This window comes from Nicotiana sylvestris, chromosome 11 (assembly GCF_000393655.2).
Source record: "Nicotiana sylvestris chromosome 11, ASM39365v2, whole genome shotgun sequence".
NCBI classification, from domain to species: domain Eukaryota; kingdom Viridiplantae; phylum Streptophyta; class Magnoliopsida; order Solanales; family Solanaceae; genus Nicotiana; species Nicotiana sylvestris.
Window position 1 is genome coordinate 23695236 of NC_091067.1, and position 72089 is coordinate 23767324.

Genomic DNA, 72089 nt, shown 5'->3' on the forward strand with positions numbered 1-72089 from the left:
ATAACTCAGTATATGTTGTTAGTTTGCTTGCAATCTCACTTAGCAAATTAATAAGCGTATTCACTCGATGAAGACAAAGCATGAGGTAACTCTCACCTCATGAACAATCAATCAGGTAATCAAACAAATTTAGGTTCGGCAAACATAATAAAGATTCAGCCTGTATTTGTTCAAACAAGTAAAGTTCGGTATCATTTTTCTTTTTAAAGACAAACGTGGTAGGAATGTAGTCACTATAGGATACCCTTCTAAAATAATGAGACGAGCCTCGCCAAATGAGATGTAAATCGCGGGGCCCTCAATAAATAACCATAATAAATGTTTAGAATTCAGGATAGGCCGTTTCAGAGAATTTTACGGCCTTCCCAAAATAACAATGCGCTAGTTGCTTTAGGCGCGCCTTTAATAAATTACATTCTTAAACTTGGGTGCGCATTGATGTGACCCGAATCCAAATCTCAATGGAGTCGAAATGTGTTTAACAATTACGGGTGCATTGATTGCGACGTAGTTCAAGATACATTTTCACGACGTTGTAATTCTATAAAAATAAATGATAATAATAAAAGCGGTTTAAACTTAATGAAAGCACGTAAGCCATAACATGTATTTAAATCAGATATTTAGCCATTATAACAATTTAAGCGACTGTGCTAGAACCACGGGATTCGAGGATGCCTAACACCTTCCCTCGGGTCAACAGAATTCCTTGCTTAGAATTTCTGGTTCGCAGACTTCATTTGGAAAAGTCGAAAATTTCCTCGATTTGGGATTCAAGATAAAACCGGTGACTTGGGACACCAAAAACCAAACCTTTCCCAAGTGGCGACTCTGAATTAACTAAATAATCCCATTTCGAATATTGTCACTTAAATTGGAAAAACTCCACCCGCGCATTTATCCTTCGGGGCGGGCGCGCAAAAAGGAGGTGTGACAGCTCTGGCGACTCTGCTGGGGAAGATTAAACCCAGAACCACTGGTTCAGGGTTCAAGAATTCGAGCTTAGAATAATTGTTATATTTGGCTTTATTATCTGATCTTTATTACATGTTTTTGCATAACGTGCTAAATGTTGTCTTTTACCGCTTTGATATTATCTGAACTGTATATAAACTGTGCCGAAACCTTTCTCTTCTTACTTCCGGGGAGAAGCTCGCTGGTCGAGACTCCCTATTCTGTTAGTGTCAATACCTGAAATAAGAAAGAGGTCGGACAAGTTACAAAGCCGGACGATCTCGCGGGTCCCCGGTACGTAGCCCCCTCCTCGACTCGAGTTGTCCGCTCGGGTACACAGTCTAGAACAAATACCCAGGTTACGAACCTAGAATAACTTGACTTCATGCCGGATCCCTAGTAGGAACGCTTATTTGCATCATGTTGCATTTGACTTAGGGGACTCAACACAGGGGTTGGGTCCGTCTAGGACAGGCAACCTGAAACGAAAAAGACCACCCTGCTGCATCCTATTTGTTTTGTGCATTTATTAGCTTCGGTTCCGCATGCTGACCGGTTTCTAAAAAAAAGGGGGGGGGGGAAATAGCAGCGTAGGGAGATAATTACTTATTTTGGAAAAATAAAACCAATGTTCAAGTATTGTCAAAACCTCGCCGGAATTTTTCTAAAAAAAAAGAATAAAAAAAAAATTGTCTTCTTAGTTTAAGTTATTAAAAATATATATATATATATATATATATATATATATATATATATATATATATATATATATATATATATATATAAAAAATTTCTTTTTATCACTTCCAAAATCAAAAAAAAAAGAGAAGGAATTTATTTTAAAAGTAAAAAAAAAAAAAAAAAAACGGAAAATTCATAATTCAAAAAAAATGTGTTGTTTCTTTCGTAGTACCCCTTTTGTAAATTCAGATTAATAGTCCAAATATTTCCTAAAAAAAAATAATAATAAATATTTTCTTTAGTCTTTATCTCTTTTCAAAAAGAAAAAAAATATATAAAAACGTATTCTTGATTTCTAGGTTTATTCGATTCTTCTATTTACGGTACGCCCGAACTACGCCGGTTTGATTCTCACCGGATGTGAGATACGTAGGCAACCCTCGTCGGGTTCAACCCCATTTTGCTAAAATAGCCATAATCAATAAAAAAAATGTGTGTCAAATTTTTTAAAAAAGAGTCATAAATAGGTCAGGTGACGTTGTTTTGTCATAAATAGCCGAATGTTCCCGAAAGGGACGCCGGAAGGCTGACTTTACATAAACAGCCACCTTTGGGTCTTGTTTAGCACTTTTATCCAATAGACCCACACAGCCTTAAAATCTTCGTCCCCGAAGTGTTTAAAGGTCGTGTTTAAAACTTGATCCCCTCTGTAAAAATACTTTGAGTCAGTCATTTTTGTTAAAATCACCTTAATAAATGTGCAGGATGAGCACGATGCAAAATGAACATTTTTCAATAATGACCAAAATCCCTGTCAAGTTACGGCTATGGTGGAATGATCTAGGTGTTGAAGGACAAAATGAGGTTAAGAAATATCTGAAAGGTCTTGTGGGTCTGTTGGAAGTCCAGCCCCGGGGAGATATCATAAGAGCTTTGATTACCTATTGGGACCCGGCGCACAATGTTTTCCATTTCTCTGATTTTGAACTCACCCCGACTTTGGAAGAAATGGCCGGATACATCGGGAATACTGATCTTCCCTTGAGGGAAAAATACTTGGTCGCCCCAAGAGTCGTCACGGTACATCGGTTCCTAGATTCATTGAAAATACCTAGGACAGTCCACAACCCGGATCTGGCAGCCGGATTTTGTACTCCATGCTTCATATATGATAGATACGGTCATGAGGGGGGATTCAATAATCCGATCAACAAACTATGCAGCAAAGGAATTCGTCTGAAGTGGGATGAGCACAGACGGGTAGCGTTCATGATAATGTTCCTAGGCCTTCTGGTATTTCCAAGGAAAGATGGAAATATTGATTTGAAGATATCTGGGGTCGTCAGCACTTTACTCACGCAAAGTGACAGTACTCTCGCGCCAATGGTGGTATCTGACATCTTTCGGGCTCTTACAGCTTGTAAAGCTGGGGAAAGTTTCTTCGAAGGTTGTAACTTGCTCCTACAGATATGGATGACCGAGCACCTCTGCCATCATTCCGAGATTTTGAGCCATGGTTCCCCGGAAAAGACCCGCATAGAAGAATCTTACACGAGAACCAAAAAGATCGTTTTGCCCAAAGGAGTCCTGGCATGGACCTCGTTCTTTCAAGCTCTTACTGCCAGCCAAATACAATGGACGCTGGGATGGTTGCCTGTTGATGAGATCCTATATATGTCTGCAGCTAAAACTCATTTCTTGCTGATGGGGCTTAAGAGCATTCAACCTTACGCACCCAGCCGAGTTTTGAGACAGTTCGGAAGATGCCAGACAGTACCTCATGAGGAAGATCTTAGCGCTCAAGCAGTTGAGATAAGTCCTAACGGACAGTTCCCAGAAGCAAAGATTCGCCAAATCTGGAATGAGGGTCAATATTTGAAATCAGATACTTGCGTGCGGGATCGAGCCAAAGGAGAAACGGCGCCAGGTTACCTTGCATGGTACAGAAGGGAACTTGAGCATGAAAGGCCAGCTAAGAGACCCCACATCCGGAATTTCACCGAGTCATCGCAAAGGCATTGGGATTGGTTAGCAAAGGAAAGAGGCTATTGTGCCGAAATCAGCAGGTTAAAGCAACAAATAGAAGGTTTGAAATACGAGCACAACGTGCAAATTGCTACCGATCTGGGAGAGCGGAACAGGTTAATTCAAGAAAATGAAATGCTCAGAGCCCAGATCGAATAGATAAGGTTAGATGCAGATAAACAGCCAAGGCGTCGATCAGACGAGCACCTGATAAAGAGGCTAAAAAGCGAAGTCAGAGAATGGCAAGATGGTTTGGAGAAATCTGAAAACGTCATAGCAGAGCTCAAAGCACAGTGGGATACAAGAGCAGATAAGCATCGTCGATACCTGGATCAATTGGAAGGCGACCACGAGAAGACTGTTGCTAAAATAAAGAGAGAGATGGCTGCACTTGAGATCAAAGCAGCTAATCAGGCCAAGGATTTCCAAACTGAGAGCAGATATTGGTACGACTCAATAGCCCAGATGAAGTTGGAAGTACGACAACTGAAGCATCAGTATGTACAAGATGCTCAAGTTTTTAAGATATGCAGCGATCAGATAAAACGCCTACTCGTAGAGAAGAAGCAAACCAGAGATAAGATCAAGGCCATTGCCCATGCCATCACCAGACGATGTCTACGATGTGAGAGCATGTCCAGTATTACCGTCCTCTCGGCAGTAATGGGTTATGTTAAGCAGACTATGCATGAGCTAGAGCAACTTGAGAGGGATCTCACGCTTAAGACCGCGGCGAGGCCGGACGATGCCCCGCGGAAACCAATTTTTAAAACCATAATGCACTCATAAGTCAAATCTGTATCTTAGCACTTTCTGCCTGTTTTTCCCATCATGGTGATTTTTTTTTAGTCTATGTTGAGTCTAGGTTTATTTTCGAAGTTTGCTTTTTTCTTTTGCAAAATGTAGTTTGTAATAGACGGCTTCAACAATAAAGAGTTGGTTTCTTTTATGCTCATTTGTGTTTTTCGAACTACGTAATGATCTGATTCACGTAGGCATCGTGATACGTAGGCAATCCTCATCGGATCCGGTCGCATTTCTTTTACTGCAAAAAAAAAACATAAAAGAAAAACAAAAGAGAAAAGAAAAAGAAAAGAAAAGAAGGGGAAAAACTAATAAGAGGAAAAATGCCGGAATGACGCATGCTCTCGTAGCAAACATATAGTAATCCACTTGACTGTATAGGTGCATCATGCCCAACGTGAGATTAACTATCTGTTATTTGCTACAAATTAACCGTGCGTTTGTCGTTGAGTTTCCAGGGTTTTTGAAAAGACAGTTGGTTTGGTGAAAGTCTGGCCTCGCACTCATATTTCACGAGGTCAAGGAGAAGTGTTCAACTACCTGTTGTTAGGGCCAGAAGCAGTACTCACACTTACTTCACCAGGTCAAAAGGAAGTGTGGAAATGTCTTCAGAAATTCCATTGCAAACGATCCCTGTTTCTGAGGAGAGCTCAATCTCAGCCGTCCTCACACCTGAATCCGCAACTGCGGAGGAAAATAGAATCCTACGGCTCCGCATGCTGGAAATGCTGGACGATTGGAATAATGGGAAAGAGCCGCCAAGTGTCGTCCCCGGATTCCCTGAATTATTCTCCAGGTCAAGTGGAACGTCTAATGTCCCCATAAATTATCCTGCTACCCCATTTGGGTACCCAGCCACCTCCGCCTTCTCTGCTGGATCACCTTCTGAGCCTCATCCCCGAATGTCGGCCACTGATGCAAGCATGAACATCTTTGCTGCATCGCCTTGCCCGGTTACGGCACAGCCCACCACGTACAAGCCAAGCTTTGACTCATCCTCTTTTACATTCCAAGCACCATCGTTCTCAATGGAACCAACTAGGTTCGCTACCAGTACCAATCCTCTACCGCCTCAGTGCGAGCTTGCACCTGGGCAGGATCAGAACCCCAGAATTGCAGAACAAAATGAGATTGCCAAGAGAATGAGAAGCCTTGAACAAAGTTTGAAGAATATGCAAGGGTTGAGCGGACAAAAGAGCGTCTCTTACGCCGACCTGTGCATGTTCCCTCACGTGCACCTGCCAACGGGTTTCAAGACCCCCAAGTTTGAGAAATACGATGGGCACGGTGACCCCATTGCACATCTTAAGAAATACTGCAACCAATTGCGGGGAGCCGGCGGAAAAGAAGAACTGCTAATGGCATATTTTGGGGAAAGTCTAGTAGGGATAGCTTCGGAATGGTATATGGATCAGGAAATGTCCCGATGGCATATATGGGATGATCTCGCCAGAGATTTTGTAAAACAATTCCAGTATAACATCGACATTGCGCCAGACCGAAACTCTCTGTCGAATTTGAAGAAGAAGCCTTCGGAAAGCTTTAGAGAGTATGCTATTAAGTGGCGTGAACAGGCGTCGAGAGTGAAGCCTCCCATGGATGAAGTGGAAATGGTCACTACCTTTCTCCAGGCTCAAGAGTCTGACTATTTCCAAAACATGATGTCAGCCATGGGTAAGCCATTCGCGGAAGCGATCAAGATTGGAGAGATGGTGGAAAATGGTTTGAAAACGGGTAGGATTCTGAGTCAAGCAGCCATAAGGGCAACCTCCCAGGCCGTCCAAAGTGGGTCCGGAGGAACGACGAGGGGGAAGAAGAAGGAAGAAACGACTATGGCACCCTCTGAAGCAAGGGAGTATCATCATCCCAGGCCCCATTTTCCGGAAAGAGCCCCACAACACTACTACCCCCACTCAAGTTTGGCATATGCTCATCAACCTTATATGGTCATGAATGCCCAACCTTATAACCATCCATCACAACAAGCCAACCGAGGCCCAGCTCCACCTCCCAGAAATCAGCCTCCATACCGCAACCACTATAACCCACAACCCCCACAGAATAACTTTCGCCCTCAGGAGCCACCTCGACGGCGGACTTTCACGCCCATCGGTGAACAATACTCTACTTTGTTCCCTAAGCTAGTCCAGTTGGGTTTCTTGCAACCAATTCCCCAAACAAGGCAAAACCCAACATCGCCTTCTTACAAAGCCGGAGTCAGATGCGCCTATCATTCAGGGGCCGAGGGACATGATACAAACGACTGCTGGTCATTGAAAAGAGTGGTCGAAAATTTGATAGAGCAGGGGAAAATAGTGCTAAGGGACGAAGAGATCCCAAATGTGACTAACAATCCATTGCCCGCTCACAATAATGGGCCGCTGATCGGCATGATTTGTGAAGACAAAGAGTTCGACCCTGCTTTGAAAGCCATAATTGCCATTGTCGACACGGGGAAGAGGCCTGAAATAGACCAAAAATCAGAAAAGGGGGAGGAGGCCAAGGTTGCAGAGAGCAAGCCTGAAAAGAAGATAGAGAAGAAAGTGGTCCCTGTAAAAAATGAAGTTCTTTACATACCACGAGGTCGAGCTGAGAAGACGCAAAACTTCGGGATCAAAAAGACGAAACCTATGTACGTGCCGAAAGGGGCCTATGTGGTCCGGGGGACGATTCAACCACCTCGGCTGAATGAGCCAGTGGTTATCGGACGCGTGCCACAAAAGCCAGTGACCAACCCGTCCACAGTGCCGTGGAATTATCAAAAGACTTTGGTGATGTACAAAGGTAAAGAGGTCATGGGAGAACTTCCAGAAAATACTTTCATTGGAAGGTATTCAAATACCCAAGAACTGAACAACGCCACATAAAGGCGCTTCCCTCCAAAGAAGCCAGTGAGTGTTGAAGAAGCGGAAGTGTTCTTCCAACAAATGAAGATGCCGGATTACGAAGTGATAGATCAGCTGCGTAAGTACCCTGAGCAAGTATCCATGCTGTCATTATTGATGAGGTCAACCGAGCATCAAAGGATCCTACTGAAAACCCTGAATGAAGCATATGTACCAGTTGAAACCTCGGTGGAGCAACTAGAGCGGATGACAGAAAGATTCTTCGCCGTCAACCAAATCTCTTTCAGCAAGAATGATTTACCCCCGGAAGGAGCGGCACACAACAAGGCTTTGCATCTAACAGTTAAATGCAAAGACTATTATGTCAAGCGGGTAATGTTGGATGGGGGATCAGGTGTTGACATTTGCCCGCTCTCCACGCTACAAAGGATGGAAATTGGGACCGGAAGGATCCGACCCAACAATGTCTGCGTAAGAGCTTTCGACGGCATCAAGAGAGATACCATGGGAGAAATAGACCTGCTGCTGGTCATAGGACCAGTCGAATTTCGAGTAACCTTCCAGGTAATCGACATGGACACATCCTACAATTTTCTCCTTGGCAGACCTTGGATCCATGCGGCAGGAGCCATTCCTTCCACTCTTCACCAAATGGTGAAGTTCGAGTACGAAGACCGAGAGATCGTGGTCCACGGGGAAGATCAGCATGCCATTTATCGGGACCCATCCATCCCGTACCTTGAACCGAGGGAAGGAAGTGAACATACGGTCTATCAAGCTTTCGAGATTGTACTGGCAGAGCAGCACGAAGAGGGAATACCCTGCCCCCAGCCTTTCTTGTCTAACGCCTTGGTTATGGTGGCCAAAGAGATGATTCGGCACGGATTTAGGCCAGGGAAGGGACTTGGACGAACCCTTCAGGGAATAACAGAACCCATTACTTTGCCAGTCATCAAGAAACCTTTTGGACTAGGTTTCAAACCTACTCCAGCAGACGAAGAATGGGCAAAGAAAAGGAGAAATGAGGGTTGGAATTTACCTCAACCACTGCCGGATTTATATGCGACTTTCGTCAGGCCAAGGTACGTTCAAGAAGATGATGAGGTCTTCACAGCTGAGGAAATCGAGGAGATATGTGGGGCAATGAGGGAGATGCTCTACGAGATTCACGTGGTTCAGCCAGGTGAAGGAACGAGCACTGCTGAGATGCTGTACATGGGGCCGAGCTCCCAATTCCAAAACTGGGAGGCTACGCCATTCCCGACTAGACGGAAGTCCGGGTAGACCTGTCATGCCACCTTTCCTGTGTCACAAGTTATCTCCGGGACATAACTTGAACGTTTTCTTCTTTTCTTTGTTGTTGTTTTGAATCCCTAGTTGTAAACATTGTTGTCTTCTAACTTTCCAAAGAAAATAAAAAAAAATCGTCATTGCTTTCCCATTCTTTCTTTTGTTCTAATTTTTTGTTATTTTTCCTTTTATCTTTCTTTTCAGTCCTAATAATGCGGCTTTAAATATGACATGCTTGCGGACTTCACGCCCAGATCACAATGAGTTATTTAACTGCGAATTAATGAACCCAGAACCAGAATATGATGCGGAAGAGGCTTTTAGGGAGATAAACCGAGAGTTGGAATATTTCGAGAATAAACCTAAGCCAAATCTGAATGACACTGAACCGGTAAATTTAGGAACCCCGGAAGAAATCCGGGAGACCAAGATAAGCATTCACACGGACAAGAAAACGCGAGAGGCGATAATTCAACTTCTTTTTGAATTCAAAGACGTGTTTGCTTGGTCATATGATGACATGCCGGGACTAGGTGTTGATCTAGTGGTTCACAAATTGCCGATTCATCCTGATTGTCCTCCAGTTCAACAAAAGCAACGAAAGTTCAAAACTGAGGTCAGTGACAAGATTAAGGAGGAGATCACCAAGCAACTGAAAACAGGAGTGATTCGGGTAGTCCAATATACAACATGGTTAGCGAATGTGGTTCTAGTACCAAAAAAGGACGGGAAAACTCGGGTGTGTGTAGATTACCGAGATCTGAACAGAGCAAGTCCTAAAGATAATTTCCCGCTGCCCAACATCCACATCCTCGTTGATAATTGCGCCAAGCACGAGATACAGCCTTTTGTAGATTGCTATGCTGGGTATCATCAGGTACTGATGGATGAAGAGGACGCCGAGAAAACTGCCTTCACCACGCCTTGGGGCACCTACTGCTACCGAGTCATGCCGTTTGGTTTGAAGAATGCGGGGGCTACTTACATGAGGGCCATGACTGCCATTTTCCATGACATGATGCATCAGGAAATAGAGGTGTACGTGGACGACGTGATAGTCAAGTCCAGGACGCAGGATAATCACATCCAAGACTTGAGGAAATTCTTCGAGAGATTAAGGAAGTATGACTTGAAGCTAAACCCAGCCAAATGCGCTTTCGGAGTTCCGTCGAGCAAACTTTTGGGCTTCATCGTAAGCAGGAGAGGAATCGAGCTAGATCCAACTAAGATAAAGTCCATCAGAGATTTACCTCCCCCGAGAACAAAGAAAGACGTGATGAGTCTGTTGGGCAGATTGAACTACATCAGTCGGTTTATTGCCCAGCTGACAAGCACGTGTGAGCCCATATTCAAGCTGTTAAGGAAAGATGCGGCGATCAAATGGACAACTGAATGTCAAGAAGCCTTTGATAAAGTCAAAGAATACCTTTCGAATCCCCCAGTCTTGGTCCCTCCGGAACCGGGGAGGCCACTTTTCTTGTATCTAACAGTCTTGGAGAACTCTTTCGGTTGCGTCCTCGGGCAACACGACGTAACCGGAAAGAAGGAGCAAGCAATTTACTACTTGAGCAAGAAATTCACCGGCTACGAGGCCAAATACACACTGTTGGAAAGGACATGTTGCGCTCTCACATGGGTTGCTCAAAAGCTGAGACATTATCTCCAAGCCCACACTACGTTCCTCATAAGCAGGTTGGATCCTTTGAAGTATATATTTCAGAAACCAATGCCTACTGGGAGACTGGCTAAATGGCAAATCTTGCTTACGGAATTCGACATAGTTTATGTCACTCGCACGGCAATGAAAGCCCAGGCGTTAGCAGATCATTTGGCCGAAAACCCGGTCGATGAGGAATACCAGCCATTGGATACCTACTTTCCAGATGAAGAGGTAAACACCGTAGAAGTGATCTCGGAGGAAGCTCATGTTTGGAAGATGTTCTTTGACGGAGCCGTGAACGCCAAGGGTGTAGGGATTGGGGCAATTTTGATCTCGCCTTCTGGTCAGCATTATCCCGCCACAGCTAGACTTCGTTTCTTTTGCACAAATAATACAGCTGAGTATGAAGCCTGCATCATGGGCATGCATATGGCAATCGATCAGGATGTCAAAGACTTACTGATTATGGGAGATTCTGACCTGATTATCCGACAAGTCCAAGGTGAATGGGAAACTCGGGATGTCAAACTTATCCCGTACCGACAACATGTGGAGGACCTCAGCAAGCGCTTTACATCAATAGAATTCAGGTACATTCCGAGGTGTCACAATGAACTGGCAGATGCACTTGCTACTTTGGCTTCAATGCTACCCTACCCGGGCAACGCCCATGTCGATCCTTTGGAAATCCAAATCAAGGAAAGACACGGTTACTGCAGTGTAATCGAGGCAGGATAAAATATACAGCCTTGGTACCATGACATCAAGAGGTTCCTAAAGACACAAGAATACCCCGAGCACGCTACTGGAGATCAAAAAAGGACCATTAGGCGACATGCAAGTGGTTTCTTTCTGAGCGGCGAATTGTTGTATAAGAGGACCCCGGACCTCAATCTCCTAAGATGTGTCGATATCGAGGAAGCGAGAAAGATCATGCACGAAGTACACGCAGGTGTGTGCGGACCTCACATGAACGGGTATGTCTTAGCGAAGAAAATCCTTAGAGCAGGTTATTACTGGATGACCATGGAAAAGGATTGCTTTAGCTTCGTTCGGAAATGTCATCAGTGTCAGGTGCACGGTGATTTGATTTATGCACCTCCCACGGAACTGCATCCCATGTCCGCACCTTGGCCATTTGTCGCCTGGGGCATGGACGTCATTGGACCAATTGAGCCAAAGGCCTCGAACGGACACAGGTTTATACTAGTTGCCATAGACTACTTCACAAAATGGGTAGAGGCTGTCACTCTCAAGTCAGTCACTAAGAAAGCTGTGGTGGATTTTGTACACTCAAATCTTATCTGTCGTTTCGGTATTCCTGCGACTATCATTACAGATAACGCAGCAAACTTGAATAGTCACTTGATGGGAGATGTATGCGAGCAATTCAAGATAACGCATAGGAATTCCACGCCTTATCGGCCAAAGGCCAATGGTGCTGTGGAAGCGGCAAACAAAAACATCAAGAAGATTTTGAGGAAGACCATCCAAAGTTCCCGACAGTGGCATGAGCAGTTACCATTTGCATTATTGGGGTACCGCACTACGGTACGCACATCATTAGGAGCGACTCCTTATCTTTTGGTTTATGGGACCGAGGCTGTAATACCGGCAGAGGTAGAAATTCTTTCGCTTCGAATCATCGTCGAAGCAGAAATCGAGGACAGCGAGTGGGTCAAGACTCGGTTAGAGAAATTGACGTTGATTGATGAAAAGCGGATGGCCGCAGTTTGTCACGGACAGTTATACCAACGAAGGATGGCCCGTGCTTACAACAAGAAAGTCCGACCCCGGAATTTCGAAGTAGGACAATTGGTACTGAGGCGTATTCTGCCGCATCATGAGGAAGCAAAAGGGAAGTTTGCTCCGAATTGGAAAGGCCCATACATCGTAAGGAAGATATTGCCAAGAGGAGCATTGTATCTAGGTGATATCGAAGGAAATGACCCCGACACAGCAGTAAATGCAGATGCAGTCAAGAGAATACTACGTCTAAATCATACTCCAGTGGTCCTGACACGTTTGAAAATGGCGAAGGTTTTATTCCCCACTACTCCCCAAACACTACCCAATTCTCTCTACCAACTTTTGAGCCGCTTACAAAACAAAAGAAAAAAACAAAAAAAAACAAACAAAAAAAACAAAACATTGATTGAGGCCTGAACTACGTTTGACTTGATTCCGAAAGGATACGTAGGCAGCCTCTCCCTGAGGTTCAGTCACACCAACAATAAAATCCCATTCGCCCTGAAATTGAAACCGGGGCACGTCGAGCAGTTGAGAAGTTAGTATCCACTACCTCTCTTTACCAAGCACAAGCCTTCAGATCAATAACCAAATATGGTGGGGAACCAATAAGCGTCACAAATGGAGACCAGCACACTCTGAATTGAGAGAGATAAAATGAGAGAGTCTCGGCGGTGAAAACCTTCGGGCACCACGAGGCGACGGGAGTAGAGAAACCAAAATGAGAGAGCTTGTTTAGTAAAAACTCGCAAAGAGTGCTATCAAGCGATGACAGGAAGAGAAATGAGAGAGGTCAGCCAGCGAAAACCCGCAAAGGGCGCTGTTGGCCGAAAAGAATGACGCCACCCCAAGAAAGTTTCGGCAGAGTGCCACCGGTATGGAATCACAGATCCGTTCTGGTTCAGGAAAACGCAAGTTCTTAGAAGGTCAGACGTCCAGTCCAAAGAGCATGTCATGTCATTTAAAGCCAGCATTATCTTCCTCAGATAAATCTTTCTCGTCCCGAAAAGGGTATTCCTTTTCTGATTTGTTTTCCCCTTTCTTTGTTTCTTTTCGAATCCCTTTTGCATTTTAACCCCGAGTTCAGGACACACCGGAAAGGACAGGTGGCATGGTTTGTTTGCACGGAATCCCGTCTCATGAAGGAAAGCGCCTCATATCGTTGGTTTGATTGCCCAAGCATGATGAATCATGACGTTTGATGGTGTTTCAGAGTAAAGAGGAAAGAGAGAAATCTTGAAATCTTCCCCAGCAAGTCCGCCTTCGGACAAATCCCCACAGAGTCTCCCCCTGTACAAATCCCCACAGAATTTCTCCTTTTGTACAATCTCCCACAAAGTCTCCCCAGTATGAAAAAAAAAAGGAAAAAAAAAGAAGAGAAAAATCCCCGTCGGAATTTCATCAGCACATCCCCAGCGAGTCCTTTTGTAAATATTCCCCAACAAGCTTACCCCAACAAACCCTGGGAAACTCGTTTTGAAACAAAAACCCAGCATACCCCATTGTACAGAATCCGCACAAAGAATCCACTTTGTAAATATTCCCCCCACAGAGCTTCCTTTTGTACAAATTCCCACAGAACACCTCCAATAAAATCCCCGTTGAGAACCTTCAATCAAAACAGGACAAAAAGAAAAAAAGAGAGGCCTTGCAAGGCAAATCATCGCAGAATCTGGAAATACAAACCTGAACAGTCTAGAAGGGTTTCGCCATTCGAATCAAATCAATGGCGGAACTTCACAACAGAAATAAAGACGCAAGAAAGCAACTGGGAACGATCAAGGTCACCAAACCGACCGTCATTTCCGAACTAACAAATGATTCTTTGTCTGAAAGGTTGAAACAGGTCTAATCCAAGACAACCGTGCAAGAAGCAGGTGTCGCCCAAAGAAGAAGGTACACGGGTACAGGAAATACTTCGGCAATGATGAATTCACTCGAAAGGTAAGCTTCCACGAAACTCCCTTTTATCTTCTATTAAAACAAGAAAACTCAAAAAAATAGATCGTGTAGTATTCTCGAGCTTTATCCCCAGCCAATCAGCATTAGGGTTTTAAACCCTAAACTGAATTTTCCTTTTAGTCAGCATTAGGGTTTTAAACCCTAAACTGAACTTTTTCCTTTCAGCCAGCATTAGGGTTTTAAACCCTAAACTGAGCTTTTTCATGCAATCAGCATTAGGGTTTTAAAACCCTAAACTGAATTTTCCTTTTAGTCAGCATTAGGGTTTTAAACCCTAAACTGAACTTTTTCCTTTCCGCCAGCATTAGGGTTTTAAACCCTAAACTGAGCTTTTCCTTGTAGTCAGCATTAGGGTTTTAAACCCTAAACTGAACTTTTTCCTTTCAGCCAGCATTAGGGTTTTAAACCCTAAACTGAGCTTTTCCATGTAATGAGCATTAGGGTTTTAAACCTTAAACTGAATTTTCCTTTTAGTCAGCATTAGGGTTTTAAACCCTAAACTGATCTTTTTCCTTTCAGCCAGCATTACGGTTTTAAACCCTAAACTGAGCTTTTTCATGCAATCAGCATTAGGGTTTTAAAACCCTAAACTGAATTTTCCTTTCAGTCAGCATTAGGGTTTTAAACCCTAAACTGAACTTTTTCCTTTCAGCCAGCATTAGGGTTTTAAACCCTAAACTGAGCTTTTCCATGCAGTCAGCATTAGGGTTTTAAACCCTAAACTGAACTTTTTTCTTTCAGCCAGCATTAGGGTTTTAAACCCTAAACTGAATTTTCCTTTTAGTCAGCATTAGGGTTTTAAACCCTAAACTGAACTTTTTCCTTTCAGCCAGCATTAGAGTTTTAAACACTAAACTGAGCTTTTCCATTTTAGTCAGCATTAGGGTTTTAAACCCTAAACTGAACTTTTTCCTTTCAGCCAGCATTAAGGTTTTAAACCCTAAACTGAGCTTTTCCATGTAATCAGCATTAGGGTTTTAAACCCTAAACTGAATTTTCCTTTTAGTCAGCATTAGGGTTTTAAACCCTAAACTGAACTTTTTCCTTTCAGCCAGCATTAGGGTTTTAAACCCTAAACTGAGCTTTTTCATGCAATCAGCATTAGGGTTTTAAAACCCTAAACTGAATTTTCCTTTTAGTCAGCATTAGGGTTTTAAACCCTAAACTGAATTTTTCCTTTAGTCAGCATTAGGGTTTTAAACCCTAAACTGAACTTTTTCCTTTCAGCCAGCATTAGGGTTTTAAATCCTAAACTGAGCTTTTCCATGTAATCAGCATTAGGGTTTTAAACCCTAAACTGAATTTTCCTTTTAGTCAGCATTAGGGTTTTAAACCCTAAACTGAACTTTTTCCTTTCAGCCAGCATTAGGGTTTTAAACCCTAAACTGAGCTTTTTCATGCAATCAGCATTAGGGTTTTAAAACCCTAAACTGAATTTTCCTTTTAGTCAGCATTAGGGTTTTAAACCCTAAACTGAACTTTTTCCTTTCAGCCAGCATTAGGGTTTTAAACCCTAAACTGAACTTTTTCCTTTCAGCCAGCATTAGGGTTTTAAACCCTAAACTGAGCTTTTCCATGTAATCAGCATTAGGGTTTTAAACCCTAAACTGAATTTTCCTTTCAGTCAGCATTAGGGTTTTAAACCCTAAACTGAACTTTTTCCTTTCAGCCAGCATTAGGGTTTTAAACCCTAAACTGAACTTTTCCTTTTAGTCAGCATTAGGATTTTAAACCCTAAACTGAACTTTTTCCTTTCAGCCAGCATTAGGGTTTTAAACCCTAAACTGAGCTTTTCCATGCAATCAGCATTAGGGTTTTAAACCCTAAACTGAACTTTTTCCTTTCAGCCAGCATTAGGGTTTTAAAACCCTAAACTGAGCTTTTCCATGTAATCAGCATTAGGGTTTTAAACCCTAAACTGAATCTTTTCCTTTCAGCCAGCATTAGGGTTTTAAAACCCTAAACTGAGCTTTTCCATGCAATCAGCATTAGGGTTTTAAACCCTAAACTGAATTTTCCTTTTAGTCAGCATTAGGGTTTTAAACCCTAAACTGAACTTTTTCCTTTCAGCCAGCATTAGGGTTTTAAACCCTAAACTGAATTTTCCTTTTAGTGAGCATTAGGGTTTTAAACCCTAAACTGAACTTTTTCCTTTCAGCCAGCATTAGGGTTTTAAACCCTAAACTGAGTTTTTCCATGCAATCAGCATTAGGGTTTTAAACTCTAAACTGAATTTTTCCTTTAATCAGCATTAGGGTTTTTAAACCCTAAACTGAATTTTTCCTTTAGTCAGCATTAGGATTTTAAACCCTAAACTGAACCTTTCTTTTAATCAGCATTAGGGTTTTAAACCCTAAACTGAATTTTTCCTTCGTTCGGCGTTAGGGTTTTAAACCCTAAACTGAACCTTTCCCCAGCTAGTCGGCATTAGGGCTCAAACCCTGAACTGAGCATGCATATCCTCTTTCATCAATTTTATGAACTTCCCGGCGAATAATTAACGAAATTTTCCTAGTGAAACTGGGGCAGAAAATTTCGTTCGTTTTTTTTCTCCCGCAGGTCTAACCTCGAGCCACATGGATCGAAATGACCCACGAGATGAGTCCCAGTTCGGAATCAAAGAAGAAAAAAAGAAGAGAGGATGTCTCGAGATATCGGAGTAAACGGAAGGCAGATTGACTCCAACATTTGTTTAAGGTCCTGAACCCTGCCGATCGCGTCTCACTCAGTATCCCAGAGATTAAACAGGTCGTCGCAACTCGCAAGCATCAAGATTCAGATCGGAGTCTACAAGCAGAATCAGCTAAGACCCAAGATCAAGTCGTAAAAGAATCATAGATAGGAATGTTGTAACTAGCAGTTGACATGCATATAAGTAGTTAGTTCAGTTTCCAATTTTCGTTTGGTTGTAATAAGGCGGTCAGTGACGCAGCAGTGACAACAGCAATAGCAGTAGCAGCAAGCATTGCAATCCCATGGTAGTCCCAGCTACCAAAACTTCTCGAACTACATTGACCTGATTCCTGTTTAGCCCAGGATATGTAGGAAATCTTTGAAGCAAGATTCGGTCAGATCTTTCAAAAACATGCTTCATACGGAGCGGTCCATAGGCAAAAAATCGCTCATACACGCTCACTTTATCTTTGCACGAAAACTCTTCGTGTTTCCGAACAAAGAGGGGCAGCTCTGAGCACGTGATTTTTGTTTCGCACGACAATCGCTCCAAAAGAAATAAAAAATAATAATAATTGGCCCTGCTGTACAATTTTCGGATTTCTGTGCGGCACTTTGTTGATTTATTTGTGACTTTTGCCCATTTTTATTTTTTTTCTTATTTATTTATTTATTTAAAACAAAATACAAAATGTGTGTGGCATGCATAATTCGAACCGTAATCCGGTCGTTAAATAGAAAATCATAAATAGGCATCTTCATCCGTGATTTTGATTTGTTTGATTTTACCTGTTTTGAAATATTTTAGTGTGTGTGCAAATAATTGTATTGAGTGTGTATTTAATTTTTAATTTGATTTTTTGCTTAGTTTTGTTTATAAAATAAATAAGGAAAAGAAATAAAAATAAGAAAAGGTCCCTTCTTCTTCCGGATTGGGCCAATTTATTAAAATTGGCCCAAACAAACAATACCCAAACCAAGCCTGCCCGGTCCAGTCCAGCTGATGCCCAGAGAGTCCAAACGACGTCGTATTGATACAGGTTGATCTGGGCCGTTGATCTCGGATTGATCAACGGCCAAGATCACATTTCTCATACCCACGAACAGAACCTGACCCGTTTCCACCCGGACCAACCCAAACCCTTTACCCTCAAAACGACACCGTTCCACTTAAGCCATCAGATCCAGACCATAGATCTTGATTGATCTAACGGTTGAGATCCGCCTACCCACTAACTATATAAGCCCATAATCTTACCCTGCCCCCCTATCCGAACCCCAGCCTCGTCGTCTTCACCAGAACCCCCAAACCCTAGAGCCGCCCCTGTACTCTTCACCATGAAAACCGGCGGCATGGACGCCGGTGACCTTGCCCCTAACACCATAGAACCCCCATGTCGTCCTGAACCCAAATCTACCAACCACACACCTCGAATCCTATCCCACCTTCTCGAATCTTCATTTGAAGATTCGAGTCGGAACCTAATCTACATCGAGCTGCCTTAAAATCATACCAGACACTCCTCAGACCCCCCTCGTGACCAAACCATACTTGGTTTGGTCCGAATCTGACCAGGGAAGCATGAATCCCGGATCTGGTTTTCGAACCTTAGGGTTCCTCGTCACTGGTCCGTTGTTTTGTTCAAACCGAAGGATTAAGGTCTAATGGACCTTAATCGAAGTGTTTCTCATCTGAGAAACACTTCGATTAAAGTCCGTTCAGCCTTAAGAAAGGTCTGTCCAAATCCGAGTTCAAACTTTTGATTTTTCGAGTTTTAAGGTGAGTTTGCTTTCTTTCCTTTACTTGTTTTAGTCCGTGTGATTTGTTTTAAAAGTCTGTTCATATTTGTTTTAATTTTATCAACTTTTGTTTGTCCACTTTACCTGAACCTTTGTGTTTGTCTAAATCCCCCCTCCTATTCTGATAAGGCATATGTATTTGTTGTGCAATTAGTTTGAATTTCAAATTTGTACTGATTAACTGATTCCTCGAAGTACAGTTCTGTTTAATCAGTATAAGTCGAGTCATGTGTCCTATACTTTTGAATGTCTGATTTTTTGGCTACGATTGTATTTTTTATGATTAATATAGTCGAGTCGACATGTGTCGTCAATTAGTTTCAGCTGTCCGAACAATAACAAATCGACTTACTTCTGCTAAGCATTTGTTGAATCAATTAAGAACCAGTTTTGTTTACTTATAGCTATTGATTTGGATCAGTAATGTAAAAGGGATGTTTGGTTTAAGTTCTAAATTGGAGGGCATGTGCACTTGTGCACAGCATGTGCATTGGTGCACCTCATGTGCTTTGTGCACAACCTGTGGCCTGCATAAAGGTCTTGTTAAGTTTTAAATAATTTGACAGCATATGTTGTCAGATACATTCTGCTTCCCATACTCTACTTTAACCTCAAAAATAATAAACATTACTTAAAGTGAGTCTGCCAGGGAATATCATGGGTTTTGTTCATACTTAATTAGCCAAATTGGAATCTGAAAATGGAAGGCACATGGGAGGGGTATGGTGACATTCTAAATAGGCTGTTAAAAGGGGTAGTGTTAAGGCTTATAAAAAGGGGGCAGACATCTGACTAAGAGGAGAGGATTAGAAATCTGAAAAAGAAAACACAGGGAGGGAGGGAAGCACACTATGAGGAGTTTTTTTTTTTGAAAGCTTGAAATACATACAAATAGATGCTGACCTGACAGATAGAGGGGAGAAACACACACACTGTGAGTATATAAGAGATTAGAGGAGAAAGGATACCATCGGATAATAGAGATAATTAGGAGATCTGAGAAGAGGGAAAGGATAGTATATACACACACAGACAGAAATAGGTAGAGAGAGGCATAACACAGGAAAGAGGAACTGCATTTTTCCTCTTTGTCTTGATTCTCATCTGGCCTGGATTTCCCTGTCCCATCTCGATTTCTTTTGAGTTCTGTTTGAGATTTTTAGTTGTGTGTAGCATCAGTGCATTCTCAGATCTGTTTTGCTTAAATTCTGAGTCATATTACTGGGAACTTGCCACATTCTGCCATTTTTCATTGGCTCCAGCTGCATCTCGCACTGGGATTTTGTTTCTATTTTGTTACTGCTGCTGCACTTGTTGTCATTGTTACTCTGCTGATCGCCCTCTTCTTCAATTGTCAAATATTTCCAGGTATACAACCTCTGAACCATGTATTGTTGAAAGTTTGAAGTTGAAGCAGAAATAAAGAAATGAACATCTGTTTATGTTATAACATTGGTGTTAAAAATAGGTTGAATGTTAGTTGGGCCTGTATTTGTTTAACTGCAAACTGCAAACATTCTGTATAGACTAACATACATTCTGTTTGAGATGAACTATTAGATAGCATTGTTCAATAGTAATGACAGTATGACAGACAGTATGTTTGATTTAGTATACATTCAGTTCAGTATAACACTCTGTTTGACTTAGTTATGACTGTATAACATAGAGTCATGGCAAGCACTTGTATGTATTTTGCCTAGGCCATGACAAAACTGTGGTACTAAATCTGGGATAAATGTATCCCAAACAAACTCTCATGCAGTCACATTAAGAGTCTGGCTATGAATGCCAGCTCTCCGTCAGATTATTTGTTCCGATATAGGTTCGATATCGGGTCTCGGTATAGATTCCTTATTTCGAAATAATGCAATGACTATTGAGGAAAACTAATAGTCGTTTTGAGTTCAATTAGTAGTAATTTTCCTAACAAACAGCCAATTTCGTTCATCAATTTCGAATAGGTTAGAGTTTAAAAATAAAACTTGGAGGTCGTTAAATATAACTCAGTATATGTTGTTAGTTTGCTTGCAATCTCACTTAGCAAATTAATAAGCGTATTCACTCGATGAAGACAAAGCATGAGGTAACTCTCACCTCATGAACAATCAATCAGGTAATCAAACAAATTTAGGTTCGGCAAACATAATAAAGATTCAGTCTGTATTTGTTCAAACAAGTAAAGTTCAGTATCATTTTTCTTTTTAAAGACAAACGTGGTAGGAATGTAGTCACTATAGGATACCCTTCTAAAATAATGAGACGAGCCTCGCCAAATGAGATGTAAATCGCGGGGCCCTCAATAAATAACCATAATAAATGTTTAGAATTCAGGATAGGCCATTTCAGAGAATTTTACGGCCTTCACAAAGATAATAACGCGTTAGGTTCTGTTGGCGCGGTTTAATTAAATCACATTCTTAAATTCGGGTGCACATTGATGTGACCCAAATCCAAATCTCAACGAAGTCCAAATGTGTCGACAATCACGGGTGCATTGATTGTGACGTGGTTCGAGACGCATTTTCACGACGTTGCAATTCTGTAAAATAAATGATAATAACAAAAGCGGTTAAAACTTAATAAAAGCACATAAGTTACAACATGTATTTAAATCAGATATTTAGCTATTATAACAATTTAAGCGACCGTGCTAGAACCACGGGATTCGAGGGTGCCTAACACCTTCCCTCGGGTCAACAGAATTCCTTGCTTAGAATTTCTGGTTCGCAGACTTCATTTGGAAAAGTTGAAAATTTCCTCGATTTGGGATTCAAGATAAAACCGGTGACTTGGGACACCAAAAACCAAACCTTTCCCAAGTGGCGACTCTGAATTAACTAAATAATCCCATTCGAATATTGTCACTTAAATTGGAAAAACTCCATCGGCGCATTTATCCTTCGGGGCGGGCGCGCAAAAAGGAGGTGTGACAACTTCTACATAGTTTTTATCTCTAAGTTATTTTTATACTGATTTTGTAATTCTCACGAAGCAAAATTGATATATAATAACCAATGGATAAAATAGTAGAGTGAGAGTAATTTTTAGTAAACTATTATTCCAAGTTCGTAATCTTGCTTGCCTCAGTTTTAATTCTCACGGAGGAATTGTGTTAGGCAAGATTATTGATTTTTTTTAGTAAAAATATTCTCATGAAGTTTTTACTACCTCTTAGCACAATTCAAGCAAGAAAAATATTTCGGACAAATCGTCACTAGTTTTAACTCAATTAATCGCATAACCTCACGGAGTGTTATTAATTGACTACTTCTTAGTGAACTAAATATAATTGTATTAGCAATAAACAATTATTCCTTAGAGAAATACATGTAAAAAATTGAGATCTTATTGTAATATATTATCAAGTGAATTCAACGATTCCCAACTCTTTTAAATTATAAATGTTCCGCAAGTTCTTTTTTTTTATTTAAGTAACTAACAAGTTTTAAACCTCACTCACTTTTCATCAAATTGATTCTCTCAATAGTAGTTGAAATATTAAAAGTCTGTACCATAGATGTTTCAATCTCTGTGGGACGATATCATAAACTATACTAGAATTTGACAAAGCACGAGTAGGAAAATCCTATACACATTGGCCTCGTCAAATTTTTGGCGCCGTTGCCAGGGATTGGCATACATCTACTTCAGATTAATATTTTGTTACTAATTTGAGAATTTATTACTGTTATTTTTGTTTCAGTTAATATTTTCACTAATCAAGTGTTATAACTACTACTGTGATATTAATCCTAATGTAATGGTATGTTCATAATGGTATTGTAAAAGTTTTTTATTTTTATTTTTTGTATTATTTCTTCCTACTAGTTCCATCATTAACTGGTTTTAGCAAATTATACATACTACTATTAGTACTCTCTCCTTTATCATAATAATAGTGTTATAACTACTATTTACTGTTTTTATAACGTGTATATTTATAATTGTTATACTATTGTTAGTTCTTTCACATTGAAGTATTTTTACTACTGAAAAATATTCATATGACCATTCCAAATATATGTATTATCACTAATTACTTTTGTCCATATATAATAGTATTATAGTATTATTTTTTGTCGTAGTTCACTGTTGCGTCATTTTGTTTTACTTTATGTCTATTTTATTATAAGTTTGAATATAATATTATTATTCTCTATAGATAATAAAATTATCGTACAATTATTTTTTCTTAGCACCTACTATTTTTATCATTTTTGTAATTTTTATATACTTATTTTTTTTCATGTACTTTCTTTACTTAAGAATTTTAAGTATTTTATGACTCGCTCTTGTACAAAAGAACAAACATCGTCTTCCCAAAGCACGGTGTAACAAGGAGATCAGTAAGCAGTAGTAATAGCATGCAACAACAGTAACATTGCAGTCCAACGGTAGTCCCAGCTACCAAAATTTCCCGAACTACATTGACCTGATTCCTGTTTAGCCCAGGATATGTAGGAAACCTTTGAAGCAAAGGTTCGGTCAAATCTTTTTCAAAAAATGCTTCAACGGAGTACTCGGATGGGCAAAAATCGCTCGCTTTATCTTTGCACGAAAACCCTTCGTGTCTTCGGGCAAAGAGGGGCAGCTGTAAGCACGTGATTTTTGCCCTATATGAGAATTACTCCCAAAAAATTCAAAAATAAAATAATTTTTCTTGGTGTGCAATTTTTGTGATATTTTGTGTAACTATTTGTATGTTTGTCTATGCATGTTTATTTGTTAAATTAATAAAAAATACAAAAATAGGCATCTTTTGCATTTTTAGCATTTAATGTCCAAATGAACAATTTTATGCTTAATTATTACTTAATTGTGTGTTAATTGTTATTGGAAGTTAATTTGCGCTTTTATAACTTAATTTAGTTCTTAATAATAATTTAAGTACTTTTATAATTTAGTTTTAGAAAAATAAAAGAAGAAAAGAGAACAAAAATACAAAGAAAAATCGGATTGGGCCACTTCTTCAATTTCAAACCACAGGCCCAAATAATTGCCCAACTTTCCCCATGACCCGGTCCGTTTCAAACCGGGTCGATCCGGTCCGCTCCATTAACCCAACACCCCTTCTTCATTTTTGTCCAACACAAAACAAAACCAAAAAAATAAAAAATAAAAAGTGAATTATCACTATTAATAGTTTTATTTTTTGTTTTTTTATATATAAAAAAATCCGAAAATATTTTATTTTATTTATTATTTTTATTTTAAAAAATATATATATATAGTAATTTCGGAAATGATTTTAAAAAAATAAAAAATAAAAAAATAAAAAAAAGTAAAAGAATGTAGAAAATTTAAAAAAAGTAAAAAGTTTTAAAAAATTTAAAAGTAAAATAAGGTTGGAATTAAAAAATAAATATAAAGGTATCTGAAAATTTAAAAAATTTAAAGTAATTGAAAGTAGCATTTTTAAAAGAAAAAGAAAAGATAGTGGTTTGTTTTTTAAAGAAAAGTTAAATAAAGTGAGATTCTCTTTTAAAAAAATAAAAAGTGGGATTTTAAATAAGATAAAGTAATTAAAGTTGGAATTTTAAAAATAAAAGTAAATAAAGGTGGGATTTCTTTTTCTAAAAAAATAAAAGCAATTTGTAAGTGGGATTTCTTTTAATTAAAAAAATAATAAAATAATAAAAAAACAAATCTGAAAATTTCGAAAATTTTGCTATAAATAGAAGAGAAAATTTAGGAAGAAGGGGTGGAAAAAAAAGAGGAAAAACTAGATAGAGAGAAGAAAAAAAGAGGGGGCGGAGTGAGAAGTATACACCCGATATACATTCTGGATACACTGAATATACAGGGGCAGAATTCATTTTGGAGAGTTTTGAAGTTGAAAAAGAATAGTTACTGTTTCATTGCCTCGCTTAAGATCTGAAATAGTCAGAACCTTCCTGCCTTTTACTTCTTCTCTATACTTGGAGTCGTTTATAGTCTCCTGGGTTTTCTACTATTCCTACTGTTACTGGTCTATTCCTGTGTTGCTGGACTGTCGTTGTTGTGCTACATTGTTACTACTGTTGCTGCTTCTCAGCTTCATCTTCTCTTGTTTTCCAATACCAGGTACACGAATGTAATACTAGTTATTGCAAGCTAAAAATGTGGAAGCATGAATACATATGAAGAATCGAATTTTGAAGTTTTAATTTCGCTTTTTCTCTGTTCCTTTTATTGATTGTATTTAGGCTATTTTATGTATTATTGAATAATAATTGGAATAAGAGAAAATAACATAAGTTAGTCTTTAATGAATCGGCTTGGCAAAACGGGTTAATTCACTAGCTATGAAGGTTCTAAGATTATCAACAGTAGGTTAATTGTGAACAAGTACTTAAATTTAGCTAAGGCATGAATTTGAACTAAATTTCGTGAATTAGGTATTAAGGCATGATTTGAGTTCAAACAAAATTAGAAGAACGTTTAAGTCTAATAAACTTTCTATTAAGCTTTAGTAATTATGGTTAAATCCAGTTTCAAATGGTTGTGAATAATTAATTCCAATAGTTTTTTTATATATATATATAACAATGCGAGCTTCAATCTAACTATATTTGATTCTTTTGAATATTAGTTGTCAAATTTTTATTTTATTTATAATTTCGAATTTTTTTAGTAAAATTCTTGTTCATCAATATTTGTATTAATATAGCAATTAGTATGTCATGCTTTCTTAAATAAAAAAACTCGTAATTAATTAGGATTTTCTTTATTTATTTTAGAGACTAATTTTAATAGAAAAGATGTAGTCGCTTTAGGATTTGTCCATTTAAAATAAATGAGATGAGCCTCGCCTAGTAAAATATATAGATTGCGGGGCCCTCACAAATGTATGTGTTAATTACTTAGAACTCGGGATCGGCCGCTTAGCGAACTTCACGGCCTTTTCTCAAAATAACCCTGCGCTAGTCGCTTTAGGCGCGTATTTAATAATGTTATCTCCTTAAACTCGGGTGCACATTTATGTGACCCAAATCCAAATCTCAACGAAATCGAAATGTGTCTCTAATCACGGGTACATTGATTGTGACGTGGTCTGAGATGTATTTCCATGACATTGCAAATTCTTTTTAATAATGAATGAGACGAGCCTCGACAAACAAAAAATGCACAAGCTGCGGGGCCCTCTAAATGTATATATTAAAATACTTAGAATTCGAGGACAGGCCGTTTAGCGAATTTTACGGCCTTCCCCAAAATAACAAGACGCTAGTTGCTTTAGGCGCGCCTTTAATAATTTATTTTCCTTAACTCGGGTGCACATTTATGTGACCCAAATCCAAATCTCAACCGAGTCGAGATATGCCAAACAACTACGGGTGCATTGATGTAACGTGGTTCGAGATATGTTTCCACGACGTTGCAATTCTCGTAAAATAATAACAATAAGTAAGAAAGCGGTAAAAAGATAAAATTTTGCACATAAGTTCATATTTGTATAAAATCAGATAATCAAGCCGAATATAACAGTTGAGCGACCGTGCTAGAACCACGGAACTCGGGAATGCCTAACACCTTCTCCCGGGTTAACAGAATTCCTTATCCGGATTTCTGGTGCGCAGACTGTAATATGGAGTCATTCTTTTCCTCGATTCGGGATTAAAATTGGTGACTTGGGACACCCTAAATCTCCCAAGTGGCGACTCTGAAATAAATAAACGAATCCCGTTTCGATTGTCCTTTAATTGGAAAAAACTCCCTTGCACCCTCGCGGGTCCAGAAAAAGGAGGTGTAACAGCTCTGGCGACTCTGCTGGGGATACTTTGACCCAGAACCACTGGTTCAGGGTTAGAAATTCGAGCTTAGATAAATTGTTATATTTGGCTTTATCTGATTTTTACATGTTTTGAGCCTAATGTGCTAAATGTTGCCTTTACCGCTTTGATATTATCTGAACTGTATATAAACTGTGCCGAAACCTACTCTTCTTACCTCCGGGGATGTGCTTACTGGTTAAGACTCCCTATTCTGTTAGTGTCATACCCTAAATAAAAGAGGCTCGGAAAGTTTCTAAGCCGGCTGGCCTTTTGGTTCCCGGACAGGAGCTCCTTCCTCAACTCGAGTGGTCCGCTCGGGTACACTGTCTAGAACACCGACCCAGGTTTTGAACATAGAATAACGTGACTTCATGCCGGATCCCTAGTAGGAACGCTTATTTGCATCACGTTGCATTTGACTTAGGGGACTCAACACAGGGGTTGGATCCGTCTAGGACTAGCAACCTGATATGAAAAGGCCATCCTGATGCATCCTATTTGTTTTCCGTGCATTTATTTGTCTCGTGCCCGCATGCTGACCGGTGTTTGAATATTATGAATATTGTGAAATTGAAAAAAAGGAAATAGCGGTTAGGGAATTGATTGTTTATTTTTGAAAAAACCCAATACCCAAATACTGTCAAAACTCTGCCGAAATTTTGAAAAAAAAACGTCTTATTAGTTTGTTTTATTAAAAGCAAAGGAAAAATAAAAAAAAATCGTTGTTCTGTTTTGTTTTTCAAAAATAAATATATAGAAATATATAGTTTGTCTTGTCATAAAAATAAAAATTAAAAAGAGTCTTATTTTTTAAAATGGTTTTTTTTATGAAAATTCAAAAAATAATAATAATAAAAAAAAGAGTCTTTCATTATTTGTCACAAATATATACATGTATATATATATATATATATATATATATATATATATATATATATATCCAAAAGTTTTTATTTCCAAAAAATATATATATGTCTTTATTTGTTGCAAAAATATTTGTCTTGCCAAAAAGTCTAGAAAGGTTTTTAGACCCCCAATTTTCAAAAACAAAAAAAAATCCAAAAATATTTTCCATTATTAACTTCTTTAGAAAGTCTTTTAATTATTTTTTTAAAAAAAATGTATAATAAGATAGAAAAAAATCCGAAAATATTTTTCTTCTTTCAAAATTGAAAAGAAAATTCAAAATTCAAAAAAAAACATTTTTTAGAAGCATTTCTTTTATTAAAGGTAAAATTCCGAAAAATATTTTCTTCTTCCTTTAGAATAAGAAAAAAAACAAAAAAAAAACAAATGGAAATTAAAAAAATATATATATATCTTAGAAGTCTTTCTTTTAAAAAGAAAATCAATCAAAAATCCAAAAAAAAAAAATATTTCTTTTCTCCTTTTAAAGTAGTTCTTTCACAAATTCAAAAAAGGAAGTTAGTTCATCTACTTATTCTTGATTGCCCGAACTACGCGGGGTTTGATTCTCACCGGATGTGAGATGCGTAGGCAACCCTCATCGGGTCCAACCCCACCTTTTGCTAAAAAAGCCAAAAATAAATAAATAACAAAAAATATATGTCTAATTTTAATTTTGGTGATGTTGTTTTGTCATAAATAGCCGAATGTTCCCGAATGGGACGCCGGAAGGCTGACTTTGCATAAACAGCCACCTTTGGGTCATTTTTTAAGACTTGGTCCAGTTGACCCCCACAGCCTAAAAATCTTCGTCCCCGAGACGTTTAAAGGCCGTGTTTGCAATATTGACTTTTCTAATTTGAAAAACGATAAAAAGAGTTATAAATAAGTCAGGTGATGCTATTTTGTCATAAATAGTCGAATGTTCCCGAAAGGGACGCCGGAAGGCTGACCTGGTATAAACAGCCACCTTTGGGTCATTTTGAGATATGGACCCACACAGCCTTAAAAATCTTCGTCCCCGAGGTGCTGAAAGGCCGTGTTTGCAACATCAGGTTTTTATTATAATTTGAAAAAAAAAAGAGTCGGCGGTCAGGTGAATACCGTTTGAATTTTGTCATAATAAGCCGAGCCAGCTTCGGCCGCGTCTTAAACCGTTCTTGCCGAAATAGCCTTAGAGTATCTTTCAGTTGTCGAAAGGTTGTTTTCGTAAAAGAATGGACAAGTTGGTAAAGTGTCAAAATAATCCTCCCCGGCCTCAAAATTCATGTGAAGTTTGACAGGGGCCACATTTGCAAAAATAACCGTTTGGTTGCATTTGACAAACGGGGAAAGGAAGCTGGCCGTTGTTTTTGTAAATCTTTTGATTAGAATATGCGGGTTGTTTGATTTTCAAGTTTGTAGGTCATCTTTAAACCTTCGAAACCCAATTTGTTTTATTATGAAAATTGATAAAGAAAAAATGTTTCATTGCTTTTACCTTTCATTTTGTCCGAACTACGCAAGGTCTGATTCATGCGGGGTCATGATACGTAGGCAATCTCCATAAGATTCGACCATAACAAAAAAAATGGAAAAAAAAGGACAGAAAAAAGAGAATGAAAAAAAAACGAAAAAAAATGAAAAAATGAAAAATGAAAAATAGAAAAAAAAAGAAAAATGAAAAAATTTGAAGAAAAAAAAGAAAAGAAAAAAAAGATGTTGTCAATAATGAGGACCAACTGAGTCCATTCTAACCTGTTTTGTTTTGAATCACAAAGTTAAGGTGGTTGGTTTGTGGTAAGCCGGACAATGACACCCAGAACATCGCGAAGAATCCTATTGGGAACTTGTTGACGGGTGATGATATTGAAGTTGGCAACGGTCTGGCAATACTGATGCAAAGCAAAATGGCTAAGATGCCAGTTTCGCTAAGTGGGAGGACGCTCCGTTCCTTGGTTAACAAGAAAGAAGCAGTTGGTGGCTTATTTTGTTGTCATTTCTGTTTGTTCGGATTATTAGGATTGTAATTCGGATTTTGTTTTGTGTCAATATCTTTCCGCTTATCTTTCCGTTTTGTCATAGCGGTTTGTTTAAGTTTTGTCCAGGTTGTTTAGGATTTTATTTCGTTTGTTTTGTTATTCAAACCATTTCACCGATAGTCTAGCACAAAATCCAGTCTTTTATTATTTCCATTCATCTTTTTGTTTAGTCTTTTTATCATTTTGTTCAGCGCCGATTCTAGTGACATGACATGCGCACACAGTTTGGGCCTAATCTTTAAAGTTAATCATAAAACCCCGAAAAGGTGATCAGAACATTTAAAGGAAATAAGAACGGTTTGAGATTATTCGGAGCTCGAGTCATGTGGAACTGGGGCAAGTAAAACATAAAGAAAACCGTTAAAGGCAAGATTCGCCAAATTGACATAAGGGTCTTCATGATAATGAGAAGTGAGAGTGTCGCCCAACGGTGCTTTAGAAATGGCAAATGAAAAAGCAAACGTGTGAATATAATTGTCAAGTCCAGCATCATCGGAAGAGACTATAAATCTTTATTGTGTTGTTTGCACTTGGCATGCTTTGAAGACTGGAATGACGAAGGCATTTTGTTCTGTTACCTAAACACTTTACCCTTCGTTACCCCTTTTGAGCCTTATTTATTTTCCTTCATACCCCTCGTTCGGAATTAGTAGCAATGAATAGAAAACACAAGCGCGGCAGGTAAACAAAAGAAAAAAAAAGGAGAAAGAAAAGAAAACAATACAACAAAAAAAAAGGGGGAAAAGAAAAAAAAACAAAAGAAAGTCAAATGAAAAAGAGGAATTGGGAACTACGTTTGACCTGATTCCTCAAAGAGGATACGTAGGCGCTTCACGGCTCGGTCATAGTTTTGAAAAAAAATATAAAGAAAAATCAATTAAAATATCCCCAAGCAAGAAACTGGGGCAAAGGTTGCGTTTGTTGTAAATGAATCTAATTCCGAAGGTTGTAACTAATAACCCAAAATTAATGCATTTTTTGAGCCTTTAATACTTTTTTTCTAGCCCTATCCAAAACCCACATTACGGTCCAAAGAAAGACCTTCTGACCAGTCTTCAAAAGATTCCAAGTCAGACAAATGAGAGTCTCCTCGGTGAGCATAACATTCTGTTCCACAGCAGAAAGGACTCTAATCCCCAGCAGAAAGAGTCATACCGGCGACACTCCAAATCCCCAGCTGGAAAGTGATACAAATGAGAGAGTCTTATCGGTGAAAACCTTCACAGGCACCATAAGGCGATGAAAGCTGAGAGAAAACCAAAAATGAGAGAGGCTTGATAGTGAAAACCCTTCGGGCACTACAAGTCGAATAAAATTGAGAATCAGATGGGGAATCGCCAATTGAAGATCTTGAAAGATGATTGACGGTAGAGGATAGGCCACATGTGCATGTCATGACCATTAGAGCTGGTATCTCCATTTGATAGATTTTCATTTATAGTTTCTTTTGTTAAAGAGTCATCTTTTCTTTTGTCTTTATTCTGTTCCCTTTTATCTTTTTCCTTTCATAGAAAAATCCCCAATAGAGTCTGTTTGGTCAGAACAAGTGTGAACTGACTTCAAAATAGGCCATCAGCTTTCCAAAATGAGATCTGACTAGTACATCCAAGTGGTATAGTCAGCAGGGAACAAACGCGAGACCAGTGTCAAAAGATATCCCCAACAGAAGGGAATTGACAGAAGGACTGACAAGTGTCAAGAGGGATACCATTGCCTTTATCAAAGGTTATAAACCTCAAGGCCAAAGCCCGTGGGCAAATCAAGGAGAGCAATGAGCATGATTTGGGAAATTCATACTAGACTAAAAGGTCGGTGAAATGCCAGTTTCCGAGCTATGCCACAAAAGAAGAGGGATATCCCCAGAAAGGAATTATTCCCAGCAAATAATATCATCCCCAACAAGTTGTGGAGCGCAAAGCAAGGAAGGAGAAAGGGAAAACCATCCCAGTAGGAGTATCACAACCAACCACCATATTTTAAACTAACAAATTTTGTTTGATTTGAAATAGGTAAAGGAATGGGCATTGACGCCAGAAATGCATGCCACAAGGGATATTACCAAACTGGGGCAGAAAATTTTCCTTCCATTTAGAAAATTTTCTGTAAGTCAGGTACCCATGCGGGGAAAAATAAATATAACACCAGTCTCAAGGGAAGTGGTCTTAGAACCAGTGTTGCCCCAACATAATAAGTTTCAATGGAGGAAGTTGTTCCCCAGCAAAGGAATCAGAATCCCCCAGCAGTGTTATCCACGACAGCATTATCCCCAGCTGATAACATTTTACCCCCAACAGGTAAGTAAATAATTCCCCAACAGTGTTATCCCTAGCAGTTTCGAGGAGTCCAATACGAGTTTGGTGAAAATCGGTATCCTCAGCGGTTCCTTTCGGGGAAAGGCAAAACGAGTCTCAAGGAAGTTAGTCTTCAAAGAAAGAAGCTAATAATTAAAAAAAAAAAATTAAAAAAAAAAATTGGGGAAGGTAGAAAGGGAAAATTCATCCCAAGCAAAATAATCCCCAGCAAGTATTCGAGATAAGATATTTTCAAGTCTTAAGGATATTTTGGGTTCATCCGCCCTCGAATAGGATATTTTGGGTTCATCCGCCCTCGAATAGGATATTTTGGGTTCATCCGCCCTCGAATAGGATATTTTGGGTTCATCCGCCCTCGAATAGGATCTTTTGGGTTCATCCGCCCTCGAATAGGATATTTTGGGTTCATCCGCCCTCGAATAGGATATTTTGGGTTCATCCGCCCTCGAATAGGATCTTTTGGGTTCATCCGCCCTCGAATAGGATATTTTGGGTTCATCCGCCCTCGAATAGGATATTTTGGGTTCATCCGCCCTCGAATAGGATCTTTTGGGTTCGTCCGCCCTCGAATAGGATCTTTTGGGTTCGTCCGCCCTCGAATAGGATCTTTTGGGTTCGTCCGCCCTCGAATAGGATCTTTTGGGTTCGTCCGCCCTCGAATAGGATCTTTTGGGTTCGTCCGCCCTCGAATAGGATCTTTTGGGTTCGTCCGCCCTCGAATAGGATATTTTGGGTTCGTCCGCCCTCGAATAGGATATTTTGGGTTCATCCGCCCTCGAATAGGATATTTTGGGTTCATCCGCCCTCGAATAGGATTTTATTTTCAAAGTTGTTGTTGAAACCAGGCGCCCACCTGAATAACGAGAGGAATACTTTTCTTGTCTGTCCATTGCATATTTTAGGTGCCCACCTGTATAACAAGGGGATACATTCCATGCCTTTACCAATAGGAGACGCACTTCCTAGGTCAAGTTTTACCAATAGGAGACGCACTTCCTAAGTTTTACCCATAGGAGATGCATTTCCTCCTAAAAGTTTAGTTTCACCCATAGGAGACGCATTTCCTCCTAAGTTTAGTTTTATCCATAGGAGACGCATTTCCTCCTAAGTTAGTTTTTACCCATAGGAGATGCATTTCCTCCTAAGTTAATTTTAGAGTTCTACCCATAGGAGATGCATTTCCTCCTAAGTTTGTTTTAGTTTTACCCATAGGAGAGGCATTTCATCCTAAGTTGTTGTTAAAATCAGGAGCCCGCCTGAAGAGAGGAATGACGTTTATTTTTAAAGTTGTTGTTAAAATCAGGAGCCCGCCTGAAGAAAAGAATGGCGTTTACTTTAAAAAGTTGTTGTTAAAATCAGGAGCCCGCCTGAAGAGAGGAATGGCGTTTACTGTTAAAAATTGTTGAAATCAGGAGCCCGCCTGAAGAGAGGAGTGACATTTATTTTTAAAGTTGTTTAAACCTCGCCAACCTAAAGAAAGGAATGGCATTTTATTTTCAAAGTTGTTGAAATCAGGAGCCCACCTGAAGAGAGGAATGACGTTTATTTTAAAAGTTGTTTTTGAAACCAGGCGCCCACCTGAATAACGAGTGGAATACTTTCCTAAAGTTTATTTTACCCATAGGAGATGCATTTCCTCCTAAGTTTGTTTTAGTTTCACCCATAGGAGATGCATTTCCTCCTAAGTTTGTTTTACCCATAGGAGATGCATTTCCTCCTAAGTTTAGTTTTTCCCATAGGAGAGGCATTTCCTCCTAGGTTAGTATTGAAGTTGGGAGCCCGCCCATATAACAGAGGAATACATTTCTGTCCTTTCACATTATGTTCTAGGTCGCCCACCAGTAAAATGCGGGAATACTTTCAGTTCTAGGTCGCCCACCAGTAAAATGCGGGAATACATTCTGTTCTAGGTCGCCCACCAGTAAAATGCGGGAATACTTTCAGTTCTAGGTCGCCCACCAGTAAAATGCGGGAATACATTCTGTTCTAGGTCGCCCACCAGTAAAATGCGGGAATACATTCTGTTCTAGGTCGCCCACCAGTAAAATGCGGGAATACATTATGTTCTAGGTCGCCCACCAGTAAAATGCGGGAATACTTTCAGTTCTAGGTCGCCCACCAGTAAAATGCGGGAATACTTTTCAGTTCTAGGTCGCCCACCAGTAAAATGCGGGAATACTTTCAGTTCTAGGTCGCCCACCAGTAAAATGCGGGAATACTTTTCAGCTCTAGGTCGCCCACCAGTAAAATGCGGGAATACTTTCAGTTCTAGGTCGCCCACCAGTAAAATGCGGGAATACTTTTCAGTTCTAGGTCGCCCACCAGTAAAATGCGGGAATACTTTCAGTTCTAGGTCGCCCACCAGTAAAATGCGGGAATACTTTTCAGCTCTAGGTCGCCCACCAGTAAAATGCGGGAATACTTTCAGTTCTAGGTCGCCCACCAGTAAAATGCGGGAATACTTTCAGTTCTAGGTCGCCCACCAGTAAAATGCGGGAATATTTTTCAGTTCTAGGTCGCCCACCAGTAAAATGCGGGAATACTTTTCAGTTCTAGGTCGCCCACCAGTAAAATGCGGGAATACTTTTCAGTTCTAGGTCGCCCACCAGTAAAATGCGGGAATACTTTTCAGCTCTAGGTCGCCCACCAGTAAAATGCGGGAATACTTTCAGTTCTAGGTCGCCCACCAGTAAAATGCGGGAATACTTTTCAGCTCTAGGTCGCCCACCAGTAAAATGCGGGAATACTTTCAGTTCTAGGTCGCCCACCAGTATAATGCGGGAATACATTTTCTGTCTCTTCATTTCTATTCTAGGTCGCCCACCAGTATAATGCGGGAATACATTTCTGTCTTTTCATTTCTGTTCTAGGTCGCCCACCAGTATAATGCGGGCATACATTTCATATTTTTGCATTCAGGCATCCACCTGTATAACAATAGGAATACTTTTGAGTCTTATACTGCAAATCTTGAAATCAGTAACCCACCGGAAGGTAGAAGGTTACAACAGGAATCCCCAGCAGGACACAATAAAAATCCCCAGCACCGGAAAGCAGAAAGTTGCAACAAGAGGTCCCAACACAAGTTCAAGCGCATGAGTCAAAAGGAAGAAAAGACACGTCTTGAAAGAAGCGGCCTGTGAACATTAAATTATGCACAGCATAACAGATCTGATGAAGAGAGTCGTATCCCCAGAGGAACCGCCAAAAAGCTTAATGAAGGAAGTCATGTCCCCAGCGGACCGAACAAAATGATGAAAACTGGTATTCAGAAAAGCAAAGGGCCAGTGTCATCCCCAAATTCACGGAAGAAAAGCACCGGAGGAAACACAAGCCGACAAGAAAGGAAGGCAACAAGAACAAGTTGCAGTCTAGCCTAGCTTCTTGTTTTCTTTTAAGCACGGTGTAACAAAGAGATCGGTAAGCAGTGGTAATAGCATGCAACAACAGTAACATTGCAGTCCCACGGTAGTCCCAGCTACCAAAACTTCCCGAACTACATTGACCTGATTCCTGTTTAGCCCAGGATATGTAGGAAACCTTTGAAGCAAAGGTTCGGTCAAATCTTTTTCAAATAAAAAAATAAAAAAAAATGCTTCACACGGAGTACTCGGATGGGCAAAAATCGCTCGCTTTATCTTTGCACGAAAACCATTCGTGTCTTCGGGCAAAGAGGGGCAGCTGTAAGCACGTGATTTTTGCCCTATATGAGAATTACTCCCAAAAAATTCAAAAATAAAATAATTTTTCTTGGTGTGCAATTTTTGTGATATTTTGTGTAACTATTTGTATGTTTGTCTATGCATGTTTATTTGTTAAATTAATAAAAAATACAAAAATAGGCATCTTTTGCATTTTTAGCATTTAATGTCCAAATGAACAATTTTATGCTTAATTATTACTTAATTGTGCGTTAATTGTTATTGGAAGTTAATTTGCGCTTTTATAACTTAATTTAGTTCTTAATAATAATTTAAGTACTTTTATAATTTAGTTTTAGAAAAATAAAAGAAGAAAAGAGAACAAAAATACAAAGAAAAATCGGATTGGGCCACTTCTTCAATTTCAAACCACAGGCCCAAATAATTGCTCAACTTTCCCCATGACCCGGTCCGTTTCAAACCGGGTCGATCCGGTCCGCTCCATTAACCCAACACCCCTTCTTCATTTTTGTCCAACACAAAACAAAACCAAAAAAATAAAAAATAAAAAGTGAATTATCACTATTAATAGTTTTATTTTTTGTTTTTTTATATATAAAAAAATCCGAAAATATTTTATTTTATTTATTATTTTTATTTTAAAAAATATATATATATAGTAATTTCGGAAATGATTTTAAAAAAATAAAAAATAAAAAAATAAAAAAAAGTAAAAGAATGTAGAAAATTTAAAAAAAGTAAAAAGTTTTAAAAAATTTAAAAGTAAAATAAGGTTGGAATTAAAAAATAAATATAAAGGTATCTGAAAATTTAAAAAATTTAAAGTAATTGAAAGTAGCATTTTTAAAAGAAAAAGAAAAGATAGTGGTTTGTTTTTTAAAGAAAAGTTAAATAAAGTGAGATTCTCTTTTAAAAAAATAAAAAGTGGGATTTTAAATAAGATAAAGTAATTAAAGTTGGAATTTTAAAAATAAAAGTAAATAAATGTGGGATTTCTTTTTCTAAAAAAATAAAAGCAATTTGTAAGTGGGATTTCTTTTAATTAAAAAAATAATAAAATAATAAAAAAACAAATCTAAAAATTTCGAAAATTTTGCTATAAATAGAAGAGAAAATTTAGGAAGAAGGGGTGAAAAAAAAGAGGAAAAACTAGATAGAGAGAAGAAAAAAAGAGGGGGCGGAGTGAGAAGTATACACCCGATATACATTCTGGATACACTGAATATACAGGGGCAGAATTCATTTTGGAGAGTTTTGAAGTTGAAAAAGAATAGTTACTGTTTCATTGCCTCGCTTAAGATCTGAAATAGTCAGAACCTTCCTGCCTTTTACTTCTTCTCTATACTTGGAGTCGTTTATAGTCTCCTGGGTTTTCTACTATTCCTACTGTTACTGGTCTATTCCTGTGTTGCTGGACTGTCGTTGTTGTGCTACATTGTTACTACTGTTGCTGCTTCTCAGCTTCATCTTCTCTTGTTTTCCAATACCAGGTACACGAATGTAATACTAGTTATTGCAAGCTAAAAATGTGGAAGCATGAATACATATGAAGAATCGAATTTTGAAGTTTTAATTTCGCTTTTTCTCTGTTCCTTTTATTGATTGTATTTAGGCTATTTTATGTATTATTGAATAATAATTGGAATAAGAGAAAATAACATAAGTTAGTCTTTAATGAATCGGCTTGGCAAAACGGGTTAATTCACTAGCTATGAAGGTTCTAAGATTATCAACAGTAGGTTAATTGTGAACAAGTACTTAAATTTAGCTAAGGCATGAATTTGAACTAAATTTCGTGAATTAGGTATTAAGGCATGATTTGAGTTCAAACAAAATTAGAAGAACGTTTAAGTCTAATAAACTTTCTATTAAGCTTTAGTAATTATGGTTAAATCCAGTTTCAAATGGTTGTGAATAATTAATTCCAATAGTTTTTTTTATATATAACAATGCGAGCTTCAATCTAACTATATTTGATTCTTTTGAATATTAGTTGTCAAATTTTTATTTTATTTATAATTTCGAATTTTTTTAGTAAAATTCTTGTTCATCAATATTTGTATTAATATAGCAATTAGTATGCCATGCTTTCTTAAATAAAAAAAAGCTCGTAATTAATTAGGATTTTCTTTATTTATTTTAGAGACTAATTTTAATAGAAAAGATGTAGTCGCTTTAGGATTTGTCCATTTAAAATAAATGAGATGAGCCTCGCCTAGTAAAATATATAGATTGCGGGGCCCTCACAAATGTATGTGTTAATTACTTAGAACTCGGGATCGGCCGCTTAGCGAACTTCACGGCCTTTTCTCAAAATAACCCTGCGCTAGTCGCTTTAGGCGCGTATTTAATAATGTTATCTCCTTAAACTCGGGTGCACATTTATGTGACCCAAATCCAAATCTCAACGAAATCGAAATGTGTCTCTAATCACGGGTACATTGATTGTGACGTGGTCTGAGATGTATTTCCATGACATTGCAAATTCTTTTTAATAATGAATGAGACGAGCCTCGACAAACAAAAAATGCACAAGCTGCGGGGCCCTCTAAATGTATATATTAAAATACTTAGAATTCGAGGACAGGCCGTTTAGCGAATTTTACGGCCTTCCCCAAAATAACAAGACGCTAGTTGCTTTAGGCGCGCCTTTAATAATTTATTTTCCTTAACTCGGGTGCACATTTATGTGACCCAAATCCAAATCTCAACCGAGTCGAGATATGCCAAACAACTACGGGTGCATTGATGTAACGTGGTTCGAGATATGTTTCCACGACGTTGCAATTCTCGTAAAATAATAACAATAAGTAAGAAAGCGGTAAAAAGATAAAATTTTGCACATAAGTTCATATTTGTATAAAATCAGATAATCAAGCCGAATATAACAGTTGAGCGACCGTGCTAGAACCACGGAACTCGGGAATGCCTAACACCTTCTCCCGGGTTAACAGAATTCCTTATCCGGATTTCTGGTGCGCAGACTGTAATATGGAGTCATTCTTTTCCTCGATTCGGGATTAAAATTGGTGACTTGGGACACCCTAAATCTCCCAAGTGGCGACTCTGAAATAAATAAACGAATCCCGTTTCGATTGTCCTTTAATTGGAAAAAACTCCCTTGCACCCTCGCGGGTGCGGAAAAAGGAGGTGTGACACTAAGTACAATGGAGTACCTCCTGAAGCTATCAAGTTAAGGCTATTTCCTTTTTCTTTAAAAGGAGATGCTAAGACTTGGTTGCGAAGTTTGCCTCAAGGGTCCATTACGACATGGGACTAGATGACTCAGAAGTTTTTAAACAAATATTTTTCCCCTGCTAAAACAACAAAGTTAAGACAAGACATATCTAATTTCTTGCAGACTGACACTAAGTCAGTTTATCAATCTTGGGAAAGATTAAAAGCAATGTTAATAAAATGCCCATACCATGACATTTATGAACATATGCAATTGTACATTTTTTATCACGGGCTAAAACTCTCTGCTAGAAATGTGATAGATGCAGCTGCAGGAAGTTCTGTAATGGGCAAAACCATAGAGGAAGCATTGCAACTATTGAATTAAATTTCTAAGAACGCTATCCAATGGCCATCTGAGCGTGTAATCATTAAAAAGGCTGCTACGGTAAATCAGATTGATGCTTTAACTACACTAACACAACAGATTGTTTCTTTGGCACAAAAGTTTGAATCTTTTCAGGTGAATACACAACAATCAAACCAATCTGAGTCTTGTGACATGTGCGAAGGAAACAACCAGAACCATGAATGTCAAGCAACCAATCAAACGGATGAACAGATTAATGTCATCGGTTATAAGCCATATCCTTTTGGGAGTCCAATGGCACAAAATCATCTAGGATTTCAGTGGAGTAATCCAAATGGTGCAAAAAACTCTCAAAGCTTCCAGAAACAGCAGGTACAGGGTCCGCCGGGATACCATAGTCAAAATCGTGGGTAACCGAGTTACAGACCTTATCAGCAAGCAGGACCATATCAACAAGCAGGGTCATGCCAGCAGAGGCCCCAACAAGCTCATTCAAGTCTTGATGACCTTTTGTACAAGTATATTAAGGTCACTGATGAAAAGATGGAAAGCCAAAATTCACCCCTAAAAAATCTGGAAAGTCAGTTAAGCCAATTGGCAGCTCTTGTGTCAGAAAAGATTCAGGGTCCCTTACCAAGCAATACAGAGAAAAATCCAAAAGAGCACCTTAAGGCCATCACTTTACAGTCAGGTAAGGAACTAAATGAACCTTATGAAGACAGACAAGAAAAGAACCAGGCAGAACAACAGGTAGACAAGGATAAGAATATTGAAAAATCATCTGAACCATCAAAGGAGAAAGAAATAAAGAATAAGAAAGAAAACATTTCTGAAAAAATTGCTGCCCCACCTGTGACAATTCCATTTCCACAAAAAATAAAACGAGAAAAGCTTGATGGTCATGAATTTGCAAAGTTTATGGAAATCTTGAAACAAATTCATATTAATATTCCTTTCACTGATACTTTGTTGCAAATGCCTTCATATGCTAAATTTTTAAAAGAAATTTTGTCAAGTAAAAGGAAATTGAAAGAAGTTTATGTGGTAATGCTTACTGAAAAATGCAGTGCTATACTTCAAAATAAGCTACCACAAAAACTTGGTGATCCTGGTAGTTTTACCATACCATGCACTTTGGGAGGTGTATATTTTGAAAAAGCACTTTGCGATTCTGGAGCTTCAATAAATTTGATGTCATTTTCTATCTTTAGAAAATTGGATCTTGGTGAAATGAAGGACATAAGTGTTTCTCTTCAGTTTGTAGATCAAAGTACTAAGAAACCTAAGGGAATAATTAAAAATATGCTTGTAAGAGTAGATAAGTTTGTTTTCCCTGTAGATTTTATAGTACTTGAAATGAAAGAATGTCCTGATGAACCGATAATTTTGGGTAGACCATTTCTTGCTACAGGAAGAGCAATCATAGATGTTCATCAAGGGCAACTAATCTTGAGAGTTGATGAAGAAAGAGTCATTTTTTATATGCAAAAGATACTAAGATTTTCAGGAGATGAGTCACCATCTTCATGATTTTCTATAAACATGATTAGTGATCTTGCAGATGAATTCAAAGATGATCAATTAATTTCAGACTCAATGGAAATATGTTGGACCAAATCAGGAACCGCACAAGATGATGATCCCACAATTAGGAGAGAAGTTGAAATACTGGAAAAGGATTCTGAGGATAAGGAGACGCAATCAGAAGAAGTTCAACCAAAAATTGAACTCAAAGTTCTTCCCTCTCATTTAAAATATGTTTATCTTGAGCAAGAATTATTTTCAGTAATTGTTTCATCTTCTTTGACTGCAGAATAAGAAAAAAGACTTATTCAAGTCTTAAAAGCACACAAAGGAGCTTTAGGGTGGACTGTAGAGGATATCAAAGGGATTAGTCCAGCAATTTGTACGCATAGAATCCTCATGGAAGATAGCTATAAGCCAATAATCCAGCCCTAAAAGAGATTGAGTCCTGCAATGCAGGAAGTGGTGAAAAAGGAGATTGTCAAGCTTCTAGCGGCATGTATTATTTACCCAATTTCAGATAGCCCTTGGGTAAGTCCAGTTTAGATAGTACCAAAGAAAGGAGGTATGACAGTTATAAAGAATGAAAATAATGAACTCATACCTATGAGGGCTGTTACAGGATGGAGAGTCTGTATTGATTATAGACGTCTCAATGATGCTACCAGAAAAGATCATTTTCTTTTACCATTTATTGATCAAATGTTAGAAAGAATTGCAGGATATGGTTTTTACTGTTTTTTTTATGGCTATTCAGGTTATAACCAAATACCAATTATACCCGAAGATCAGGATAATACAACTTTCACATGTCCTCATGGATCATATGCAAACAGAAGAATGCCATTTGGTATGTGCAATGCCCCTGCTGCATTTCAGCGTTGCATGTCAACAATTTTTTCTGACATGACTGAAATATTTCTTGAAATTTTTATGGATGATTTTACGCTCTTTGGCAAAACATTTGAAGATTGTCTGTACCACTTGACTTTAGTTCTTAAGAGATGTCAAGAGACAAACTTGATTCTGAATTGGGAAAAATGTCATTTTATGGTTACAGAGGGAATTGTTTTAGGACATAAAATCACTGCTAATGGGATAGAAGTTGATAAGGCTAAAATTAATCTTATAGCAGGATTACCCCCTCCTAGAACTGTTAAAGGCATTAGAAGCTTTCTAGGTCATGCAGATTTTTACAGACGGATCATAAAGGATTTTTTAAAGATTTCAAAACCTCTGACTAACCTCTTGATGAAAGATGTTAAGTTTGATTTTTCAGGTAATTGTTTGATAGCTTTTGACACCCTTAAGAAAAAATTATCAACTGCCCTATAGTTGTGTCCCCTAATTGGAATCAGCCTTTTGAGGTTATGTGTGATGCTAGTGATACATCAATTGGAGTTGTTTTAGGCCAAAGAAAGGATAAGATTTTTCGTCCCATTTACTATGCCAGTAGAACACTGAATGAGGCTCAAATGAATTATGCCACAACAGAAAAAGAGTTACTGGCAGTAGTATTTGTATTTGATAAATTTCGTTCTTATTTAATATGAACAAAGGTCACTGTTTTTACTGACCATGCAACTTTAAAATATCTCTTAGCAAAAAACGATGCTCGGCCTAGATTGTTAAGATGGATTTTACTTCTGCAAAAAGTTGACCTTGAGATAAAAGATAAAAAGGGAATAGAGAATCAGGTAGCTGACCATTTATCTAGACTAGAAGACCCTCCCCTTGAGTTCAGCGAGATAAAAGAAGAATTTCCTGATGAACACATTTTTTCAGTCAATTCTATTGTAACTCAACCACCCTGGTTCGCAGATATTGCTAACTACTTGGTTGGAAGATGGACACCCCAAGATCTCTCTTACCAGCAGAGAAAAAAGCTTATTTCTGTTGCTATGTATTATTTGCATAATGAACCTTACTTGTTCAAAATTTGTGCAGATAATATCATCAGGAGGTGTGTACCTGAAGAAGAGATGACTAAAATTTTGTATCAATGCCATGATGGAGCAATTGGGGGTCATTATGCTGCAAACCGTACGACATTTAAAGTATTGGAGGCCGGATTTTTCTGGCCAACACTCTTCAAAGATGTCCGAGCATATGTTGCACAATGTGACAAGTGTCAGAAAATAGGTAATATCACTAAGAGAGATGAGATGCCATTACAATCAATACGGGTATGTGAAATATTTGATGTTTGGGGAATAGATTTTATGGGTCCTTTTCCTTCTTCTCATTCATTTGAATATATCCTTGTGGTTGTGGATTATGTATCAAGATGTGTTGAAGCCACCCCCACAAGGAATAATGATGCTCATATAGTGTGTAATTTTCTTAGAAAAAATATTTTTACTAGATTTGGCACACCTCGAGTCATCATTAAAGATCAAGGAACTCATTTCATGAATAGACAATTTTCTGCTTTGCTATCAAAATATGGTGTGACTCACAAAACTGGAACACCATATCATGCTCAAACACAGGGTCAAGTTAAGGTTTCCAACTGCGAGTTAAAACGAATTCTTGAAAAACTGTTGGAATTTCAAGAAAAGACTGGTCTTTAAAATTAGATGATGCATTTTGGGCATACCGAACGGCGTTCAAAATGCCAATTGGAACATCCCATATAAATTAGTATTTGGAAAGGCTTGCCATTTGCCAGTTGAATTAGAACACAAAGCTTTTTGGGCACTGAAAGCATTAAACTTTGAATTAACCTCTGCTGGTAAAAAGAATTTTTTTTCAGGTTAATGAATTAGAAGAATTGAGGTTGGAAGCTTATGAAAATGCCAGAATATTCAAAGAAAAAAACCAAAATATGCATGACAATTTGATCCGACAAAAAAGTTTCAAAAGTGGAGATCAAGTACTTCTTTACAATAGCAAGCTGAGGCTATTTCCAGAAAAATTAAAATTCAGATGGACAGGTCCTTATAATGTTACAAATGTTACTCCATATGGGGCAATTGAAATTCAACAAATCAATGGAGGAGACAAATTTAAGGTAAATGGTCACAGGTTAAAGTTGTATTTTGGAGGACATTTTGAGCAACAACCATCGGTAACCTTGATAGCCTAAACATTTCGCTGTTAATAAGTCCAGTTGATGACATTAAACTCAGAACTATAATTTTCTTACCCGTAGCCATTGAGGGTGAAGCAATGGAACCTCATAAGCCCAATATAATTTATATGAATAAATGCTTAACCAATTGATCTGGTTAATATCCAGATTATTGTACAACCGAGACATCTCATGAAGGCTTCTACAAAAACAGAGTCATCTATACAGGAGTAATTCTATGGTGGTCGGTATGCCTAAGTCACTGGTTGGTTAACCATCTAATTGTGTAAATTAATTATTGGTTCAGGTAAATTTTTTGGTTTATATCAAAACCAGGACCCCATGACTGTTAAGGTGTTAAATTAATCCAGTCTATTACACATAGAACATGTGTAGTTACAGTTTCTTTCAATCTTTCTTCTGTGACTGTAAATTTGAAAGCTAAAAAGATTTTTATTTTATTTTTTAAAAAGTTCTTTAGTACTTTATGTATTTATAAAAAAATATTTTTTTTTAATTTTCGTAAATAAAGTACTACTTATATATAATTCTCTTTCATGGATTATTGTTTTACTGCGGGTATTAAATTCACAAAATAAGATCTCTTCAATTTTTAAATATTAACTCTTTTCTTCTTGTATCACATCACTTCTAAGTTTATTATTCCAATTTTGTGAAAGCGAGGATTTGCATCTTCAACTCAAGAAATCATTGGAATTGAGAAGAGTTATGAACATCAACAGGTAGATTCAGTAATTCTTTACTAGAACTTGCTCAGAATGTTTGTCAAGGCGAAAGAATAGTTGACACTAATTTCTGAAAAATGAATTAGGCTTTCTTTGATTTCTTCTTTTTGGCCTGAAAATATAACCAAAACAAAAAATTGTATCCCTAGTACCCAACTTTGAAGCATGTAAACCATTCTTTCTTGTCACACCACAATCTGAACCAGTAAATTATAGGTACCTTTGTATATGTAATTATTTCTTCCTAATTGTTTCTCTTCAACTGAAAGTTCAAAGATAGAGCTTATAAAAAAAATTGGTGGTAGAAAAGGCAAAAAAACAGCATACATATAGATTCTTCATATATAGAGAAAACTCTATTGTACAGAAAGTATTGTTTAAAAAAAATATGAAGAAAAAGAAATTGCTTCAAATTTCAGAATATATATAGCTTCAATAGCTACAAATAAAAAAATCACTATAAATATTTCTTTTATCCTACCAGCCTAAAGCCTAACATTACAAACCGAAAAAGCCAAAAGATTTCAGTAAAATAGTGTTTAAACTACATTAGTGGCGATTTACATAATGAGCAAGCCTATGGATAAAGAAGTACAATTCTTATTGATGGTGGCCATAAATTTATCAATTCTTAAGAGTCATAGGGAGAAGAAATGTAAGTTCTTGCCAAACAAAGATGGAATCTGTAACGATCCGACCGGTCGTTTTAAGCTCTAGCGCGTCGTTCAGCAGTTGAAAGTCATGAACAGCTTCATTTTAGGTATATCGACTTGTACGTATGGTCAGAATTGAATTTCAAGAAATTCGGAATCAAATTGGAAAGAAACTTATCATTGCGGCAACCTTAAGTTGAAGAAAATGGCTAAGATTGGAATTTTGAGTAAACGACCTCGGAATTGGGATCTGAAAGTTCCAGCATGTTCGAATGATGATTTCGGACTTGGGCGTATGTCTGGATTTGGTTTTGGATAACCCGTGAGCATTTCGGCGTATATTGTGGAAGTTAGTATTTTAGAAGAATTTCATAAACTTGGGTTGGAAGGCATTTCAGAGTTATAGATGTCCGTTTGGGATTCCGAGTCTGGAAATAGCTCTGTATGGTGATTCTGGAGTTGGAAGCGCAATCGGAAGTGAATTTGGATGTCCGGAGGTCATTTTGAAGTCATTTGGCTAAATATAGGAATTTGAAGGTTTTTGAGAAAATTCGACCGGAAGTGAAAATTTTGATATCGGGGTCGGAATGCGATTCTGAAAGTTGGTGCAAGTCCGTAATATCGAATGTGACTTGTGTGCAAAATTTGAAGTCATTCGGACTAGTTTTGGTAATGTTTGAGACACTTAGTCTCTCTTAAGGAAGCATAAGTTGGAAAAGTCAACCGGATATTGACTTATGTGTTAGAGGGCTCGAAATGTAAATTTTATGGTTTGGATAGCTTCGTTAGGTGATTTGGGACTTAGGAATGTGTCCGGAATATTTTTGTGATGGCAGGGGTAGAATTAAGCTTGAATTGGCAAAGTTAGTATTTTGGCGAATTCGGGTTGATAGGTGAGATTTTGATCCGGGAGTCAGAATGGAATTCCGAGAGTTGATGTAGCTTTGTTATGTCATTTGTGATGTGTGTACAATATTTCAGATTATTCGGACATCGTTTGGTCGGGTTTTTGATCGAAAGTGTATGTTCGGAAATTTTTGGAAACTTAGGCTTGAATTCGATGAGTTTTGGATAATTTGATATTGTTTGAGGTGTTTTGATGATTTGAGCAGGTCTTAATGATGTTATGAATTATGTGGGAATGATTGGTTGAGGTCCCACTGGCCTTGGGTGTGTTTCGGATGCCCAACGGGTCATTTTTGGAAGATTTTGCCGTTTTAAGCATAAATGTAATGATCTAAAGGTTCATTTTTAGTTCTAGAGATCCAAATTTGATTTCGAGACTTCCAGAATTTAAATCATGAATTATAGGACTGATCTGGAAATTTTGGTTTAATTTCATCAAGTCACGATTGGGTTTTGACGTGAAATGTGAGTTAATTGTTTAACGAGCGAAATGGGTATTGAAATGGGCAAACGAGCTCCGAATTGAGTTTCGATTGAAGGGTTGTGTTCATACTATTATTTGTGACTCATAGGAACAAGAATAGTCTAATTCCGAGTTCGTATGATGGAGTTAGAGCCATTTTAGTGAACAGTGACCCGTGAGCAGTGTCGTGAATAGTGATCCGTGAACATTACTTCCGAAATATTAACATTTCATCCGCGAACCCAACCCATTTTCCACCATTTTTGAGTAACCTTGAGAGCTTTTGGACGGGAATTGAAGGGGTTTTGACGGAAAGTGATTGGAGGTAAGTCCTATGAACTAAATACAAGATTATATTGTGCAATCATCCTTGAAATTCATGAAAATATATCCAAATTGTAAGAAAATAGGGCTTGAAATTGAAATTCTAAATTTAGGATTTGAGGGGTCAAATGGACTCCGATTCTTGTGAATTTAGTATGTATAGACTCGTGGCGATATAAGGAACATTTTGATGTAAAAATTTCTGGATTTTGAGAAGTGGGCCCGGGGCTCGGGTTTTGCAAATTTCGTGAATTTCGATATTTTTCGATTGCTTTCGATTGGGTATTGTCACTTTAGCATAATGCGACATATTCGTTGCGATTTTGGGCAGATTCGACGCACGTGGAGGCCAATTCGAGGGGCAAAGGCGTCGCGAGCTAAAGAAGTAGCCGGTTCGAGGTGAGTAATTGATGCAACTGTTGTTCTGAGGGTTTGAAACCCCGGACTTTCACATAGTAACGCTATATTGAGGCGTGACACGCATCCCATGGCAGGTGCGGGGTCGTATATGATTGGGGATTGTGACTTGGTCCATCCCGAGTGATAATTATAGTATATTGGCGACTGATTCGCACATTGTATTGATACTTATAATATGTTGGCGACTGATACGCACATGTATTGATGATATTTGGGCTTAATGCCACGTTTGGGGGCCTTGTGCCGACTTGTAGAATCCTTCGGGGATTAATATCATTTAATTTCAGTCCAAGGTTTTAATTACTGTTTTGCAAACTTAGCCGTAATTCTAAGTGTTGAAAACTCAAATGACATTTTAAATGTATTTCGGGCTGGAAACTTCTATTTTGTAAATGCCCAAGGGGCTTATTATATTATTTTCTGGACTGATTATAAAGTGACTTGAAACAGTGGTAACAATGACACTGTATGATATACTTGAAATAGTGGTACCAATGACACTGTATGATATACTTGAAACAGTGGTAACAATGACACTGTATGATATACTTGAAATAGTGGTAACAATGGCACTGTATTATGTAAATTGGTCAGGTAACAATGGGCTGACCGGTCAGGTAACAATGACTGGACTGATTATAAAGTGACTTGAAACAGTGGTAACAATGACACTGTGTGATATACTTGAAACAGTGGTAACAATGACACTGTGTGATATACTTGAAATAGTGGTAACAATGACACTGGATGATATACTTGAACAGTGGTAACAATGGCACTGTATGATATAAATTGGTCAGGTAACAATGGCTGACCGGTCAGGTAACAATGACTGACCAAGATATTGCGCTTGGGCTGTAGGAGCCCCTCCGGAGTCTGTACACACCCCCAGTGAGCGCCGTCGACGATAAATAAATATGGATGGCTCGGGCTGCACGCCGCAGTGGGTACTGGAATGTACCATCATATGCATTGCATTGCATTCATGTATTTGTATTTATACTGTTGTTTAGCTGCTCAGTTCCATATGTTGTTGTATATTTGGATTTTAGCTTACTTTGTGTATTTACTGGATTTTCTTATCTTCGGACTATAGTTACTTTTATTACTCACTGGGTCGGAGTACTCACTTTACTCCCTGCACCTTGCGTGCAGCTGCAGGTATTGATCACCCGGTAGCGGGATATTAGCTCATTGAAGGTATTACTATTGTAGCTGAGTAAGGTTACCGCCAGCGTTCGCGGCACCGGACATTGTCTTTAGAATTTCAGAATTTAATTTTGTATATTATTGGCCCTGTAGTTGTGTTTAGGATTTCTTTAGATGCTCGTGACTTGTGACACCCCAGTCGGGTTATGTTGGGCTTTAAACACTGGTTATTATTGTCGTTAAGCTGTATTTATTTATTCATTTATGTTTAATAATTGTTAAAGATACGATTTGGGTTAGTTGGTTGGCCTTGTCTTCACGAGAGGCGCCATCACGACCGGGTTAGAAAATTGGGTCATGACAAGATGGTATCAGAGCCTAGGTTACATAGGTCTCACGAGTCATGGGCAGGTTTACTAGAGTCTCGCGGATCGGTACGGAGACGTCTGTATTTATCCTCGAGAGGCTGCAGAACCTTTAGGAAAAACTTCACATTCTTGAATTCTTATCGTGCGTTCTTGATTCAGCTTGAAAAGTAACTCTTGAAATTTCTTCCACGCGTTCGCATGCGCGCATGAGCGCTCAGTATCAGATGTGCCTTGATGGCTTGTGATTCCCTGATTGAGGGGTGAGACGTGATCTCTATGAGTTGATGTTGGGCTAGTCTAAAGGACTTGAGGCCAGATCTTTGCCTATGGCTGGAGTGCCGAGGTGCCGATTGTGTGAACAAGTGTTTTTGAACTTATATGTTTGGTAGTGTCCCCGTTAGTGGAAATGACGGTTGTGGCTATGTGAGGAGTATATTAGTACTACGAGGCATATCCATATGAATTGGAATCGATGAGAAGGGGTATGTTGAATGATGGAAGAATTAGTAGATGCTTGAAGTCTATCTTGATTCAAGTTATAGCCCGAGTTAAGGGCGTGTGAAAAATCTTTTCAGGACTCCTTGTTGGGAGTGAAGTAAATTTCATGTTGCGGTATGAGTAAATACTCAAGAAGATCAAATGACTGCGTAATGCTTATGGCGGTGGAAGGTATACGAAAATATTATATTGAGGCGAAGCAGGTGAGTTATCTCCCACGAAGTTTGTTGAGGTGGTGTGATCCTCATGTGAATGACAGAAGATCTTATGTGCAAATGAAAGGTACGTGTTAAAATTTAAAATTTAGGATCGCTTAAGAGAGTGGGCTTAACTGTTGGGGGGATGAATGCGAGATTTGCAGAAGATTTACAGTACTAGATGATCCGAGTTTTCACAAGCTTACAAATGATTTGAGTTTAATCTCACTATGGTATTGTGGCATCAATAGAGTAAAAGTGTTATGAGCTATTGAGGGTATCTTGATCTATGGCTTCGAGCCAAGTAGAGGTAGTGGAAAGATAATGTATTTACTAGACCAGTTGTGGTTCCTACGGAAGATGCAGACGTATCATGAGATCACCTAATGAATCAGGTAAAGGTTAGGATGTTAGAGGTGGAGGTGAGACTTTAGAGGTGGAGACACAGTCCGGTGATATATTTTCTATGGTATGGATGAGGTTGCTACACCAGACGACATCGTTATAAGTACGGTCTCGAATTATTATAAAGTCAAAATTTCCTTAACTTGATTCGGTTTTGAGTATCAAGGAAAGTTCTCCTATTGTGCTCCACTTATGAGTGAGCTTCGTAATTCTTAAATCTACATATGTGAATACTTATGTTGGGGAGATTATATGGAGATAGTTATGTCTATCATTATGTGTTGGTCACTAAAAATAGTTGTGAGGCTAAAAGTGACCTTTGTTAATCAATTCGATGAGTTTGATGTAATTTCTAAATAATTGATTTCAGTTGAAAATTATATGCCCTACCGGTAAGAGGGATCATTTTATGTTGTGATTTTGTTTAACCGAAATTATTTGAAAGACGAAAAAAAGGAAATGAAAATTTTTAGTTGGCATAATGTGCAAAATACTTGTGATTCAGAGTTGAGGATAAGATCCTCACATTTTTATATGATATGAAATATTTAAACCGAGCTACAAGCTGCGGAGGATGTTATATAAGGACGAGGTCCTTGTGGTGAAAAAAAAGGGTTATGTGTTTAAAATTCTCCCTTGTGAAAATTAAAAATTTGTACTATAGTACTTATAGGGAGTCATGCCTATGAGGCTTATTTGAAAATTCTTGTACGAATATCTCTGTGCATAATTTGCCAAATTGTATTGTAATTATTGAGTTTTAGCTTATGAGATGAGTTCCCAGGTGACGTTAAATGTGACTCATTAATCTGAGTAAGTAATAATGAAGTCTTCATGCCTCACATTCTGTTGTCAGTATTGTGAAAATTTGAAATGAGGTGGTGGTTAATATGAGATTTATTGATAATGATGGAATTATTTATGAACAACTATTAAGACTAGAAATGTGGTTATGATCATACAAATGATGCGTTTCATATCAAAATATCATTGTGATAATGTCGGGCTTGTAATGCGGAGATTAGTGTTATTGATATACTTGTGGTACTTGTTGGGTTGTGGACATGCTGTTAGGAGTTGTTTTGGTGTTACTCTAACAGGTGCATAGGCCCAATTACAAGGGAGACTCTGCCGAAATATTTGAAAAATCTGGGAGTTAGTCAAATTTGGGGACTTAAGAAAGTTGAAATGTTGGAAGAATATCTAAGATCTATATGAAGTCATTCGGTTCATTTGGTTGTAGATTGTGGGGTGTTGTCCTGGCTATGGTGGTAGTTCTTTCATGTTATGAGAAGAAATGACTTATTACGGGTCCAAAAAAGGCTATCAGCCTAGTTTAGTGCAAGCAGAATCGACCTGAAGTGGGTGAATGGATTTAAATAGTATTATGGGCTTCATGTGAGTCAGATATGTTCATTTTAGTATAGCGCTCCTCAAGGAGGGGTGTTGGAATATCATATATTGTTCCGTGTTCGTCAGCTCATTTAATATTGTGATTGTGCCATATGTGCTATGAAACAACTTGATAAATTCCTATTCTCTGGGGAAAAGTCCATATTAGTTGTGTGAGTTGAGCAGTCCATTCCTGAATCATTTCCTTATGTATCTTGTTCGCATTATGGCCGATTGGCGCATTTTTGCATCATATGAGACTGTTGGTCATTGTCTGTGGTGATTGGTTGTCTGAGCAGCTCGTACTAGGTGATGCGAGACTATTGGTATCGGGGACCATTGCAGTGGGATTATGTGAGGTATATTACAAGGCAGTTACCAGTATTTTGATAGTAATGAGGTGATGATTTTAGTCAAAAAGGAGAGAATTAATGTTTGGTTAACTCTACAATTGGTTAGAAATTTCTGCACATCTCCTCCATTGTGGTTGTATTGTCAGCATTATAACAGAATGTATAGGTATATCATCATATGCATTGGGAGCATCAGAGTCGTGGAATTTTGGTTATTAAAGTTCATGGAGTGTCATTGTGGTTAGATGGTGAATTATGCGATGCATGGTGCTAATTCAACAAAGGTACGCAGTCGTGTTCTGGTACCTCGTGTGGTAGTTGATACAGTGTTTATATACAGGGAACAAGTCTGGTAGATAATTTCAGGTGTTGGAATTGGGTTCTGAGCTTATTGTATGGATAAAAGAGGATATCTGCAGATTTGATCAAATTAATGTGTCCATATGAGTTGTGGTAGCACGGGCAGGTGCACGAGGTGTTAAACAGTGATTTCAGATAACTTAAGAGCAGTTCTTGGAACGTTCGAGGACGAACGTCTATTTAAGTGGGGGAGAATGTAACGACCCGACCAGTCGTTTTAAGCTCTAGCGCATCGTTCAGTAGTTGGAAGTCATGAACAGCTTCATTTTAGGTATATTGACTTGTACGTATGGTCAGATTTGAATTTCAAGAAATTCGGAGTCAAATTGGAAAGAAACTTTTCATTGCGGCAACCTTAAGTTGAAGAAAATGGCTAAGATTGGAATTTTGAGTAAACGACCTCGGAATTGGGATCTGAAAGTTCCAGCATGTTCGAATAATGATTTCGGACTTGGGCGTATGTCCGGATTTGGTTTTGGATAACCCGTGAGCATTTCGGCGTGTATTGTGGAAGTTAGTATTTTAGAAGAATTTCATAAACTTGGGTTGGAAGGCATTTCAGAGTTATAGATGTCCGTTTGGGATTCCGAGTCTGGGAATAGCTCTGTATGGTGATTCTGGAGTTGGGAGCGCAATCGGAAGTGAATTCGGATGTCCGGAGGTCATTTTGAAGTCATTTGGCTAAATATAGGAATTTGAAGGTTTTTGAGAAAATTCGACCGGAAGTGAAAATTTTGATATCGGGGTCGGAATGCGATTCTGAAAGTTGGTGCAAGTCCGTAATATCGAATGTGACTTGTGTGCAAAATTTGAAGTCATTCAAACTAGTTTTGGTAAGGTTTGAGACACTTAGTCTCTCTTAAGGAAGCATAAGTTGGAAAAGTCAACCGGATATTGACTTATGTGTTAGAGGGCTCGAAATGCAAATTTTATGGTTCGGATAGCTTCGTTAGGTGATTTGGGACTTAGGAGTGTGTCCGGAATATTTTTGTGATGACAGGGGTAGAATTAAGCTTGAATTGGCAAAGTTAGTATTTTGGCGAATTCGGGTTGATAGGTGAGATTTTGATCCGGGAGTCGGAATGGAATTCCGAGAGTTGATGTAGCTTTTTTATGTCATTTGTGATGTGTGTACAAAATTTCAGATTATTCGGACATCGTTTGGTCAGGTTTTTGATCGAAAGTGTATGTTCGGAAATTTTTGGAAACTTAGGCTTGAATTCGATGAGTTTTGGATAATTTGATATTGTTTGAGGTGTTTTGATGATTGGAGCAGGTCTTAATGATGTTATGAATTATGTGGGAATGATTGGTTGAGGTCCCACTGGCCTCGGGTGTGTTTCGGATGCCCAACGGGTCATTTTTGGAAGATTTTTGCCGTTTTGAGCATAAATGTAATGATCTAAAGGTTCATTTTAAGTTCTAAAGATCCAAATTTGATTTCGAGACTTCTAGAATTTAAATCATGAATTATAGGACTGATCTGGAAATTTTGGTTTAATTTCATCAAGTCGCGATTGGGTTTTTGACGTGAAATGTGAGTTAATTGTTTAACGAGTGAAATGGGTATTGAACTGGGCAAACGAGCTCCGAATTGAGTTTCGATTGAAGGGTTGTGTTCGTACTATTATTTGTGACTCATAGGAATAAGAATAGTCTAATTCCGAGTTCGTATGATGGAGTTAGAACCATTTTAATGAATAGTGATCCGTGAGCAGTGTCGTAAATAGTGATCCGTGAACATTACTTCCGAAATATTAACATTTCATCCGCGAACCCAACCCATTTTTCCACCATTTTTAGTAACCTTGAGAGCTTTTGGACGGGAATTGAAGGGGTTTTGACGGAAAGTGATAGGAGGTAAGTCCTATGAACTAAATACAAGATTATATTGTGCAATCATCCTTGAAATTCATGAAAATATAGCCAAATTGTAAGAAAATAGGGCTTGAAATTGAAATTCTAAATTTGGGATTTGAGGGGTCAAATGGACTCCGATTCTTGTGAATTTGGTATGTATAGACTCGTGGCGATATAAGGAACATTTTGATGTAACAATTTCTGGATTTTGAGAAGTGGTCCCGGGGCTCGGGTTTTGCAAATTTCGTGAATTTCGATATTTTTCGATTGCTTTCGATTGGGTATTGTCCCTTTAGCATAATGCGACATATTCGTTGCGATTTTGGGCAGATTCGACGCACGTGGAGGCCAATTCGAGGGGCAAAGGCGTCGCGAGCTAAAAAAGTAGCCGGTCGAGGTGAGTAATTGATGCAACTGTTGTTCTGAGGGTTTGAAACCCCGGACTTTCACATAGTAACGCTATATTGAGGCGTGACACGCATCCCATGGCAGGTGCGGGGTCGTATATGATTGGGGATTGTGACTTGGTCCATCCCGAGTGATAATTATAGTATATTGGCGACTGATTCGCACATTGTATTGATACTTATAATATGTTGGCGACTGATACGCACATGTATTGATGATATTTGGGCTTAATGCCACGTTTGGGGGCCTTGTGCCGACTTGTAGAATCCTTCGGGGATTAATATCATTTAATTTCAGTCCAAGGTTTTAATTACTGTTTTGCAAACTTTAGCCGTAATTCTAAGTGTTGAAAACTCAAATGACATTTTAAATGTATTTCGGGCTGGAAACTTCTATTTTGTAAATGCCCAAGGGGCTTATTATATTATTTTCTGGACTGATTATAAAGTGACTTGAAACAGTGGTAACAATGACACTATATGATATACTCGAAACAGTGGTAACAATGACACTGTATGATATACTTGAAACAGTGGTAACAATGACACTGTATTATTTAAATTGGTCAGGTAACAATGGGCTGACCGGTCAGGTAACAATGACTGACCAAGATATTGCGCTTGGGCTGTATGAGCCCCTCCGGAGTCCAATGACACTGTATGATATACTTGAAACAGTGGTAACAATGACACTGTATGATATACTTGAAACAATGGTAACAATGACACTGTATGATATACTTGAAACAGTGGTAACAATGACACTGTATGATATACTTGAAACAGTGGTAACAATGGCACTGTATGATGTAAATTGGTCAGGTAACAATGGGCTGACCGGTCAGGTAACAATGACTGACCAAGATATTGCGCTTGGGCTGTAGGAGCCCCTCCGGAGTCTGTACACACCCCCAGTGAGCGCCGTCGACGATAAATAAATATGGATGGCTCGGGCTGCACGCCGCAGTGGGTACTGGAATGTACCATCATATGCATTGCATTGCATTCATGTATTTGTATTTATACTGGTGTTTAGCTGCTCAGCTCCATATGTTGCTGTATATTTGGATTTTAGCTTACTTTGTGTATTTACTGGATTTTCTTATCTTCGGACTGTAGTTACTTTTATTACTCACTGGGTCGGAGTACTCACTTTACTCCCTGCACCTCGCGTGCAGCTGCAGGTATTGATCACCCGGTAGCGGGATATTAGCTCATTGAAGGTATTACTATTGTAGCTGAGCAAGGTTACCGCCAGCGTTCGCGGCACCGGACATTGTCTTTAGAATTTCAGAATTTAATTTTGTATATTATTGGCCCTGTAGTTGTGTTCAGGATTTCTTTAGATGCTCGTGACTTGTGACACCCCGGTCGGGTTATGTTGGGCTTTAAACACTGGTTATTATTGTCGTTAAGCTGTATTTATTTATTCATTTATGTTTAATAATTGTTAAAGATACGATTTGGGTTAGTTGGCTGGCCTTGTCTTCACGAGAGGCGACATCACGACCGGGTTAGAAAATTGGGTCGTGACAGAATCAAAAGAAAGGTAAATGTTTTGTGAGGTTGAAAAGGTTAATCAGTTTTAGAAAATGAGGAAATTCTTATCTTGAATAAATTTTCCCTCCACAAAGCAAATAATGATTTTTGAAGAGAGTTGTTCAAAATGAATAAATAAATTAATTAATTAAAAAAATGTTTTTTTCCTCAAGGACGAGTAAAAGTTCAAGTATGGGAGAATTTGATGAATATAAATTATTCATGTATTTTCATACGTATAAATAAGGATTTTTATATAAACCATGAATAAATATATTCAATTCTCCTATATTTTCTAACAAGTTCTGCAGAGGAAAGTTGAATTGAGTAAAGAGTACTACAAGCAAAACAAGGCGGAAAAAGAGCAATGCACGTGGTAAACAAGAATGAATCAAATTTTGAAGTCACAACATGAAGTCTTGAAGTTACAACATCAATTTTTGAAGTCACAACTTCAAGACTTAAAGTTGCAACATCATCTCATATTTGCTACACATTTTTTATAAATAGACACTCATATTGTATTGTGAAAAGTGTATCTTACGAGAGAAAACTAATCTTTGGTCTCTCTCTTTGTCTTTAGTATTTTCTACTAGTTGTCTTTCTTTTAGAAGAATAATTTTCCTTCATAAGTTCTTTATTCTAAATTAGTTTTTATTACTTAGTAATGGAGTAACTTCTTTGTTGGGATAGTTGATGAAGCTTGATATATATATATACTATCTCAGTTTAATACGTCTTTGGCTTGAAACTCTCTTTTTATATTTTGTATTGTGCCGTAATAATAGTTTTAATTAATCATTATTATCACTTCTACATAGTTTTTATCTCTAAGTTATTTTTATACTGATTTTGTAATTCTCACGAAGCAAAATTGATATATAGTAACCAATGGATAAAATAGTAGAGTGAGAGTAATTTTTAGTAAACTATTATTCCAAGTTCATAATTTTGCTTGCCTCATTTTTAATTCTCACGGAGGAATTGTTGTAGGCAAGATTATTAATTTGTTTTTTAGTAAAAATATTCTCACTAAGTTTTTACTACCTCTTAGCACAATTCAAGCAAGAAAAATATTTCAGTCTAATCGTCACTAGTTTTATCTCAATCAATCACATAACCTCGCGGAGTGTTATTAATTGACTACTTCTTAGTGAGATAAATATAATTGTATTAGAAATAAGCAATTATTCCTTAGAGAAATACATGTAAAAAATTAAGATTTTATTGTAATATATTATCAAGTGAATTCAACGATTCCCAACTCTTTTAAATTATAAATGTTCCGCAAGTTCTTGGTTTTTATTTAAGTAACTAACAAGTTTTAAACATCACTCACTTTTCATCAAATTGATTCTCTCAAATAGTAGTTGAAATATTAAAAGTCTGTAGCATAGATGTTCCAATATTTGTGGGACGATATCATAAACTATACTAGAATTTGACAAAGCACGAGCAGGAAAATCCTATACACATTGGCCTCGTCACCTATTGTACTGCACTTGAAACACCTCCAAAATATATGCTGCTCTTATTCTAATTTGCCACTAAGCCTGAAGCTTGTGAAAAGTTGTTGAAACACTCATATAGTAATTGCACAGACACCCTATCTCCTCAGCAGAAAAGTAGTAGGTCATCAGCAAAATTGAGTTGGATAATACCCAGTTTTTCACACCTTGGGTGGTAGTTGAAGTTAGGTTGATCCTTTAAGTTCTTCAAACTTCTGTTCAAGTATTCCATTGCTAAGACATATAGCAATGGAGACATAGGATCTCCCTGTCTCACACCCCTTCTTGCATCAAATGGAATAGTAGGGCTGCCATTGATATTACTAATAGAGTAGGACACTGTTTTAATGCACTCCATAATCCAACCTACAAACTTTTTAGGAAAACATAGCTTCAAGTACATCCTCCTTTGTAAAAGGAGCTATGCGTTACATTTGTTGCTTCCTACTTAACATTGGTCCATTCCTTATCCTCCTAGGATGTGTTGAAGGTATGCTTCCACATGTAGATCCCAACAGATTTCTGTAAAAATCAACCACTTTAGTTTCAATCTCTTTATAGTCTGTTAAGGTGTTACCCTTACTATCAGTGAGCTTTGTGATTTGATTTTGAGCCTTCCTTCCTTTCATACTTGCAAAGAAATAAGCATTATTGGTATCCCCCAGTTGTGCCATTGTATTCTTGACTTTTGCTTGTAAATTGACTCCTCAATTTTATCCCACTTCTCCAGCTGATGTATTATCTCTTTCTCTTCTTCAAATAGCCTTGATGGTGCATTATGATCTTTCATTCTTCCTTGTACTTCTTGCAGTCCCTCTTTTATACTATTTATTTTCTGCTTAACATTCATGAACTATTTGCTATTTAACTGCTTCAGAGCTGCTTTAATACACTTCAAATTCTATCATATATCTTCCATTGTCCCTGCTTTCCATTTTCAGTTAGTTTCCACAATCTGTCCTAACTCAGGATGATCAGCCATACAGTAATAGAACTTGAAAGGCCTTCTCTTATTATCACATTTCATATTTATTTCAATACCCAAGGGGGAATGGCCTGAGAAAAGAGGATTCATGACATGTACTTGTCTAGGAGGCATGTTGAGCATCCATTTGTCATTAACCAAAGCTTTATCAATTCTACTGAATACATGGCTATTAGTCCATGTATATGATCTACCTATTGTAGGTAATTCAGCCAAATTACATTCCTCAATTACTTCTCTGATATCCTTTGTTTCACTATCCTGCACATCCCTGCCTTGCATTCTATCTTCAGCTCCCATGATTGAATTGAAGTCTTCCATTAGTAACCATGGCTCCCTGACTTGTTTCTCTATGGTCCTTACCATGTCCCATAATGCTTTCCTATCATTTATGTTATGTAATCCATATATTGCAGAAAATTAAAACTTAGTCTTGCTTGTAATGCTCTTTACAACCCCATGTATCAGTTGTGCATAACTTCCTATCATTGTGAACTGCACTACATTTGGATTTTAAATCACCCAAATTCTTTTTTTGCATGTATTGGATACATTATGGCACCATTTTCCACCCAGGTAGTGTATTTGTAATTATCTTATCAGTTTTTATTTCACTTACTCTATGTTCATATATTTCTATAATATTTACTTTATTTGTCTTCACGAACTCCTTTAATTCCTTGTGCTTAAACACTTTATTAAACTCTCTAACATTTCATGTTACTAACATGAAGCAATTGTATTATTTTTATGTACCACCACTACCTCCCCTCCTCTACTTGTATTGCATTCTTCATTTCTCTTCATATTTTGATCCTAGCTTGTCTCTCTTAAACTGTTAAAACCATTCAGTACTTGTATTTGATGCTCAAGTACAAATACTTTTTGTCCTTTAGTTGTTGACTTTGCTTTTAACTTGTTGCCATTGTTCATCAGTTGCTCCTACTTTGCCACTTTCTTTTTGCTGCTCATTTACTCTTGCTTTCATTTCCTGCTAGTGTTGTCTTTGGATTCCTGATCCTGTGTTAATTAGCTTCCATTCAGTCCTTTGTTTTATAGGTGGTCTTTGCTGTTGTTGCCCTGTCTTCTTGTCTGGTACTACTTTGTTCTGCTGATGTTGCTGATAGTTATGTCCTATCCTCATACAATTTGCACAATAGTTGGGCTTCCAATCATACCACACTTCTTGCACCATAACTCTCCCTTTAAGATCGTTCACTTTAATATTCTTTGGTAGCTCCTTAGTGACATCTACCTCCACTAAAATTCTTGCATAAGAAATTCTTTCAATGTTTGAAGTACAAGCATCACCATATATGGGTTGGCCTAGATCACTCCCAATTTTGCTCAATGCACTTGTACTCCAGCAGCTCAAAGGTAGAATTGGCAACTTCACCCATATTGGTATAGTCTTTAAGTCTTCTTCATCAAAATCAAAATCAGCAGTCCATTGCTTAACTACTACAGGCCTGTTGTTAAGCATGTGAGGCCCAGAGTACATCACCATATTCCTTTCCTTTAGATTTGAAAAATTCACTACAAAATACCCTTCATTATGGTAATATACCTTAGGTTTAACAGAAAAGCTCCCCTGCCCAACTATAAACCTTTCCATAGCCCCAATCATTGGTGTTCCACCAATAACATACATAAAAACCACATATTTCCATTTGTCTACTTCACTATCAACATCCTCTTGGATCAATTCGACAATTATTTCATCCTCAGGTATTGTAGGTGGTACATTGTCACGACTCGGATTTTCCACCAAAGTGTCATGATGGCGCCTACTATCGAAGCTAGGCAAGCCAAATATATAAATATTTTTCCTGCTTTCTTCCAAACAATATAATAAACGAGACAAAATTTAAGCGGAAGACTTTAAATCTAAAGCAACTGAGAACCAAAAGTGCGGAAGTTTGAACCAAAATGCTACCCAGAGTCTGGTGTCACTAGCTCACGGACTACTACAGAATACTACAATCAATGTCTGAAAGGAAAATACATCATGTTTGTCTGATACAAGATAAACAAACGAAAAACACATGGAAAGGGACTTCGGCCTGCGAACGCCAGCTAGGCTACCTCGAGAGTCCCTAGACTGAAGATAGCTCCCAGAAGTCCTACTGCTGCGGTCCGTAAGCTGCTCCCTGATCTGTGCACAAAATGCACAGAGTGTAGCATCAGCACAACCGACCTCATGTGCTGGTAAGTGTCTGGCCTAACTCCGGCGAAGTAGTGACGAGGCTAGACAGTACCTACCACAATTAACCTGTACAGATATATATACAACAAGTGCAAGAAAATAATAACAAAATAATACAAAGTAAAATGGGAGGGGACATGCTATCGGGGAGTAACAGATAAAAATGAAATATCGGAAAAAACAGAAGAAACTCCGGTTTCCATGATATATATATAGTGGACGGCGTGCCACACGATCCCTTAATATCATATATAAGTGGTCGGCGTGCCACACGATCCCATAATATAGTATATAAGTGGACGGCGTGCCACACGATCCCATAATATCATATATAAGTGGACTGCGTGCCACACGATCCCATAATATCATATATAAGTGGACGGCGTGCCACATGATCCCATAATATCATATATAAGTGGACGGCGTGCCACACGATCCCATAATATAGTTCATAATATCTGACTTCATATAGTAGACCCCTTCAGGGGAGAATAACAACTCAATACCTTTAACCCGGCAAGGGTACAGCTAACAGCCCAAAATATCCCGACAAGGGAGAATATATATATCAGTCTACACATCCCGGCAAGGGAGTATTCACAACACATTCTCCTTTTAAATCATTCTTCCTCAACCGTTCACATTATATGAAACTTATCAAATAAACAAGGAGCTTGTGTCACATTATTCGAATTAAAAGCAATCAAGACTCACGGTCATGCTAGACTCCGGTGCATAGATAACCGTCACCATGCCTATACACCGTACTCCACATTAGCAAGTAGCAAATATCATCCTAATCCTATTCCCTCAAGCCAAAGTTAGAACAAACACTTACCTCGAATGCTCCAAACTCAACTCACGCTTCTAGTATAGCTTTACCTCTTGATTCCACCACCAATCCGCTCGAATCTAGTCATAAGTTACTTAATCACATTAATAATTACTAAATGAATCATCCCCAATGCATGAAAATAGATTTTTCAAGGTTTTTCCCAAAAAGGTCAAAAATACCCCCGGACCCACGTGGTCGAAACTCGAGGTTTGGAACAAAACCCAGTTACGCATTCCCCCATGAATTCAAATATATGATTTGTTTTTAAATCAGACCCCAAATTGAGGTCCAACTTCTCAATTTGTAGAAACCTAGGTTCTATCCAAAACACCCAATTTTCCCCATGAAAATCTTTGATTTGAAGTTGAAATTATGTTAAAAGATGTTAAGGAATAAAGAAATTAAGTTAGAAATCACTTACCAATCGTTTTGGAGAAGAAAAGTTGTTTGGAAAATCGCCTCTTAGGTTTTGGGTTTTTGAAAAGTGAAAAATGACTGAGATTTTCCGAACTTGTATACCTTTCTGAGGACCTGGCGCGGACCGCACAAAAATGTGTTGCGGCCGCGCCGAGTGGGAGAAAAATTGGGGCTTCTCTGAACCCTTCCAGCGCGGACCGCACTGTTTTGGTGCGCGGCCGCGCTGGTTGACCTGAAACCCTAGCCCTCAGACTCAGCCACGCGGACCGCACAGAAAGGCATCGCGGCCGCGCGGCTCCAGCGCGGACCGCGCGGAAATGACCACGGCCGCGCTGGTGTCTGCAACACCTGAACCTGCATTTTCTTAAGTCCAAGACCTCCCGGGCCCCATTCAAAACTCACCCGAGCCCTCGGGGCTCCAAACCAAACATGCACACAACCTTAAAAATATCTTACGGACTTACTCGTGCGATCAAATCGCCAAAATAACATCATATACATAGGATCAAGCCTCAAACACATGATTTTTCTTTCTTCAACTTTCATAACTCAAATTCTCCATTTTTAGTTCGAAACACGTCATATGACGTCCGTTTTTAGCCAAACTTTACAGATAGTGCTTAACACATATTTAAGACTTGTACCGGACGTCGGAACCAAAATACGAGCCCGATACCTATATTTTCTAACTCCTTTTCATTTCAAATTTTCATATCAAATTTCAGAAAGACAATTTCTTTCAAAAATTCATTTCTCGGGATTGGGACCTCGGAATTTGATTCTGGGCACACGCCCAAGTCCCATATTTTTCTAGAAAGAATCACAGGTCCGGGTCCGTTTACCCAAAATGTTGACCAAGGTCAACATTATGCATATTAATACCAAAATTCATCAAATATTTCACAAAATCCACATATTCTAACATAAAAACTTTCCGGCTACGCGCCCGAACTGCGCATGCAAATCGAGGCGACTAAAAGCGAGGTTTTCAAGGCCTCGGGAGCACGGAACAAGGAAGAATTACGGTGATGACCCCTTGGGTCGTCACATTCTCCACCTCTAAAACAACCGTTCGTCCTCGAACGGACAAAAGAAAGAAGTACCTGAGTCGGGAAATAAATGAGGATAACGGCTCCGCATATCGGACTCGGACTCCCAGGTCGATGCCTCAGGAGGCTGACCTCTCCACTGAACACGCACCGAAGGAAAACTCTTCGACCTCAACTGTCGAACCTGTCGGTCTAGAATAGCCATCGGCTCCTCCTCATATGACAGATCCTTGTCCAATTGGACAGTGCTGAAATCTAACACGTGCGATGGATCTCCGCGATACTTCCGGAGCATAGATACATGAAACACGGGATGCACAGCTGACAAGCTAGGTGGCAAGGCAAGTCTATAAGCCACCTCTCCCACACGATCAAGAATCTCAAATGGACCGATGAACCTAGGGCTGAGCTTGCCCTTCTTCCCAAATCTCATCACGCCCATCATAGGAGATACACAGAGCAATACCCGCTCACCAACCATGAAAGCAACATCTCTGACCTTGCGGTCTGCATAACTCTTCTGTCTGGACTAAGCTGTACGAAGTCTATCCTGAATAATCCTGACCTTGTCCAAGGCCTCCTGAACCAGATCCATACCCAATAATCGAGCCTCTCCCGGCTCAAACCATCCAACTGGAGACCGACATCGCCTACCATACAACGCCTCATACGGAGCCATCTGAATGTTGGACTGGTAGCTGTTGTTGTAGGCGAACTCTGCTAAAGGCAAAAACTAGTCCCACGAGCCTCCAAAATCAATGACACAGGCTCGGAGCATGTCCTCAAGAATCTGAATAGTCCTCTCAGACTGACCGTCCGTCTGGGGATGAAATGCTGTACTCAACTCAACCTGGGTGCCCAACTCTCGCTGAACCGCTCTCCATAAATGCGAGGTAAACTGCGTACCCCGATCCGAAATGATAGATAGCGGCACCCCATGAAGGCGAACAATCTCCCTGATATAAATCTCGGCTAACCTTTCAGACGAATAGGTGGCTGCAACAGGAACAAAATGCGCTAACTTGGTCAGCCTATCAACAATGACCCAAACTGCATCAAACTTTTTCTGAGTCATCGGAAGTCCAGTAACGAAATCCATCGTAATCCTCTCCCACTTCCACTCGGGAAGTGCAATTCTCTGAAATAGACCACCAGGTCTTTGATGCTCGTACTTAACCTGCTGACAATTCAAACACCGAGCCACATGCGCAATGATGTCTTTCTTCGTCTTACGCCACCAATAGTGCTGCCTCAGATCCTGATACATCTTCGCGGCTCTTGGGTGAATAGAATACCGAGAACTGTGGACCTCTACTAAGATCAACTCTCGAATCCCATCAACATTGGGCACACAAACTCGCCCCTACAATCTCATTACACCATCATCATCTAAGGTTACTTTCTTGGCACCTCCACGCTGCACCATGTCTCTCAAGACACACAATGGGGATCCTCAAACTGCCGCTCGCGGATACGCTCTAATAGTGAGGAACGAGCAACCGTGCAAGCTAACACTCTGCTAGGCTCAGAAATATCCAACCTCACAAGATGATTGGCCAAGGCCTGAACATCCAAAGCAAGCGATCTCTGGCTGACTGGAATATAAGCAAGACTACCCATACTGGCGGACTTCCTGCTCAATGCATCGGCCACCACATTGGCCTTCCCCGGGTGGTATAAGATAGTAACATCATAATCCTTTAGCAACTCTAACCACCTCCTCTGCCTCAAATTCAACTCTTTCTGCTTGAACAGATACTGAAGACTCTTGTGATCAGTGTAAACCTCACACGTCACGCCATATAAGTAATGCCGCCAGATCTTCAGGGCATGAACAATGGCTGCCAACTCGAGATCATGAACTGGATAATTATTCTCGTGGATCTTCAATTGCCTCGAAGCATAAGCAATGACTTTGCCTTCCTGCATCAACACTGCACCAAGCCCAATACGAGACGTATCACAATAGACCGTATATGGCCCTAAACCTGTGGGCAAAACCAATACCGGTGTCGTAGTCAGAGCCGTCTTGAGCTTCTGAAAGCTCGACTCATACTCGTCAGACCACCTGAACTGGGCACCCTTCTAGGTCAATCTGGTCATAGGGGCTGCAATGGATGAAAACCCCTCCACGAACCGACGGTAGTAACCTGCTAACCCCAGGAAACTCCGAATATCCGTAGCTGAAGCTGGTCAAGGCCAGTTCTTGACTGCCTCTATCTTCTTCGGGTCTACCTGAATACCTGTTGCTGATACGACATGACCCAGGAATGCGACCGAACTCAACCAAAACTCGCACTTTGAGAACTTAGCATACAACTGACTATCCTTTAAGGCTTGAAGGACCACTCTGAGGTGATGCTCATGATCCTCCTGACTGCGGGAGTATATAAGAATATCGTCAATAAAGACTATCATGAACAAGTCCAAATAAGGTCTGAACACTCGGTTCATCAACTCCATGAATGTTGTTGGGGCATTAGTCTATCCAAATGACATGACCAAAAACTCATAGTGCCCATACCGAGTGCGAAATGCTGTCTTAGGGACATCAGACGCCCTAATCCTTAGCTGGTGGTAGCCAGATCTCAAATCTATCTTTGAAAACACCCTCGCACCCTAAATCTGGTCGAATAAATCATTGATCCTCGGCAGTGTATACTTATTCTTAATTGTAACCTTTTTCAATTGCCGGTAATCGATGCACATTCTCATCGAACCATCCTTTTTCTTGACAAACAACACCGGTGCACCCCAAGGTGAAACACTGGGTCTGATGAAACCTTTCTCAAGGAAATCCTGCAGCTGTTCCTTTAACTCTTTCAACTCCGGCGGGGCCATACGATAAGATAGAAATGGGCTGAGTGCCCGGGGCCAAATCAATACAAAAGTCGATATCCTTGTCGGGCGGCATACCCAGCAAGTCTAAAGGGAAAACCTCAGGAAACTCCCGAACAATGGGCACAGAATCAATAGAAGAGGCCTTCGCGCTAGAATCGCAAACATATGCCAAGTAGGCCAAACATCCCTTCTCGACCATACACCGAGCTTTCACATAGGAGATAACACTGCGGGTACAATGACCAGAAGTCCCCCTCCACTCTAAACGGGGTAAATCCAGTAAGGCTAAGGTCATGGTCTTGGCATGGGAATCCAAGATACCATGGTACGGGGATAACATCGAAGTTGACCATGTCCAAAAGCAACAAATCAACACGGGTCTCAAGACCCCCAAACACTACAATACAAGAACGATGAACTTGGTCGACCACAATAGAATCACCCACCGGTGTTGACACATAAACAGGAATACTCAACGAGTCACTAGGCATAACCAAATAGGGTGCAAAATAGGACGACACATATGAATACGTAGATCTGGGATCAAATAGCATAGAAGCATCCCTATCACAGACCAGAATAGTACCTGTAATCACAGCATCTGATGACTCAGCCTCTGGCCTGGCTGGCAAAGCATAACAACGGGGCTGAGCCCCACCTCCCTGAATCATATCCCTGGGACGATCTGCTGTTGGTTGACCCCTACCTCTAGCGGTCTGAGCTCCACCTCTAAGACCTCTACCTCCACCTCTATGTCCTCTACCCACGCCTCTAGCTGGCTGGGCAGGCTGTGGGGCAACTGGTGCCTGGATCATCGGGCGAGGACCCTGCTGCTGCGAGCTGATGAAAGCTCGAGGGCAATATCTGGCAATGTGACTCACATCGCCGCAAGTATAACAAGCCTTCGGCTACTGAGAATAACGAAGTGGTGGTGCACTGATAGGTGCTGATGGTGAACTGAAGAGCTGCTGGTCAGAATACTGCGGCTGAGAACCACGACCACCTGGTGTACCATGAGAAGCCTGGAGAGCTGACTGAAAGGGCCTCGAAGGATGGCCTCTACCATAAGAATCCCTACCTCCAGACGAGGTACCACTGAATCTACCATAATGACGGGGCCTCTTATCAGACCCATGACCACCTCCCTGAGCAAGGGCCATCTCTATCCGGCAGGCACCATCTGCCGCCTCCTGAAATGAAATCTCACTACCGGCGCTCATGGCTATCTGAACATGGATCGGCTGGGCCAACCCATCAATAAACCTCCGCACCCTCTCTCTTTCGGTGGGGAGTATCACAATGGCATGACGAGCAAGATCAATGAACCGGGTCTCATACTAGGTGACCGTTATAGGACCCTGCTGGAGATGCTCAAACTGCCTGCGAAGAGCATCTCGCTGAGTAACTGGAAGAAACTTCCCCATAAATAACTCTGAAAATTGATCCCAGGTCAATGATGGCGACCCTGCTGGCCTGGCTAAACAGAAATCCCTCCACCAAGTCTTGGCGGATCCTTCCAGGCAAAAAGTGGCGAAGTCGACCCCATTGGTCTCTACAATGCCCATAGCCCGTAGAACCTCATGACAGCTGAATATGAAATCCTGAGCATCCTCTGAGGGGGTGCCACTATATGTGGTTGTGAAGAGCTTGGTGAAACGATCAAGCCTCCACAAAGCATCCGCGGACATAGCCGCCCATCGCTGGACTGAGCCGCAATACCTGGCTGGGCTGCCACAGCTGGCTGAATTGCCATGGCTGGCTGAACTGCCACGGCTAGCTGAACTGCTGGAATCTGAGCCTGAGGAGCTACCGGCTCTGGAGTACGAGTATCGGGAGTCTGAACTCCTCCCTCAGCCTGAGATGTGGTTGGAGCCACGGGAAGCAAACTCGCTCTAGAAAAATGCCCTCCATAAAGCCTACCAGTCGGACCGAAGCATCCTGAAGCACTGGAGTGGCTATGAAACCCTCTAGGACCTGAGCTGGGCCCACTGGAACAGCTGGGGCCGGAACCTCCTCCTCAAAATCGACCTGAGGCTCCGTCGCTGGAAATGCTGCTCGGGGCTGAGCTTTGCCCCGGCCTCGGCCTCGGCCTCTGGCACGGCCTCGGCCTCGCCCTCTGCCCCTACTAGGGGCTGCTGCTGGGGGCTCAGGCTGTTGCGCGGTAGAAGAGGAAGCACGTGTCCTCGCCATCTGCGAAAGAACAGAGTAGAAAGACAATCAGTACTTGAGAAACAAAATCGTACGACAAGAATGAACAAGGTGAAGTTTTCCTAACTCAGTAGCCTCTGCGGGATAAATACAGACGTCTCCGTACCGATCCCTCAGACTCTACTGAGCTTATCCGTGAGTTGTGAGACCTAAGTAACCTGGCTCTGATACCAACTTGTCACGACCCGGATTTCCCACCATCGGGTGTCGTGATGGCGCCTACTATCGGAGCTAGGCAAGCCAAATATATAAAACATTTTTTTTGCTTTCTTCCAAACAATATAATAAACGAGACAAAATTTAAGCGGAAGACTTTAAATCTAAAGCAACTGAGAACCAAAAGTGCGGAAGTTTGAACCAAAATGCTACCCAGAGTCTGGTGTCACTAGCTCACGGACTACTACAGAATACTACAATCAATGTCTGAAAGGAAAATACATCATGTTTGTCTGATACAAGATAAACAAACGAAAAAACATGGAAAGAGACTTTGGCCTGCGAACGCCAGCTAGGCTACCTCGAGAGTCCCTGGACTGAAGATAGCTCCCAGAAGTCCTACTGCCGTGGTCTGTAAGCTGCTCTCTGCTCTGTGCACAAAATGCACAGAGTGTAGCATCAGCACAACCGACCCCAAGTGCTGGTAAGTGCCTGGCCTAACCCCGGCGAAGTAGTGACGAGGCTAAACAGTACCTACCATAATTAACCTGTACAGATATATATACAACAAGTGCAAGAAAACAATAACAAAATAACACAAAGTAAAACTGGGAGGGGACATGCTATCGGGGAGTAACAGATAAAAATGAAATATCGAAAATAAACAGAAGAAACTCCGGTTTCCATGATATATATATATATATATATATATATATATATATAGTGGACGGCGTGCCACACGATCCCCTAATATCATATATAAAATAATGGCGTGCCACACGATCCCATAATATAGTATATAAGTGGACGGCGTGCCACACGATCCCATAATATCATATATAAGTGGACGGCGTGCCACACGATCCCATAATATCATATATAAGTAGACGGTGTGTCACACGATCCCATAATATCATATATAAGTGGACGGCATGCCACACGATCGCATAATATAGTTCATAATATCTGACTTCATATAGTAGACCCCTTCAGGGGAGAATAACAACTCAATACCTTTAACCCGGCAAGGGTACAGCTAACAGCCCAAAATATCCCGACAAGGGAGAATATATATATCAGTCTACACATCCCGGCAAGGGAGTATTCACAACACATTCTCCTTTTAAATCATTCTTCCTCAACCGTTCACATTATATGAAACTTATCAAATAAACAAGGAGCTTGTGTCACATTATTCGAATTAAAAGCAATCAAGACTCACGGTCATGCTAGACTCCGGTGCATAGATAACCGTCACCATGCCTATACACCGTACTCCACATTAGCAAGTAGCAAATATCATCCTAATCCTATTCCCTCAAGCCAAAGTTAGAACAAACACTTACCTCGAATGCTCCAAACTCAACTCACGCTTCTAGTATAGCTTTACCTCTTGATTCCACCACCAATCCGCTCGAATCTAGTCATAAGTTACTTAATCACATTAATAATTACTAAATGAATCATCCCCAATGCATGAAAATAGATTTTTCAAGGTTTTTCCCAAAAAGGTCAAAAATACCCCCGGACCCACGTGGTCGAAACTCGAGGTTCGGACCAAAACCCGGTTACCCATTCCCCCATGAATCCAAATATATGATTTGTTTTTAAATCGGACCCCAAATTGAGGTCCAACTTCTCAATTTGTAGAAAACCTAGGTTCTACCCAAAACACCCAATTTTCCCCATGAAAATCTTTGATTTGAAGTTGAAATTATGTTAAAAGATGTTAAGGAATAAAGAAATTAAGTTAGAAATCACTTACCAATCGTTTTGGAGAAGAAAAGTTGTTTGGAAAATCGCCTCTTAGGTTTTGGGTTTTTGAAAAGTGAAAAATGACTGAGATTTTCCGAACTTGTATACCTTTCTGAGGACCTGGCGCGGACCGCACAAAAATGTGTTGCGGCCGCGCCGAGTGGGAGAAAAATTGGGGCTTCTCTGAACCCTTCCAGCGCGGACCGCACTGTTTTGGTGCGCGGCCGCGCTGGTTGACCTGAAACCCTAGCCCTCAGACTCAGCCACGCGGACCGCACAGAAAGGCAGCGCGGACCGCGCGGAAATGACCGCGGCCGCGCTGGTGTCTGCAACACCTGAACCTGCATTTTCTTAAGTCCAAGACCTCCCGGGCCCCATTCAAAACTCACCCGAGCCCTCGGGGCTCCAAACCAAACATGCACACAACCTTAAAAATATCTTACGGACTTACTCGTGCGATCAAATCGCCAAAATAACATCATATACATAGGATCAAGCCTCAAACACATGATTTTCTTTCTTCAACTTTCATAACTCAAATTCTCCATTTTTAGTCTGAAACACGTCATATGACGTCCGTTTTTAGCCAAACTTTACAGATAGTGCTTAACACATATTTAAGACTTGTACCTGACGTCGGAACCAAAATACGGGCCCGATACCTATATTTTCTAACTCCTTTTCATTTCAAATTTTCATATCAAATTTCAGAAAGACAATTTCTTTCAAAAATTCATTTCTCGGGATTGGGACCTCGGAATTTGATTCCGGGCACACGCTCAAGTCCCATATTTTTCTAGAAAGAATCACAGGTCCGGGTCCGTTTACCCAAAATGTTGACTGAGGTCAACATTATGCATATTAATACCAAAATTCATCAAATTTTTCACAAAATCCACATATTCTAACATAAAAACTTTCCGGCTACGCGCCCGAACTGCGCATGCAAATCGAGGCGACTAAAAGCGAGGTTTTCAAGGCCTCGGGAGCACGGAACAAGGAAGAATTACGGTGATGACCCCTTGGGTCGTCACATACATAGCTCAGATCCATACCTTTTTTGGCTAAGTTGTTCTCCTCAAATAGCATTGACCGATTCCTTCCTGTTTTTTGTTTCGTTTCTAGCTGCAATTTCCTTTGAGCTCCTACGTTCTGAATTCCTGTTCCTTTGGTGCTTCCATCTTGTATTTGTACTACTTCCTGCTCTTTGACTTGCATCTGCTCTTGGACCCTTCCTTTTGAGTTTAAATCTTGTTGAGTACTGACCGGAGTTGTCCATTTCACCTCCTGTACTTTACTTCCTCCATTTTGACTTGGTAGCGCTGGCCATATAGCTAGATCTGTTGTTGCATGTGCTTTTCCTTTGTTGATTGATGTTTCCTCCACCGATTTCCTCTCTTCAGTAGTGCTATCATCCTGTATTCCATCTTTGAGCAATGGAACAGTAACATTACCCCCAGTCACAGTAACCTTTGGTGTGACAATTCTAACAATTCCTGAGTTTCGTCCTTCCATGGAGCCATTTCCTTCATCATCTGTATATTTTGAAGCTTTGGATGGTCGTCCTCGTGCTCTCCCCATTCCGATGAGTGCACTTTAGCAAAGCACGCTAAAATGCGCCGAGAGAGAAAGGGAGGAGAGAGAAAGATCTTTCACTTTTAACTTTATTGCTTGCACTGTGAAATTATTAAACAGTGTGTGAGAATATATTGTAGTAAAGGAACGTTAACTCATCAAACAATAAGGGGTCGTTTGGTATGAGAGGTATAGTGCTAGTATAAAAATTTAATACCACCTAAATATTTTGTTTGGTTAGCAAACCTGGTATAAGTTATTCCGGGATCAAAATTAGTACTGAGATAACTTATACCTTGTAGAGGGTAGGGTAATTAGTGCCGAGATAACTTATGTCTTCTTCTTAGAAATTATGCAATTGTCATTTTTAATACAACATACCAAACAGTGGATAAAAAACAATACCAGAATAATTAATCTCATCATAACTTATCCCGACATAAGCCGTATTCAAACCAAGCGACCCCTAAGTGACATATAAAATAAATTAAGGAGTAGGCATAAATAGATTGTCATGTGTACGACATTTCTTGAAAAGTTCTTTTGAAGATAAAAAGAAGTTAGTATAGAAAGAAATTATGTTTGAATAATTGTAGTTTTTTTTTTTTTTTGAATATTTCTGAGTGTTTCTTAAATGAAAGAACTTTTCTTAGATAAACACCCTCAAACATATCTCCAAAAGAAAATCTCGAATAATATTTTCTCAAAATTTAAACATAACGTTTTGAACTTCTTTTGTCAGTAATTCAAAAATGTTCCACAGACAAAGAAATAGACACGTGCCAAAGTCCGACATTGAAAATTAAATAAACCGACCTATTTGTTTACCTACCCATAAATAATTGAGCTAATCACGACTAGTTTAATTTGCAAAAGCAAGGACCTAAAACGTTAATATTTAAAATGAATTGACCCAAAAGACGCCGCGTCTACATATTCAATAGTTCGAATAAATTGACAATTAAGTAGCTTTTATTTTTTCACGGAAGATTAAGTAGCTAAAAGAAAAGGAAAAATAAAGAAGAAAACAATCTGGCTTCCATCTATTGGTAACGAGGATTCAAGATTCTAGTAAAACAACATGGTCAAATAAGACTATTCCTAACTGGCGATTAGACGTAGATTTAATTGAAACTTGAAAAAAAATAATTTGAAGTTGTGTTAAAAAATAATTTTCAGAAGTTGAAGTTGTATTTGGACATACATTTTATTTGAAGTAAAGTTGAAAGTTTTGGTAAATGGAAAAAAACACTTCACCTAAAAATTGT

The 72089-nt window shown here is 39.2% G+C and overlaps 2 protein-coding genes and 1 non-coding gene across 3 annotated transcripts; 1 reads left to right on the forward strand and 2 right to left on the reverse strand.

The window, feature by feature from the left end:
* Nucleotides 1-4041: 4041 nt before the first annotated feature.
* Nucleotides 4042-40179, forward strand: LOC104217216 (uncharacterized). The gene is made up of 4 exons (XM_070161000.1): nt 4042-4320; nt 38464-38622; nt 38737-39021; nt 39178-40179. The coding sequence occupies exons 1-4, from the start codon at nt 4042-4044 to the stop codon at nt 40177-40179; spliced, it is 1725 nt and encodes a 574-aa protein (XP_070017101.1).
* LOC138882478 (small nucleolar RNA R71) lies at nt 38431-38537 on the reverse strand. The gene has a single exon (XR_011404080.1). It is a non-coding gene; the product is annotated as a small nucleolar RNA R71 (small nucleolar RNA).
* Nucleotides 40180-57731: 17552 nt separating the features above from the next.
* On the reverse strand, nt 57732-58145 carry LOC138880820 (uncharacterized). Its single transcript, XM_070161001.1, has one exon. It carries the CDS (start codon nt 58143-58145, stop codon nt 57732-57734), a length of 414 nt encoding a protein of 137 aa, XP_070017102.1.
* Between the last annotated feature and the right edge of the window lie 13944 nt (nt 58146-72089).

Coding starts and splice junctions, on each gene's coding strand:
- LOC104217216 (XM_070161000.1), top strand. CDS start 4,042: ATGGCTGCACTTGAGATCAAAGCAGCTAATCAGGCCAAGGATTTCCAA. Junction 4,321..38,463: donor GTATTACCGTCCTCTCGGCA/GTAATGGGTTAT, acceptor AATTTCTTGCAG/ACTGACACTAAGTCAGTTTA. Junction 38,623..38,736: donor ATGCAGCTGCAGGAAGTTCT/GTAATGGGCAAA, acceptor ACGGTAAATCAG/ATTGATGCTTTAACTACACT.
- LOC138880820 (XM_070161001.1), bottom strand. CDS start 58,145: ATGGTAAGGACCATAGAGAAACAAGTCAGGGAGCCATGGTTACTAATG.